Source organism: Musa acuminata, chromosome BXJ2-8 (assembly GCF_036884655.1).
Source record: "Musa acuminata AAA Group cultivar baxijiao chromosome BXJ2-8, Cavendish_Baxijiao_AAA, whole genome shotgun sequence".
In the NCBI taxonomy this organism is placed as follows: Eukaryota; Viridiplantae; Streptophyta; class Magnoliopsida; order Zingiberales; family Musaceae; genus Musa; species Musa acuminata.
In genome coordinates, this window is record NC_088345.1 from 36,308,486 (window position 1) to 36,380,574 (window position 72,089).

The window sequence follows — 72,089 nt, forward strand, 5'->3', positions numbered from 1 at the left end:
TCCATCATTCCTTTCATTCCTCCCTCCCTAATCGCACATCGTACCTACTAACCAAGATTCAATAGTTAAACACGTTCAAGAAGATTAACTCACTCACTCTCTCTCTCTCTCTCTCTCTTTTATGGATTTATGGATATGAATAGCAAATGGAGGCCGGGGATAGGGTGAGAGGACTAGGTATGTTGCTTAACGCATTTGGCCTGTTCGCAGTATGAAAGTGAGTGCATGCACGTGATCCGGTACTCCTCCCGTCTTTAATTCCAAGCCATCCTTCGTTCTCTTCTATAATCAATACGAGAATTATCTCTCAATTCCAATTATTTGAATGATTCAATATATATGGAAAAGACACATCGAAAATGATAGTTTTGATCGGTTCATGTGATCCAATATTGAAGAACATATATGAAGTAGGTGGGAAGTATCTATGAAAGCAAAGTATCTTGTAATACAAGACACAATAACCCTTTTCAGTGTGGATATATATTGTATAATGTATGATACAAGGAATCAAACCCACTAGTTAGCTTAAAGCCTCCATGGCTAAGTCTGCACGTTAGAAACAATCATGTCTATGTTCTGATAGGATTACAAGACCTACAGAAAACGAATGATGTTGGTGTGATAATATTAGTGTCCGCTGTAACCCATGCTATCGTTACTAACTTGTTCATCAACAACAATGACATTTAGTGGTAGCTGAAGTTGATGATGTATGAGGAGGATATATTATGGATTCAAAATAGGCATATATAAATACCTAATCATTTTCATCCATGCTTATCTTTTGAATTAACTAAGACCTCCTTTGATGTCATGTCGGCACTAAATAGGTTCACATAGAGGTACCACCTTCTAAAATGAAAATGTATGATAGTATCTTTAAAATATTAATATATTGAATGAGGCTTAGAACCATCGATCTTTGGTAAGTGTCATGAGCTAATTAACTTAAGGGTTTGAAAAATCCAAGTTCTTAATAGTAAAATGAAGATACACCTATTATCAACTATATTATACACCAAATTAATCACAAGTGTCATAAGCTAATTTAGCTTTGTTATAAAATAATAGTGTTGTCATAAGGGAAAATATTTTTATTTTGGACAAATGATATACAACGAACGTATTTATTTGGGTATAGTTCAGTGTGCATGTGGTTGATTTCAGTAGGTGTGAAGTGGATTGATATTTTGTGGATGATATCTTAATACTATTTCGTGTGGGGGTAAGTAGGGGACAAGTGGTGGAGAAGGAAGAGCATTGGTTTTGGAGTCCAGGATGAATACCGGGAGCTAATGTGAGACTAAATCCACAACCTTTCTTTTCTTTTTTACTTCTTTCCTTCCCTTCTTCTTTGAATGATAGAAACATGACACTGAAGTGAAGTGGATAAGAGCGAGGTTGGCATCACAGGTCTGGTGTGAAGTTTAGAGTAATATTTTTATAAGAGATTTTTAGAATTTTATTTTATAGGATAGAGTTTTAGATAGACTGATTAGCTAAGGTGGTAAAATTTAAATAAAATAAAATAGATTTGAGCAATTGTGATCTTAGGTAGATAAACCACACAAACTCTAGAGTATTTGCGTCTACCGGATCCAAATTCACAATCAGAGTTCAAGTTCAAGATATTATAAATATCTTGAAAGTCTTATAGGAGTTTCTTTTGCTTCCACCTTAGGTTCTACTAACTATTTTTACGATTTTAGATCTTAGTCTGATAGTATTTTTTTACTATTATTATTAGAGAAAAAATTACACTTGTATATGATCTTACTTTTTAAAGTCTCGTTCTTGAGTTTCATGCTTTCTGATGATGAAAATGATAAATGATCATGATAATGATTATGGATAATGATGTGAAGGTTTAGTCACTATCTTTAGTTGAGTTTGCCTTTGAGGCTTATACAGTTAAAAAGATATAGATCTAAGTTCAGATGCTTGGAGCATTATTGACTAAGTTCATCTAAAACCTTCCAAAGTTATCCATCCATCCATGTTGGTTCAAAACTCAAATGAAAATACCATAATCCAATTTTGCCAAAGATGAATCAACACATTCATTGGGAAACTAAAGTCTCAAATCCTATTCAAATTAAAGCTATTTCAAGACAAGGAAGGCAAAGATTAAGAATCATTTTAGCCATAAAAAATTAAAAGAGATTTTGTCACCTTCCGGATTTATAAAAGAATAATAAATCAGTAATTTATTATTCATAATTTACATAATAAATTTTCTCTTTTTTTTTTCCTTCGAATTTAAATCCTTATCTTTATAATAGTAAATATTATATTAATTAGAAAAAAAGCCACATCTTCTTGGTAGGATCATAAGTCTCTTTCACCCAAGCTTTAGATCTATTACAAAATAGTAGTAGATTACTCTGAAAATAAATATAAGATAAAAACATATTAGCAACTACACATACCGGTAGGAACCTCAAAATAATTATTAAAATAATATTTAATATTTATAAAATAAAAATAAAATATCAATAATTCAATAAGAAATGATAAATATCGATTCATCATAAAACTTATGCATTAGAAAAATAATGATAATTTCTTACATAATAAACAAAATCAAATATTAGCCACATGCAACACATACATAATAACAAAGGCGTATATCACCCGATGGTGTACTCTTCCAATAACAAATAGAGAGGCATATTCCATGGGATGAATTCCTCCTAATAACTGATGGAGATAATCCATATTGCACTCCCAATAGCGGATGGAGTGGTATCTCTCACGTACCCAAGTGGGGACATGTTCCTCCCAACAGCGGATGGAGGAATCATCTAACCATCACGTTTGACAGTCCGTTAATCCTTAAAGGGAATTGCCATACCTGCCCTCGACAAGGATACATAAACATTTATAATCATTCATTTACACTCATTAATTCACTCATGCATGCATCAATAAATCAATATAATTAAATATTATGAGAGACAATACTTGATGTAAATCTACTAGAATATGTTCATAGGTTACACTTCTAATGTAAACTACTAGCCTAGTCACCTCTACTACATGATAATAATCATATAAATATTATAAACTTAAGAAAAAAGAAAACTAATAATTATTTAAATGATATCTCCAAATAAATCCTTTAAATCCATTAAATTATAAAGGCATAAAACATCAATCTCTCAATAGTCCTTAGTCAACCAAAACTCTAATTGGAATATCTCAATTGATTTAAACCAAACTCAATTTGATTATGACTTAAATCCTTATAGAATCAATCTAGAATCACCCTAAACTAGTTTAATTTAGATTTGATTGATCTCGATTAAGTCAAGTAGGTTTGAACTAGTCAAGTTAGTTTAAAATCACCCTAAATTTATTTTAACCGATCAAACCTATCTGATTTAGTTAATTAACGAGCTCAAACCAATAAAGGAAAAAGAAATTAGACTATGTCGTATAATGCACGCCTAGACCGAACTAGCCCACTTGAGTCTTAGATGGGTCACATGCACTGCACATGCCTTTTCCAAGTAATAGGTTGAGTTGAGATACAACGGGCTAGATAGAGGAGCAACGATGTGTCTAATACCAATCGTATAGTTGGCCAGGCTTAACTTCATGGACTAGGCTAAATCTCACTTATAAGTTGAGCTAAGCCTTACTATTGAACTAAGCCATGCTTGGCTCGTGAGTTGGTCATGCCTAGACACAATGAGTTGAGGTCGTATCTGACAACATGGATTGGGTTGTACCTAGCCGCATGAGTTGGCTCATGCCTAACCACGTGGTTGGGTTGTACCTTATCACATGGGCTGAGTCATGCCTAGTTACATGGGCTAGGTTGTACTTGGCCACATGAGTTAGGTCGTACATGATCATATGAGCTGAGTCGATCCGATTTGATAGATCAACCTAACTCAAGCCGGACCCCAATTAGACTCCTCTTATCAAATTAAATTTTCATATTTAAAATTATTAAAAAATAACTCAAATCCATTAACTAAAAATTTAAATTCATAATCTTAAATTTAAAACTAATTACATTATAGAATTTTACACATAATTCTTAAAACATAGATATATCTAATTAAATAAATTAGAACTATTATGCTAATTCAAAAAATAAGAATTTTAATAATTAAATCAATATTAAACTTCATTTAAGCTTAAGAGATCAATATAAATCAAATAATCATTCTAACATCACAAATCAATTATTATTATTTACTAATCATGAAATTTCGAAATTAAAATATCATCATGCATTAAAAAATTATAAAAAATCTCAACATCAATATTTCGAAACATAAATCAAAGCTAATTAAAAAGAAAGGATCCTACCTCTCCTTGGCTATCCTTTCATCGATATCATCTCCTCGGGAAGTCCTCTCCTTAATCCTCCCATTGTTAGGCTCTTTGAGGAATGAGGGAGGAGTAGTCCCCTTTATATAAGAGAAGATGAAATCTTCTCCCCAAAAGGTAAGTAATAATTTAATTCTTATTTTTAATTTATTTTTATTTTTCTTTCACACACAAAGAGAGAAATATAATAGTTCACACACAAAAATAGAATGTAAACTATTTACTTCCTAAAAATCAAATCACTTATTAAGAAATAAATTAATAATGTAATTAATTAGTAGAATTCCTAACTTATTCACATGATTAATAAAATTAAATTTAATCATTTTCTTAACTATAGTACACAAATATAGAAGTTAATAATAAAGCAATACATTATCTATAGTAATTAATTTATGTTAAGAGAGAAATTATTGATGATTACATATTTAGCCGACTCCTTACCAAAGTGAGTAAAAACTCTATTTAGTGCAAAGGCTATACTAATTTGAGATAGGGATGAGTACACCATTGCAAGTGGGAGAAGTATAAATTAGTTGACTAGTGGTGATGATGTACTTGAGTCACTAACTTTAACTAAATTTTTTTTAACTCATATTAAAAACTTATTTATTTTAGTGGTGTGATTCTCACTTATGCTGCAAGAATTTAATTCTAGAAATATCCCTATTTCTTTTAATAGATGATAAATATTATTATTAATAATAATAATTTCATCCAAAAGGAGCCATGGTTGGTTAACCCTAATTCTTATAAGAGGCAACCATCTATGTCTAAGGCACAAAGGCTATTTTGATTCAAGATAAGACAAACCTTAATTCTTAGAAGAGACAACCAATCCATGAATTGGATATTAAGCTACTCTAATTCAAGAGAGGAAAGGCAAAAATGATAGTAGCCATTAACTTCTTTATAAGTGTAAGTGAGAGGAGCTCTTATCAATAGTCAACTAACATAATATTATTGTAGATAGAAGGATCAACTATCATTGTAGGGCATAAAACAATAACAAGAAGAAGACCGTAAAGTCCTAATATTTTGTAGAGAATGCAGTTAGCAATTGTCAACATTGACCAACCCTATGTTAGGATCGAGAGCACTAAGAGGGGGGGGGGGGTGAATTAGTGCAGCGGAAATCTTACAGCAATTTAAAAACGAAAGCTGCGTTCGTCCGATAAAAAACGGTTTTGATATAAAAGCAGAATCACAGTGCAGTTTGTGTCTAAGCGCAGTTTTGCGTCTAAGCGCAGTTTTGCGTCTAAGCGTAGTTTGCGTCTAAACACAGTTTGCGTCTAAGCGCAGTTTGCGTCTAAGCGCAGTTTGCGTCTAAACTCAATTTTACGTCCAAACGCAGTTTTACGTCTAAACGCAGTTTTACGTCTAAAAGCAGTTTTGCGTCTAAACGCAGTTTTACGTCTAAACGCAGTTTTACGTCTAAACGCAGTTTTGCGTCTAAACGCAGTTTTACGTCTAAACGTAATTTTAAGTCTAAATGTAGTTTTGCGTCTAAAAGCAGTTTTGAACCTGAAAAAGCGTTTTACGTAGAAAGCAATTTGCAGTTATAAATGGAATCCGAATGTAAGCGTAAACTGCAGTGTGAAGATCGTACGAAAACACGATTTACGTTTGAATGCAGATTCTGAAAGATCAGAGCTTAGAAACTCGTTCGTAAATGTGCAGAGGGCAGTAGCAATGTAGGAGGTTTGCAGTAATGGAAAAGTGCTCAAGGTAAAAGCAAACCAGAGATTTAGAGTGGTTCGGTCAGTCTTGACCTACTCCACTTTTGGCTTCCTCCTCCGACGAGGTCACCGACGTCAACTAGCTGCCTTCCTTCAATGGGCGAAGGCTAACTGCCCTTTTACAATTTCTCTCCTTTTGACAGGCTTAGGAGACAACCTTTACAGATCCTTTCTCTCCTCTCTTTACAACTCAAGACTTAAAGAACAGAAGGAGGAGAACTTTAGGACTTTACACAAATTTGAGCTCTTAGAATCACTGAAAAGATCAAGAATTCGGTGTGGATCTATGTGCTTTCAGTGTTGAATGGGTGGGGTATTTATAGGCCCCAACCCAATTCAAATTTGGAGCTCAAAACGATCAAATCCCGGAATTCCGGGATCAGGCGGTTGCACCTCTTGACTGGAGAGGTGGCACCGCCTGGCAGAGCTCGAAGACTGAGCTCAGGCGATTGCACCTCTCTGCCAGAGCTCGAAGACTGAGCTCGGTGGTTGCACCGCCTAGCAGAGCTCGAAGACTGAGCTCGGTGGTTGCATCACCTGGCAGAGCTCGAAACTGAGCTCAGGCTGATGCACCTCTCTGCTAGAGCTCGAAACTTGAGCTCTGGCGGTGCTACCTCTTGACAGAGGAGGTTGCACCGCCCAGTCTAGCTCGAAGACTGAGCCCTGGGCGGTTGCACCTCTTGGCTGGGGCGGTTGCACCGCCCAGTCTCGCTGGGAGACATAGCCTAGGCGGTTGCACCTCTTGGCTGGGGCGGTTGCATCGCCCAGTCTCGCTGGGAGACATATCCTGGGCGGTTGCACCTCTTGGCTGGGGCGGTTGCACCGCCCAGTCTTCGCTGGAAGACATAGCCTGGGCGGTGCTACCTCCAACCCTGGCGGTGGCACCTCTTTCACTATTCCAGCTCACTTGGTTTGGCTCCAAACTTGGTCCAAACCAGTCCGAACTTGGGCCTAATTGGCCCCTACTTGGGTTATAGGATTAACACCTAATCCTAACCCTAATTAACGTGCTAACTATGAATTTAAAGACATTTTCTAAGCTATTACAAAGTCCGCAAGTCAAGACTTCTTCTGGCGAGCTTCCGGCAAACTTCCGGCGGTCTTCCGATGAATTCTCGGAAACCATTCTGCGGACTCCCGGCAAGCTCCTAGACTTCACGATTTGATCTTAGCGAGTTTCAACGAGCTTCGTCGGCAAGCTCCGATCTTTCTCGGCGAGCTCCGCGAACTTCCAACGAACCTTCCGGCGAGCTTCCGAAAAAGCCTTCGGCAAGCTCCCAACTCATTCTCGGCTAGTTCCGGTAGCATTCCCGACGAACCTTCGGACTTCTGTCGAACTCTCGAACTCGCAACAAATCCTTCGCGCTTGACTCCGACACTTTGTTTCGCTTTATGTCTTCATCGTTATCATAGTTAATCCTGCACACTAAAACAAAACTTCGATCGAGACAATTAATCCTAAGCAATTAAACAAGTTGTCCGACATGTCATTGGTCCCTCGACGCTTCGTCCGATTCTTCGGCGCATCGTCCTCTTCTGCAGCCTATTGCCCAATCGGCCAGTTGAGTCCGCAACTCCGATATCCTTGGCACAATACCCGCTCTTCTTGGCCCGATGCCCGAGTCCACGGCCCGAAGCCTTCTGTCGATACGTCGACCGATCCACCGGCCCGACGTCCAATCTTCTGACATGTTCCTTCGGCACAACATGATTTTCCTGCTTTAATTGTCTCATCCTGATCGAAGCATCCTGCGTCACTCAAAACGCAGATTAAATCATAAACATATATCAAGTAGTTTCATCATCAAAATACGAGATTCAACACCCTAATCCACTTAGAATAAAGAAATAATATAGAGGTTCTTCATGATAAGATGTTGGTTTATATTATCTTTGGATTTAATGTCACAAGTATAAGAAAAAAAGGAACAAATCTATAGTTGGAGGTGGGTAACTTATATCTAGCTAAAATAATAAAGTCAAAGATTAAAACCAATTGTAATAATGACACTAAGATATAACATTGTGAAACCCTCAATTGATTGAGAAAAATATCCTCGAGTAAAAGATAGAAATACAAATTTCTCTCTAATATAAGAATAAACAAGATACATTCTCTCTCTCTTTCTCTCTACACTCCACTGACACTAGATAATCCTTCACTTTATATCTTGATGTCTTATATAGGCACCAGAGAAAGATGAATAAATCTCATCCAAGTCACTTTCCACCTCATCTCATGTGCGGGAGGTTGCAACCTCCCTCATATGCAGTGCAACCACCTAATCATATGGAAGGTGGTTGCAATTGCCTTTCCATTTATCTATTGTTTTTCATTTTATCTCTTCACAATCTTTCACTTAAAATAAAAATAAAATCCTTCATCTTAGTTTCTCAAAGTCTTGTTGCTTATGTCTCAACTACGTCATAAGAGGATATGCACCGCATGAACTTATTTTGAAAAATTAAAAACCGATCTCGAAAAAGTCCAATATAATATCCTACAAATTGAATCCCAATTTGATGCAAATGGCCCTTCTACCTTTGACATTACAACCCTTACTATCTATTATAATTATAAAATAATCTTAATTAAGAAAATTAACCTCAAATGATGGGAAAAAGTAAATATAAATAGCTTAATGATGGAGACTGTAATGTTAATTATTTGCATACGTTGGTGGCTATAATAAGGAAAAGAAACTTTGTAAGAGGAATTTATATGAATAACAATGGCACATTAATACAAGATACTAAAGGAATTATGTGTTGAATCTCAGATTTTGATGATGAAACTAATTGATTGTGTTTAGATGTTTAACTGCATTTTGAGTGATGCAGGTCTACTCGATCAGGATTAGACAGTTAACGCAAGAGGAATTGACGTTGCGCCGGAAGAGATCACGTTAGGATATTGGATGGCAGAAGGCTTCGGACGTCGGGCATCGGGCCAAGAGCGGAATTGCACCAAGGATATCGGGGTTGCGGAGGTCAACCGCCGATTGGGCAACAAGCCGCAAGAGAGGACGATGCGCTGAAGAATCGGACGAAGCGCCAACCAATGACATGCCGGGCAACGTAATGTCGATTCGCGTTGTAATAACTATCTAGATCGGAGTAGAGTTTTGGCTTGCTGTGCAGGATTAACTACGATAACGATGAAGACATAAAGCGAAACAAAGTGCGAAGTCAAGCACGAAGGATTCATTGGGAGTTCAAGAGTTCGACGGAAGTCCGAAGGTTCGTCGGGAATGCTGCCGGAACTAGCCGAGAATGAGTAGGGAGCTTGCCGAAGGGATTTTCGGAAGCTCGCCGGAAGGTTCGTTGGAAGTTCACGGAGCTCGCCGAGAAAGATCAGAGCTCGCCGAAGAAGCTCGTTGGAACTCGCCAAGATCAAATCGTGAAGTCTAGGAGCTTTCCGGGAGTTCGCAGAATGGTTTCCGAGAGTTTATCGGAAGACCGTCGGAAGTTCGTCGGAAGCTCGCCGGAAGAAGTCTTGACTTACGAACTTTGTAATAGCTTATAAAATGTCTTTAAATTCGTAGTTAGCATGTTAATTATGGTTAGGATTAGGTATTAATCCTATAACCTAAGTAGGGGCCAATTGGGCCCGAGTTCGGATTAGTTTGGGTCAAGATTGAAGCCAAACTAAGTAGGCTGAAAACACTGTAGACGGGCTGAAAACACTATAGGCGGTGGCACCGCCTGGGCTGGGCGGTGGCACCGCCCAGTGCCCGAGAGCTAGGTGGTAGCACCGCTTGGGCTGGGCGGTGGCACCGCCCAGCACTGTCAGCTTTTGACAAGTGACAGGCGGTGGCACCGCCACTGACAGGCGGTGGCACCGCCAGCATCGGGAACCCAACGAGAATTCAAATTTTGGAGCCCAAATTTGAATTCTCTTGGGGCCTATAAATACCCCTCTATTCTCAGCTGAGAACACAACTTTTTGAGCAGCAAGTGTTTGAGAGAAAGGCCCTAGAAAAGTCTTAGATAGTCTTGTTTTCAATTTGCTAGTGTTCACCTCCTTCTTTCTTGCTAAAAATTTGTAAGAGAGTGAACCGCTTGTAAAGAGTTGTAAGAGGGGTATTTACCCTTCCATTTCAAGAGACTTGCTAGTGGAAGGTGGGAGCCTCATCGAAGAGGGGCCTCGCAAGTGGAGTAGGTCATTTGACCGAACCACTCTAAAATCGGCATGATCCTTGGTTTGCATTTCATTATTGCTATTTACATTATTGTAAACCTTCTTATATGCTTTAGTTCCTTATTACTTTTGCTGCGCATATTTAAGAATACGCTTTCAAGATTAAGCTTTTCAAGTTCCGTTCTTATCGTACGAAAGATTTTCTAAAACCGAAGTTTTAATCCGCTGCACTAATTCACCCCCCCCCCTCTTAGTGCTGCTCCGATCCTAACAATTGGTATCAGAGCCACATTTTTCTACTTTGGTTTAACACCCAAATAGAAATGGCTCTTTATGGCTTTGAAGAGGGCTTATCGGTTGTTTGTCCACCGTTGTTTAACGGATCGGACTACACTTGTTGGAAAACTCGAATGAGAGTTTTCTTACTTTCTTTGGATTTAAATTTATGGCACATAGTCGAAAATGGATATGAAATGTCTTCTCTCCCAATGAACCATTGGAATGATTTGGAGAAGAAGATGTTTTCTTTAAACGCAAAGGCTATGAATGCCTTATTTTGCGCTTTAGACAAAAATGAGTTCAATCGGATTTCTACGTGCGAAACGGCTTTTGATATTTGGCGAATACTTGAAATCACACACAAGGGAACTAGTAGAGTCAAAGACTCGAAAGTTAACATTTTAATGCATGATTTCGAGCTTTTTCAAATGAAGCCGAGCGAAACCATTGGTGACATGTACACCCGTTTTACGGATGTCGTCAATGGTTTACAAACTCTTGGCAAATGTTTCTCGAATTTTGAACTTGTTAGTAAAGTTTTACGATCACTTTCTAAAGTTTGGGAATCAAAAGTTACGGCAATACAAGAAACAAAAGATTTAAATATTTTTCCACTTGAAGAACTTATCGGCTCATTGATGACATATGAAATGGTGCGCAATGCACATGATGAACACAACGAACACTTGAACCACCTTCCAAAGAATAGGAAGGATTTGGAACTCCGGACAAATGAATACCACTTGACCGATGACTCAAGTGATGAGGACAATGATGAACTTGAACTTCGAACACTAACTCTTAATAAGTTCATTAAACAAAAATCTAAAATGAACAATGAACTTGAACGGAGGAAAAGGCCAAAGAAAAGGAAGGCACCCAAGGATGAATCAAGAACTTCCAAAGGTGAAACGGCGAATTGGGCTTTGACGGGCTTCGACTACAAGGTAAGTAACTCAACTCTCTTGAATTATTTTGAAATTACTTGAAGTTTTTCATGAGTTCTTAATTTAGATAGTAGGAATAGGAAATAAAAAAATTATTTTTCAAAAATTATATCATGTTTATCTTTTTTTAGCATCTTTGAAAAAAAAAAAATTAAAAATTTGATCAATGAAAAGTATATTGCTAAGGTTTCATGCATGTTATGTTTTGAAATGTTGAATGATGTATGCAACATTATGGATTATAGTTATATGATATGTGATAATGCTTAGGATTAATCCATGCATGTGTATTTTGATATCATGATGTTTTATTTTTGATGTGTTTGGTCTTGACGACTTTATGACGAAACTTATGTTTTGATTTTAAATGATGATACAATGTTTTCACAAAAAGACTTGAACACTCTCACATGAAATCAATTGTATGAAATGGAAATAAATTTTCTATTCTATTGAGATTAATGAATTTATTTTACCAATCTTATGAATCTCATGAAAATAAACATGATGAATATTTTATAAATGAGTTGTCTTATAAGATTTTGCCTTTACATCTTGAACTTTAATGCTTATATTGATTTGGCATATAAAGACTAAGGCATGCTCATAAGAAGCAAATCATATGAATAGAAATTTATAAAAATGAAATGTAATCCTCTATCTTATTGATTTCTACCTAAGAGACCAATAAAACTATCTATGCCATTTTGAATCTCTTGAAAGAAATGTTGAGATTTTGATGATTTGGATGATTTGAATTTGAATGAGTTTTATTCAAAATCATGATCTTGATTCCGTGATATTTACAAATTAAGATTTATTATGAATCAAGATTTTTTCATTATTCGATCTCCTAAGATTTTCTTTTGATTATTTATGAGTAGGTTTTTCAAAAAAAAAAAATCCTATCTTTTGGTATTCATATGTTCTAATCTTTCATGATATGATTTCTATACAATTCCTTGTATTCATGAAATGTTTATCGCATCACCCAATTACTTTCTTCTTGATATTCCTTATGTGGTGATTAAAATTATGCATGAAATACTCTTGATATTATTTTGATATATACAAATGAAAAGTTATAATCATGAATGATCGGATGAAATTTGACAAGTTAATATCTTCATGATTTGAAAAGTTTATAATTTGAAATTATGCATGCAATTGCTTTGTATTGTGATGATATATGCATCATGAATATTTTATTATCATACATGAAAATAGTGATAAACATTTTGAAAATAAATGTTTGTATCATGTTAGATGATTTTACATTTTGTGCATGATGAGTTATAGTGATGATTGAAACAATGATTGAAATGCTTGGAAATTTCAATGTTTGAGTATCATGTATGATATGCTTATTAATGATGATTGATTTATTTTTCGGTATCGTGCATGAAAAATAAGGTTATTGAAATTGTGTATGTTTTGAATATATATAATGATGCACAAATAAGAATGATACTTACCTTTGTCATAATATGAAAATTGATATAAGGATCTTCCCTTCTTTTTGACAATGACAAAGGGGGAGCAAGAATTTCTAGCGTGGACATCATGAAAAGAGGCAAACTAACTAGCTTGCACAATTCAAGATGAAAGCAAAAATTGCATTTCTCAAAAGAGAAGATGCAAATGTAACATTTGCCAAATTGTTTGCTTGCCTCATGTAAAACATTATCTCTTGCTAGTTTGGCATTTTTGCTAGCTTGTATGTTGCAAAACTTGATCACTTTTTCAAACATTTTGCTAACTTACACTTTGCAAAGAAAGCAAAAATGACACTTATAGAAGAAAGAGCTTGTTATTTTGAACATCACAAGCTTGCCTATCTTAAGAAACAAAAATTGCAAAAGTACTATCTTGCCCATCTCAAGAAACAAAACTTGCAACTTGCACATTGCAATAGGAAGCAAGAATTATGAGCTTACACAAGAAAGCTATCTTACATTTGCTTTCGAAATTTTTGCTAGCTTGTATATTGTGAAACGTGCATATCATGAAAATTGCTAGCTTGTAGTCTAAAGAGAAGCAATTAGTTGTTATCTCAAGAAAAGCAAACATGCTAAACTTACACATCTTTAATTGCTAGATTGCATGATGATAAAATTTGATACTATGTGTTTCATGCAATGTATGGAACTTTTTAGTTCTAAACACATAAGAGTAGGTACTTCTCCTTTTTGTTGATGACATAGGGGGAGAAGTATATTGATGACTTCATGCATTGAATTGAATATTTTATATATATTTGCATGATGGTTTAAATGTTTTTCATAACATATGATGAATGTTACTTGGATTTGGGATAATCCAAGTGTTCTATCAATGGCATATTGATATGGGGAGTTTGGTTAAACTCCGGGGAGTTAAGGTTAACTCCGTTAGTCATCAATTAGTTGTCATCATCAAAAAGGGGGAGATTGTTGAATCTCGTATTTTGATGATGAAACTAATTGATTGTGTTTAGATGTTTAACTGCATTTTGAGTGATGCAGGTCTACTCGATCAGGATTAGACAGTTAACGCAAGAGGAATTGACGTTGCGCCGGAAGAGATCACGTTAGGATATTGGATGGTAGAAGGCTTCGGACGTCGGGTATCGGGCCAAGAGCGGAATTGCACCAAGGATATCGGGGTTGCGGAGGTCAACCGCCGATTGGGCAACAAGCCGCAAGAGAGGACGATGCGCTGAAGAATCGGACGAAGCGCCAACCAATGACATGCCGGGCAACGTACTGTCGATTCGCGTTGTAATAACTATCTAGATCGGAGTAGAGTTTTGGCTTGCTGTGCAGGATTAACTACGATAACGATGAAGACATAAAGCGAAACAAAGTGCGGAGTCAAGCACGAAGGATTCATTGGGAGTTCAAGAGTTCGACGGAAGTCCGAAGGTTCGTCGGGAATGCTGCCGGAACTAGCCGAGAATGAGTAGGGAGCTTGCTGAAGGGATTTTCGGAAGCTCGCCGGAAGGTTCGTTGGAAGTTCGCGGAGCTCGCCGAGAAAGATCGGAGCTCGCCGAAGAAGCTCGTTGGAACTCGCCAAGATCAAATCGTGAAGTCTAGGAGCTTTCCGGGAGTCCGCAGAATGGTTTCCGAGAGTTTATCGGAAGACCGTCGGAAGTTCGTCGGAAGCTCGCCGGAAGAAGTCTTGACTTACGAACTTTGTAATAGCTTAGAAAATGTCTTTAAATTCATAGTTAGCATGTTAATTAGGGTTAGGATTAGGTATTAATCCTATAACCTAAGTAGGGGCCAATTGGGCCCGAGTTCGGATTAGTTTGGGCCAAGATTGAAGCAAAACTAAGTAGGCTGAAAACACTGTAGACGGGCTGAAAACACTATAGGCGGTGGCACCGCCCAGTGCCCGAGAGCTGGGTGGTAGCACCGCTTGGGCTGGGCGGTGGCACCGCCCAGCACTGTCAGCTTTTGACAAGTGACAGGCGGTGGCACCGCCACTAACAGGCGGTGGCACCGCCAGCATTGGGAACCCAACGAGAATTCAAATTTTGGAGCCCAAATTTGAATTCTCTTGGGGCCTATAAATACCCCTCTATTCTCAGCTGAGAACACAACTTTTTGAGCAGCAAGTGTTTGAGAGAAAGGCCCTAGAAAAGTCTTAGATAGTCTTGTTTTCAATTTGCTAGTGTTCACCTCCTTCTTTCTTGCTAAAAATTTGTAAGAGAGTGAACCGCTTGTAAAGAGTTGTAAGAGGGGTATTTACCCTTCCATTTCAAGAGACTTGCTAGTGGAAGGTGGGAGCCTCATCGAAGAGGGGCCTCGCAAGTGGAGTAGGTCATTTGACCGAACCACTCTAAAATCGACATGATCCTTGGTTTGCATTTCATTATTGCTATTTACATTATTGTAAACCTTCTTATATGCTTTAGTTCCTTATTACTTTTGCTGCACATATTTAAGAATACGCTTTCAAGATTAAGCTTTTCAAGTTCCGTTCTTATCGTACGAAAGATTTTCTAAAACCGAAGTTTTAATCTGCTGTACTAATTCACCCCCCCCTCTTAGTGCTGCTCCGATCCTAACATTATGAACTTGTTCTATGATCACTATACCACTCTTTGGGGTCAACTAGAGTTCTTTTTCTAATCTAAATAATTCAATCTCTCTTTCCAGACTATCACCTTAAACCTCTAATATCTTTATAAAAGACTTTACTGTAAATGAGAATCCTTGGGCATGGGTAAAAGCCTTGGTCTTAGATCAATTTACAGGAGAATTCTATAAGACCTATTGGCCTTCACTCTCTCTTACTTCTTAACTGTCTTTCAGCATTTTCATGAACATGCACACTTACCTCCTAATTGGAACAAGACTTTTTTAACTTTCATACCTAAAGTTAAAAATCATATTAATATTTCTTAATTCTCCTATAGCTTTGTCAAATATCAAATATCAAAATTTTTCTAAAGTATTATTTTTTCTAAAGTATTGACTAATAGACTCCAGCCTTAACTGATTTTATCAATGAAGAACAGCCTGTTTTTATTATTGGTTATAGTATACCTAATAATATTCTAATAGCACTACTCATATCATATATTCTAAAAAAACCTTCTAGTCTTGATTACACTAGACCTTAAAATAGCTTTTGACAAACTATCTTGGGATGCTATCTTCTAGGTTCTCTCCTTTATTAATATTTCTTTTAAATTTATTTATTAGATTGTTAAGATTGTAAAAACACTAAGAGGGAGGGTGAATTAGTACTATCGAAAAGTTGAGTGGATTTTAAAAATTTTATTCGGAAACCTGTATTGAAAATATGTTTAACTTGAAATGCGAGTAAAAGTAGTGAGCAACTAAATCAGTAAGCAATAAGAATGAAAAGTACAAAAGAAATATACATCAGATTTATAGTAGTTCGATCGTCGCAACCTACATCCACTTCCGATTCCTTCTCCATCGAGGTCATCGACTTTCACTAATAATCTTTTTTTAATGGACGAAGATCAACTACCCTTGTTATACCTCTTTTCTCTTTTTCACATGTTTAAGAGAAAACTTTTACAACTCGTTTTATAAGTAATCCTCACAATTCCCTTAGAAAGACTTAGAAGATTAAGAAGGAAGGAACTCACTAACTTTCAATAGAGTTTACATCCTTATAATCATAAGTTTTTCATACTTTTTTCTTAGTATCTTAAGCAAGAATGAGTGGGATATTTATAGATGCTAAATTATTTAAAAAATAGAGCCAAAAAATTTCATCCCTAGGTTTTCGGGATACTAGTGGTACTACCACTAGTGTTGGAAAGTACTACCGCTTGCAGAATTGAGCACTAATGGTACCATCACCTAACACAATCTTAAAGACTATGTTCTAGTGGTATTATCATCAATTTGGGTAGTACCACCATTAGTCTGGGTGGGACCACCGTTGGACACTAGCAATACCATCGTCGGGTCTTCCGAAAACGTACACTTCAAATGTTCTAGCTTATCGATAGTTCCACCGCCTAGTTTAGTGGAGCCACTGTCTGACCCAACTATAGGGCACTAAATGACCTTCTAATATGTTTAATTCAGTCTTGATTCAAGCCCAATGGACTCTTAATTGAGTTGGTATGATTATACCTAAAACTAACTCAATAAAAATCTAAACTACGACGAGCAAGACATTATCGATTAGAAAATAAGAATCCTATATTGTCCGGCATATTATTGGTTCAGCCAAACTCCTGGCATATCATGCTTTCCTTTGACGTATTGTCCGATCCATCGGTATGTTAACTTTCGTAACATCCGATCTTGGCGCAATACCCGATCCTTCTAGCCTGATGCCCGATCTCTGATTTCAATTTAACGTTTGATTCTCCTATTTCAATTGATTTACCTTTTTAATGATCGAAGTTAGTCCGCATCATTTTTCTCAAACATTGACTAGATCATAAACTCATCAATTGATTTCATCATCAAATATGAGATTAACAATTGATTTCATCATCAAATATGAGATTAACATATATAAAAGCTTGTGTTTGTTCTTCTAATTTTTTTACTTAATAAATGATGAAATATTACCCTCCTTTTCCGATGAAGGGTCAAACAGGGTGACCTCCTTTTACTTTGCCTATACATCTTGGTTTCACAAGTCTTAACCCAGCTTCTTAATCATGCGGCCACATCGGGTAAACATACTCCTTTAGGTTTTGGACCTCACTATAAAGTTAGTCATCTAATGTTTGCAGATGAGATACTGCTTTATTTTAGGGCTAATACAAAATCCTACCATATCATTAAGAAATTTTTTGAAATATATGAACATTTAACTAATCAAAGTGTAAGTGCTTATAAATTTGAAATATTTTCTTTGTCGAAACATACTCGTAGATCCATCAAATATAATATTTGCTCCATGTTAGGCTTTAAAGAAAGCTGTTTCCGTTCCAATATCTTGGAGCCAAAATAGCACCTTGGCAAGTCTCTCCTTCTGCCCATGAAGACATTCTAAAAAAAAAATAAAACAAAACTTACCACTTGGAAGTGTAATCACTTATCCGAAGCAGGTAGAATAGTTATCATTAACTTAGGTCTAAATTCTATCCCTTTAGACACTTTAAATCACTTGGTTCCAAATTAGAATATTACATAATATTAAAATTAAAAATATAACAAAAATCAAAACTCTAAAACCAATAAGGGTCTTCATTAATTAAATGGGACATTATCATTTCCTCTAAAGAAAATGGCTGTCTTGATCTGATAATTTTAAAATTTATCTTACAAGCACCTCGTATTAGTAAATACTTAACTAACATAATCTATCTTTGAAATTCTGTTATTTATGCTAAGTATAATTAGGTACACCCTTGAAACATCTATAAATAAAACAATGTAAGCTGGAGTTAGTATCTATTTACCCAAGCCTTATCTGACCTTAAAGAAGGTTTTTTATTTTTATTTTTATTTTTATTTTAACAAATTGGTAATGGTCAGCATACTAATTTCATTACTGATCATTAGAGTTTTAACTTGTCACCGAATAGAATACCTACATATATAAATATTGATTTATTGCTTATAGGGCTGAAGGTTGATGTGCTAATCTAATCTGGTAGCTGGAATACCCGGTTGCTATTGAGGCAATGATAAATGGAGCTTATCATCTTCTTATTCATTCTAGAGTAGAACTTAGTTGGTACGGTTGACACAATCGTTGGCAGATTCTTGCTATCCCATAGATCCAAGCTTTCCTTTGGAAATTGCTACATAAAACACTTATCTACCGCTGATAGACTTCTTCAATTTTATTTTAATGTTAACCATTTATGTCCTCTATGCTTGGAACATGTTGAAACAATTGACCATCTTTTCTTTACTTTTTCTTTCTCATCGCAACTATAGAATCTTTGGGGAACAAAGCTTATCATTGCTTTTGAACACCGAGTATTATGGATTCTAAGGGATTGGTTAAAGGAAGGTAATAACTGTGGAATGGGAAACATGGTAGGGGTTGCTACAGCAAACTAGCTTGGTTCATCTGGAAAATGAGAAATGAAGCTATTTTCAATAAGAGGATGCCTTCCATTCATTAGGCTTGGCAATAGGTTTTAGCCTATACTGGCTACTATGTTATATCACTATTATCTAAAGGAAATAAGTTGATCAATAAAATTAGACTCAATTGGAAGAAAACCCACCTGCCTAGCAGGTTTAAGTTGAATTCTGATTGTTCCTCTCTTCTGCAAGAAGGTGGTATCGACTTCATCATTGAGGATCAAAAAGGAACCTGTAAGGCTATTGGACTACAATATAAAGGAGGAATGCCCTTCAATACGAAGCCCTGGCCGTCAAAATAGGATTACAATATGCTATTGACCAGCACTACACAAGTTCTTCTAGAGATGGATTCTGCAACAATTGTTAAGCTACTCACATCATAAGGAGCCCCATGGTGTATCTCACATACAATTTAAGACATTATGGAGTTGCTATCAAAGCTATTATTCTACAAAATTGTCCATTGCTATAGGGAGTGCAACCAACAGCCAACTGGGCCGCCAACATAGCAAGAATCAATAGAATTTTGGAAACCTCTTTCCCCAATTCATTTTGTACTCTCTTGTATAATAACTTATATTATTATTCTGTGAAACTCTAACAATCTAATATAATTTTATTTTTTGAAAAAAAAACTTATCAATGTTAATTTACTTTGTCATAACATCTGCTAGATAGTCCATTTTCGATCTTTTGCATATCCATAGTATTTATCACACCCCCAAATTAACACATTCAAGACATATGGCCCTATTTAAAATCAAGGATATTTTAATCCAATCCTTGATCCAAACTAATATTTAGGATACAGAAAAGCATTCAAATATTATTCACATCTATAAAACTTGTGTAGTTTAAAATCATACATCAGATCACTCGATAATTTAGGAAACGTGAATTAGTGCTTTCAAAAATTTACGACGATTTGGAAAACTTCCGTTTGATAAAACCCGTATCGGAAATGAGTTTAACTTGAATCGTTCATAAGAGAAGTGAAGTAAAGCATAAAGTAAATACAAATTGATTTATAGTGGTTCGATCATCCCAACCTATGTCTACTCTTGATTCCTTTTTCGTCGAGGCGACCGGCTTTCACTAACGATCTTCTTTCAATGGATGAAGATCAACTATCATTTTTACAATTCTTCTCCTTTTCATACGCTCAGGAGAGAATCTTCACACATCTCTTTTACAATAGACCTCACTCATTCCTCAGAAAACTTCTAACTCTAGGAGAAAGAGACTCACTAACTTAAGAGAGATTATAACTCTTTTTTTCTAAAGTATTCTTTCCCCTTTCTACTCATTTTCTTGCTTACACAAGTAGGAATAACTGGGGTATTTATAGACCCCAAATGACTTCAAAAATGAAGCAAAAAAAGATCTAATCCTGGGTTTTCAAGGTATTGGCAGTACCATCACCTGTATTGAGTGGTACTATTACTTGCAGCACTACCACCGGTGGTACCACTACCTGATAGTTTGGGAGATTATGTTTAGGTGGTACCATTGCCAGTCTAGGTGGTACCACCGCTTGACACTAGTGGTGCCACCATTGGGTCTTTCGGAATCGTACACTTTGTATGCTCTAGCTCATAGGCGGTTCCACTACCTAGTTTGGCGGTGCCACCACTTGATCCAATTTTGAGTCACTGAATGAGCCTCCCAATGAGCCCAAATCAACCCAACTTAGGCCCAATGGGCCCCTAATCGAGTTAACATGGTTATACCCGAAATCAATTCAATTATAATCTAAACTACTTCGATTAAGATATGACAAATTATAAGATAAGAATACTATATTGTCTAGCATGTTATTGGTTCATCCGATGCTTCATCTGAACCTTCAACGTATCATCCTTTTTTTGGCATATTACCCAATAGGCATGTTGACCTCTCGCAACATCTGATCTCCTTGGTGGAATATCCGATCATTCTGGCCTAATGCCCGAACTCATGGTACGAAGTCCTTTTATCGGTACGTCGATCGATCCTATGGTCTAACATCCAATCTTCTGATATGATCCATTCCGACCCAACGTCTGATTCTCCTACTTTAATTGATTTATATTTTCATAATCAAAGTTAGTCCTGTATTACTCAAATGTTAATTAGATCATAAATTCATCAATTAATTTCATTATTAAAATATAAGATTCAACAATATTCCCCTTTTTGATAATGACAAGCAATTGATGATGGAGTTAAACTAACCTCCCTTATCTCTATGCCATATTGAAAGAAACTTTGAATTTAGAAAATCATGAGTATTTCATCATTGGATGCATCATTATCATAAGTTGAAGTATTACATACATAATACTAAATCATCATGCATATTTTTAAAATAAAAAAATTATTATTACTTTGGGCATAACTATTAGGATCGTGAATGATACTAGGGAGGGGGGGGGGTCGAAATTTTCGGCTTGATAAAAGCGTATAAGAAAAGATATTGAAAGTGTGCTTGACTTAGAATAAGAGTAATAAGAAATTAAAGTAGAAAACAATAGTAATGAAGAGCAACAAGAAAGTGTACACCAATTTTATAGTGATTCGGTCGTTGTGACCTATATCCACTCCCGATTCTTCCTCCTTTGAGGCCATAACATCTACTATCGGTCTTTTTTCAATAGGCGAAGACCAACCACCCTCTTACAATACTTTCTCTCTTTTACGAGACAACCGTTTATAAGCCTCACATTTCTCTTAGATTGACCATAAAGCTAAAGAAGGTGGACACTTAGTACTTTTTCAATACTTTTACAACCAAAATCTCAAGACATTTGTTCACACTTTTCATTGCTCTTTCATGCTGGAAAGAGTGGGGTATTTATAGGCTCTAATGGCTTAAAAAATGAAGCCAAAAATTATATCATCCCGGGTTTTCGGGGTACTGGCAATACCCCTATTAGTACTGGGCAGTGCCACCACCTGCAGACTAACACTAGGTGGTACCACCATCTAGTCTAGGTGGTATGACTACTTGATAGAGCCTCGAAGACAGGGCTCTAGCGGTACTATCACTTGACAAGGTGATATTGTTGAATCTCGGATTTTGATAATGAAACTAATTGATTGTGTTTATATGTTTAACTGCATTTTGAGTGATGCAGGTCTACTCGATCAGGATTAGACAGTTAACATAGGAGGAATTGACGTTGCGCCGGAGGAGATCACGTTAGGATATTGGATGGCAGAAGGCTTTGGACGTCGGGCATCGAGCCAAGAGCGGAATTGCGCCAAGGATATCGGGGTTGCGGAGGTCAACCGCCGATTAGGCAACAAGCCACAAGAGAGGACGATGCGCTGAAGAATTGGACGAAGCGCCAACCAATGATGTGCCGGGCAACAGAATGTCAATTCGCATTGTAATAATTGTCTAGATCGGAGTAGAGTTTTGGCTTGTGTGTGCAGGATTAACTACGATAACGACGAAGACATAAAGCGAAACAAAGTGTCAGAGTCAAGCGCGAAGGATTTGTTGTGAGTTCGAGAGTTCGACGAAAGTCCGAAGGTTCGTCGGGAATGCTGCCGGAACTAGCCGAGAATGAGTAGGGAGCTTGCCGAAAGGTTTTTCGGAAGCTCGCCGGAAGGTTCGTTGGAAGTTCACGCAGCTCGCCGAGAAAGATCGGAGCTTGCCGAAGAAGCTCATTGGAACTCGCCAAGATCAAATCGTGAAGTCTAGGAGCTTGCCGGGAGTCCGTAGAATGGTTTCCGAGAGTTCGTCGGAAGACCGTCGGAAGTTCGCCGGAAGCTCGCCGGAAAAAGTCTTGACTTACGGACTTTGTAATAGCTTAGAAAATGCCTTTAAATTCGTAGTTAGTACGTTAATTAGGATTAGGATTAGGTGTTAATCCTATAACTCAAGTAGGGGCCAATTGGGCCCGAGTTCGGACTGATTTGGGCCAAGTTTGGAGCCCAACCAGTGAGCTGAAATAGTGTAGGCGGTGGCACCGCCTAGAACCTGAGAACCAAGCAGTGGCATCGCCCAGCACCAGAGAGCCAGGTGGTGGCACCGCTTGGCTGGGCGGTGGCACCGCCAGTACACTATCAGTGTCAGACACTGACAAGCGGTGGCACCGCCAGCATCGGGAACCAAAGAGAATTCAAATTTTGGAGCCCAAATTTGAATCCTCTTGAGGCCTATAAATACCCCTCAATTCTTAGCTGAGAAAACAACTTTTTGAGAAGCAATAGATTGAGAAAAAGGTCTTAGAAAAGTCTTAACAAGTCTTGTTTTCAATTTGTTAGAGTGTTCACCTCCTTTCTTGCTGAAAATTTGTAAGAGTGTGAACCGCTTGTAAAAGGTTGTAAGAGGGGTATTTGTCCTTCCCCTTCAAGAGATTTGCTAGTGGAAGGTGGGAGCCTCATCGAAGAGGGCATCGCAAGTGGATGTAGGTCATTTGACCGAACCACTTTAAAATTGGCGTGATCTCTGGTTTGCATTTTCTTATTGCTATTTACATTACTGCAAACCTTCTTACGTGCTTTATTTTCTCATTACCTTTGCTGCACACCCTTACGAACACACGTTCAAGTTAAGCTTTTCATGTTCAATTTTTATCGTATGAAAGATTTGTCGAAACCAATGTTTTAATCCACTGCACTAATTCACCCCCCCTCTTAGTGCCGCTCCGATACTAACAATTGGTATCAGAGCACGGTATTTCTCATTTCGGATTTACACCCGAGAGAAATGGCTCTTCATGGCTTTCAAGAGGGCTTATCGATTGTTCGTCTACCGTTGTTTAACGGATTGGACTACACTTATTGGAAAACTCGAATGAGAGTTTTCTTGATTTCTATGAATTTGGATTTATAGAATATCATTGAAAACGGTTTTCAACTTCCCTTTAAACCGAAGAACGAATGGTCGGATTTGGAGAAGAAGTATTTTTCTTTAAACGCAAAGGCTATGAATGCCTTATTTTGCGCTTTGGACAAAAATGAGTTTAATCGGATTTCTACGTGCAAAACGGCTTTTGATATTTGGCGAACATTTGAAATCACACGCGAGGGAACTAGTAGAGTCAAAGACTCGAAAGTTAACATTTTATTGTATGATTTTGAGCTTTTTCGAATGCAACCAAGAGAGACTATAGGCGTCATGTACACCCGTTTCACGGATGTCATCAATAATCTAAGAGTTCTTGGTAAATCTTTTTCAAATTTTGATCTCGTAAGCAAGATCTTAAGATCCCTTCCAAAAAGGTGGGATCCTAAAATAACCGCAATACAAGAAACAAAAGATTTAAATATTTTTCCACTTGAAGAACTAATTGGTTCATTGATGACATATGAAATGGTGCACAATACACATGATGAATATGATGAACAAAATCACCTTCCAAAGAATAGGAAGGATTTGGAACTCCGGACAAATGAATACCACTTGAGCGATGACTCAAGTGATGAGGACAATGATGAACTTGAACTTCGAACACTAGATCTTAATAAGTTTATTAAATAAAAATCTAAAATAAATAATGAACTTGAACGGAGGAAGAAGCCAAAGAAGTGGAAGGCAACCGAGGATGAATCAAAAACTTCCAAAGGTGAAACGGCGAATTGGGCTTTGACGAGCTTCGACTACAAGGTAAGTAACTCAACTCTCTTGAATTATTTTGAAATTACATAATACTTTTCATGAGTTATTTTTAATTTAGTTTAGAATTAATTTTCTTAAAAATTACATGAAAATATAAAAAAATTAGAAATCATGCTTATCATTCTAGTAATTTTGAAGATAATTATGAAAATTGTGTGTTTATGATAAACAAAATGATTTTGATTAAAAATTCCTTATGAAATATGATATCATGCCTAATAAATTTATTTTTTGAAGCTATGCATGATGATGATGAGTTTTGGGTAATTTATAGTTTATTGATTATTGATGATTTCCATGATGAATCTTACGATTTATGGATTATTGATTTTTACCATAATGAAAGTACCTTATTGATCTTTGTTGAAATAAATCTTACTCTTTCGGTTTTAAACATGATACATGTTTTTATTTGGCAAAAATGAAATAAAATCATATGTTTTGAAACAATCGAAAAGAGGAAAACATTCTTGAAAATTATTTTACTCAATCTTATTGATTTTGATGAATTCATTTGTATCATCTTTGTGAATCTCTTGGATTTTGATGATTTAAATTTGAATAAATTTTTATCGAAATCACGATCTTGATAATTATGTTTTGAAACTTTATGTAAACCAAGAATGTTCATCATGATTCTCTCTTTGAATATTTAAAGAGGAGAATTTTCTAGATGAATAATAATTTTGATGATTGAATATTTGATGTGCATGAATTATTGAGATCTTGCTCTCCTACTATTCTTTTTGCTATTCACCAAATGGAAGACTAATTCTAATAAACCACGATATGCTATATGAATTTTATTATATTCATGAAGTAATATCTCATCACTAATTTTTGTTTATATTCCTTTATGTGATGATATAAATGTATAAAACACTTATGATATGATTTTTTATATAATTCCATGTATTCGTGAAATATTTATCTCATCACCCAATTAATTCCTCTTGATATTTCTAATGTGATGAAGTGAAATTATGCATGAAATACAAATGGGGAGAAGTTTTGATCATGCATGGTAGGATATAATTTGACAAATTGATACCATCATGATATGAAACATTTATGATTTGCAATGATGTATGCAATACTTGTGCCTTCTAATTATGATGTGATGTATTACATATGATGTAAATCATGATTTAAAATACTATGAGTTGTTGCTAAAATAATGTATTATAAATATTGATTTAATGTTTTGTATCATGAATACTCTAAATGATGAATGTTTGGTATCATGATCAAAATGTTGACAAATAGTTAAAAGTTTTAGTATCATGTATGATATCCTCATAATGTTGATCGATTTATTCAATATCGTGCATGAATAAATATAAGGTTTTTGAAAATATGCATATTCTAATTTGAAAATATGTTGATGCACAAATAAGATTGATACTTTACCTTTGTCATAATTGATGTAAAGGGTCTTCCTTTCTTTTTGACACTGACAAAGGGGGAGATAGCTAGCTTGCACAAGTCAAGAAGATGCAAAAACTTGATTGCTAGCTTGCCTATCTTAAGTAAAAAAGATTGCTAACTTGCTTATTTTAAGAAGCAAAAGTTGTCTTCTTGAACATCACTATCTTGCCTATCTCAAGAAGCAAGACTTGCAACCTGCACATTACAATAGGAAGCAAGAATCGATAGCTTACACACTTCAATAAGAAAGCTATCTTATATTTGCTATCGTAAAAGTTGCTAGCTTGTAGAGAAGCAAAGAATTGCTATCTCGAAAGAAGCAAAAAATGCAAAACTTAGAAAACTTGCAATATAATTGCTCTTGCCATGCTTTGTATCAAAAATATGTTGATATCCTTAAAAGCATCGCATTAAATTTTTTAGTATCTGCAATGTATCACATGTATCGAAAATTGAAAATTTTGAGACTATTATCATATCATGTTTAACAATTGATGTCTTTCATGACATGATTTCTTTGCATTTTTATCTTGTATATATCATGTGATGATTGAAATATTGATTGATGCAAATTCATAATTTATGTAAAAGTCTAAATCATTGGTTCCTCTCCTTCTTTTCGGCAATGACATAGAGGGAGAAAGATTGCTAGCTCAGTGCAAATGTTGGCTAGCTTGTACTCTTCCCTTCTTTTCGACAAAAAACAAAGGGGAGAAAGCTTTTGCTAGTTAGAACATGCAAAGAAAAGCAAAGTGCAATCTTGCACAAAAATTCAAGTGTTGAATTGCCATGAACTTAAGAATCTTGCTATGCTTTTGTGCTTATATGTTGTGATCTAGCTTCATGTTGCAAAAATTTGCATATCTTTTAAAATAGCTAGAGCTACTTCTCCTTTTTGTTGATGACATAGGGGGAGAAGTATATTGATGACTTCATGCATTGAATTGAATATTTTATATATATTTGCACGATGGTTTAAATGTTTTTTCATAACATATGATGAATGTTACTTGGATTTGGGATAATCCAAGTGTTCTATCAATGGCATATTGATAGGGGGAGTTTGTTTAAACTTCGGGGAGTTAAGGTTAACTCCGTTAGTCATCAATTAGTTATCATCACCAAAAAGGGGGAGATTGTTGAATCTCGGATTTTGATAATAAAACTAATTGATTGTGTTTATATGTTTAACTGCATTTTGAGTGATGCAAGTCTACTCGATCATGATTAGACAGTTAACGTAGGAGGAATTGACGTTGCGCCGGAGGAGATCACGTTAGGATATTGGATGACAGAAGGCTTCGGACGTCGGACATCGGGCTAAGAGCGGAATTGCGCCAAGGATATCGGGGTTGCGGAGGTCAACCACCGATTAGGCAACAAGCCACAAGAGAGGACGATGCATCGAAGAATCGAACGAAGCGCCAACCAATGACGTGCCGGGCAACAGAATGTCAATTCGTGTTGTAACAATTGTCTAGATCGGAGTAGAGTTTTGGATTGTGTGTGCAGGATTAACTACGATAACGATGAAGACATAAAGTGAAACAAAGTACTGGAGTCAAGCGCGAAGGATTCGTTGGGAGTTCGAGAGTTCAACAGAAGTCCGAAGGTTCGTCGGGAATGCTGCCGGAACTAGCCGAGAATGAGTAGGGAGCTTGCCGAAGGGTTTTTCGGAAGCTCGCCAGAAGGTTCGTTAGAAGTTCGCAGAGCTAACCGAGAAAGATCGGAGCTTACCGAAAATTGGATGGTAGAAGGCTTTGGACGTCGGGCATCGGGCCAAGAGTGGAATTACGCTAAGGATATCGGGGTTGCGGAGGTCAAACGCCGATTGGGCAACAAGCCGCAAGAGAGGACGATGCGCTGAAGAATCGGACGAAGCGCCAACCAATGATGTGCCGGGCAACAGAATGTCAATTCGCGTTGTAACAATTGTCTAGATCGGAGTAGAGTTTTGGCTTGTGTGTGCAAGATTAACTACAATAACGATGAAAACATAAAGCGAAACAAAGTGTCGGAGTCAAGCGCGAAGGATTTGTTGTGAGTTCGAGAGTTCGACGAAAGTCCGAAGGTTCGTCGGGAATGCTGTCGGAACTAGCCGATAATGAGTAGGGAGCTTGCCGAAGGGTTTTTCGGAAGCTCGCTGGAAGGTTCGTTGGAAGTTCACGGAGCTCGCTAAGAAAGATCATAGCTTGTCGAAGAAGCTCATTGGAACTCGCCAAGATCAGATCGTGAAGTCTAGGAGCTTGCCGGGAGTCCGTAGAATGGTTTTTGAGAGTTCGTCGGAAGACCGTCGGAAGTTCGCCGGAAGCTCGTCGGAAAAAGTCTTGACTTACGGACTTTGTAATAGCTTAGAAAATGTCTTTAAATTCATAGTTAGCATGTTAATTAGGGTTAGGATTAGGTGTTAATCCTATAACTTAAGTAGGAGCCAATTGGGCCCGAGTTCGGACTGGTTTGGGCCAAGTTTAGAGCCCAACCAGTGAGCTGAAATAGTGTAGGTGGTGGCACCGCCTAGAACCTGAGAACCAAGCGGTGGCACCGCTTGGCTGGGCGGTGGCACCACTAGTACACTGTCAGTGTTAGACACTAATAGGCGGTGGCACCGCCAGCATCGGGAACCAAAGAGAATTCAAATTTTGGAGCCCAAATTTGAATCCTCTTGAGGCCTATAAATACCCCTCAATTGTCAGTTAAGAAAATAACTTTTTGAGAAGCAATAGATTGAGAAAAAAGTCTTAGAAAAGTCTTAGCAAGTCTTGTTTTCAATTTGTTAGAGTGTTCACCTCCTTCTTTCTTGCTGAAAATTTGTAAGAGTGTGAACCGCTTATAAAAGGTTGTAAGAGGGGTATTTGCCCTTCCCCTTTAAGAGATTTTCTAGTGGAAGGTGGGAGCCTCATCGAAGAGGGCCTCGCAAGTGGATGTAGGTCATTTGACCGAACCACTTTAAAATTGTCGTGATCTCTGGTTTGCATTTTCTTATTGCTATTTACATTACTGCAAACCTTCTTACGTGCTTTATTTCCTCATTACCTTTGCTGCACACCCTTATGAATACGCGTTCAAGTTAAGCTTTTCAAGTTCAATTTTTATTGTATGAAAGATTTGTCGAAACCAAAGTTTTAATCCGCTGCACTAATTCACCCCCCCCTCTTAGTGCCGCTCCGATCCTAACAGATATTACCACATGACAACATTAACTACCGACAGTACCACCACCCAATTTGAGCGATATCCGATCTTCTTGGCCCGATGCCCGAATTCATGGACGGAAGCCTTCTATTGACACGTCGACCGATCCTTCGTCCTGACATCCAATCTTTTGACATGTTTGCTCTGGCCTAACATCCGATTCCTCCTACTTTAATCGATTTGCCTTTTCTGATCGAAGCTAGTCCTACGTCACTTAAACACACATTAAATCATAAACACTATCAATTGGTTTTATCATCAAAATCTGAGATTCAACATGTTAAACCAAAGGAGAAATAATGTGGCTCTGATATCAACTATTAGGATCAAGTCAGCACTAAGAGGGGGGGGAGGGTGTGTGAATTAGTGCAAGGGATAAAATTATGTCGGTTCAAAAATGTTTCGTTTGATTAAAATTAATTTAAGAAAGATGTTAACTTGAAACACGTTCGTAAGAGTGTACAACTAAAGTAATGAGGAAGTATGGCAGTTTGCAATAAATGTAAATAGCAAAACAGGAATACAAATTGTTTTATAGTGGTTCGATCATCGTGACCTACAACCACTCCACCAATTCCTTTTCCGTCGAGGCCATCGGTATCTACTAATGATCTTCTTTCAATGGGTGAAGATCAACTACCCTTACAACTCAATTCTCCTTTTGATAGGTTTAGGAGAGAACCTTTACACCCCCCTTCACTCCTCTCTTAAATAAGACTAATACTTAGAGTTTGAAAGGAGTTCTCACAAGATTACAATAATATTTTTATTTTTTTTTGCTCTCAATTCTTATGTATGTTAACCAGGGATAAGAGGGGTATTTATAGGCCTCAAGTAGATTTCAACTTGGATTCTAAAAAGGTCTCATCCCGGGTCCTAGCGGTAGTACCACCTCCTATGCTAGGCAGTACCATTACTTGCAGCACTAACACTAGGCGGTACCACAACTCAATCTGCCGGTACCATTACTTAGAAGACTATGTCTGGGTGGTACCACAGCTTGATAGTCTCGGAGACTAAGTCTGGGCGATACCATCACTTGACATATTGCGTAATTGTTTGAGCTTTTTCACTTAGCCCAACATAACCCAAACTTGGGCCCAGTTGGCCCCTAATTGAGTTGGCATAATTATATTCTAAACTGACTCAATTAGACTCTAAACTAACTTGATCTAGACATAATCGATTACAAGCGAATCCTATATTGTCTGGCATATCATTGGTTCTTCCAACGCTTCGTCCGATCCTTCGACGCATCGTCTTCTCCTTTAATGTATTGCCCAATCAGGATGTTGTCTTCTCGTAATATCTGATTTTCTTAGTGCAATGTCTAATCTTCTTGGCCCGATGCCTGAATTCATGGGCCGAAGCCTTATGCTAACACGTTGATTGATCCTTCGGCCCGACGTCCAATCTTCTGATATGTTTGCTCCAACGTCCGATTCCTCCTGCTTTAATCGATTTACCTTTACTGATCGAAGCTAGTCTTGCATCACTTAAATGCACATTAGATGACAAACATATCAATTGGTTTTATCATCAAAATATGAGATTAAACATCTACGTTGTTACTTCGAATGGAACTTTTTCCTCTACTATATCTTCTCGGGCCACAATCTCTCTAACAAGCTAGAACCTCCTTAGAATACTTTTGATGAGACCTGGGTTCTCTCATTTGAGTAATTGCCCCATTGTTGTTGTAATATATGAGAATCGACTCCTTATTGCCTTCCACGACTCCTTGATCTATGATGAACTATTTCATCCAGACTCCCTCCTTTGCTACCTTTGTTGTAGCAATATACTCTGCCTTTATGGTCGAGCCAATAGTAGTGTCTTGTATAAAAGTCTTCCAGCACACTGCTCCTCCATTTAGGGTGAACACATACCCTGAATTAGACTTGCTATCATCGACATCAGACTAGAACCTCAAGTTTGTATAGCCCTCAACCCTGAGGCTACTACCTCTATATACTAATAAAAAATCCTTAGTCATTCTCAAGTACTTAAGGATACACTTTGCTGCTTTCCAGTGCTTCTAGCCTGGATCCGCCTGATACTTGCTCATGACACTCAAAGTATGCACTATATCAAGCCTAGTACATAGCATGGCATACATGATAGACCTTATTGTTGAGGCATAGAGTATCCTATCCATGTTCGCCCTTTCTTAAGGAGTCTTTAGGGATATACTCCTAGAGAGCGATATCCCATGTCTCATTAGTATAAGACATCTCTTGGAATTTTCTATGCTAAACCTTTTGACAATGGTGTCTATGTACCTAGATTGGGATAAGCCATGCATTCTCTTAGATCTATCTCTATAGATTTGAATCCCCAATATGTATGATGCTTCCTCTAAGTCTTCATGGAGAAGTATCTAGATAGCCAAGCCTTTACTGTGGAGAGCATTCCTATATCATTCCTAATGATCAGGATGTCATTCACATATAGCACCAAAAAAGTGATAGCGCTCTCACTTACCTTCCTATATACACAAAGCTCATCTTGTTCTTAACGAAGTCATAAGATCTGATCTTCTCATCAAATCTTATGTTCCAATTTCAAGAAGCTTACTTTAGTCCATAGATGAACCTAAGAAACCTGCACACTTTATCTAGACTATCCTTGGACACGAATCTCTTAACCTGTATCATATACACCTCCTCCTTGAGGTTACCATTGAGGAACGTGGTTTTCATGTCCATCTGCCAAATCTTATAATCATAGTGTGCTACAATAGCCAATATAATTCAAATGGATTTTAGTATGGCTACGAGTGTGAAGGATTTGTCATAGTCAACACCTTACCTTTGACGATACCCCTTAGCCACTAGCCTTATTTTATAGGTCTCTACCTTTCCATCTACACTGATCTTTTTCTTGAAGATTCATTTGTAACCAATGGGTACAATACCCTTGTGTCACAGACTTAGTTGGTTTTGCCTAAGTCGTGCAGCACCCATGCGTGTCCGTTCGTAAAGGTCAGCCTGCCCGAAGCCTCCCTTGTCCCTTAGGACACACAAAAGAGAGAACGGGTTAGAGAAAACGCCTCATTCGGGATCCACAAGCAAACATTTTCGAAAAGACTTCATAGACAAAGCAAATTACAAACAGACTTTACAAGCTCTGAACAGTTGCACACCAAAGGGTAAAATGATCCATTACAGACCGAACTAAAATGGGACTATTAAGCCTTCGGTTGTCCCTCTACATGCTAGTCAAAGTATGAACATACCAAAAGACACGGACATACCTAAGTATTACATCAAACATCTTGTTTAGAAGTTTGTCTGTGACATTCTCCCCCACTTCTTCCTTCGACGTCCTCGTTGAAGCCTTTGCCGACACTGTAACTCCTCACCTTTACTGAATCTTCAATCTTTTGCTCCAGCTACAATGCGCATCTAGGCTCCCAACTGCACTCCACTGCTGTTTTGAGTAGTCGAACCTTTGATCCGCCATGCTGCTTCAACTAACCAATGACTCTGACTCTGGTGTGGGGTTGGCTGAGTTGTGTTGATCCTTGTTGATTCCTGCAGATCCTCCAAATGAAGGAAAAGACCATCCTTACTACGCTAGTCTCTCAAATGACTTATGCTGCTTGAATTGGGTGGATGCTTGTTGGAGCTTTAACGAGCATCGTCTCGCAAACTTATGAAGTTTTAGGTCCTTCCTCAATAAAATTTGCTCATTGACTCTTCTTTCACTTAGTTGTCACATCCAAGTAGGTTCGCATCACTTCCGCTATCGATTGGCATTTCATTGGGAAATGAAGCGGATAATCTACTCTCAGTAGCATTGATCACCGTTGGTGAGGATTTGACAACTATTGTCTTCCATTATCTTCGAAGGGTCTTTGAACTTGTGCAGAGCTCCTCTGCTGGATATATAAGAGAATTGGGATACTCGGTTTCGCCCATTCTCTTAAGGGTTGAAAAGGCAAAGGTTACTTGACTTCGCCCGCCTCCTCAAGGTTGTACTCTATGCATCGAGTTGGTTACTAGCCTTCGCCTGCTCTTTGCTCACACTTCTGAAGCACTTGAAGTGTTTGCACTCCTTGCGTTGAGTTAGTTACTGTGATTCACCTTCTCAATGCCATCGAACTTCTGGAATGCGGGAAGTTTTCACCCCAGCTTAGAGTAATTCTCTAATAGATTTGGTCGCCTATGGGATTGTACCATCTTCTCCATCAACCCTGCCGCCTACTCCCCTAAGTAGCGAAGGTACAACACCGTGTACTACCTACTTTGATCCTTGGTCGTGCACTCTTGCATGACCCAAAGTCCTTCACTTTCGACTATCTTGATGAGAAACTCATTGACACCGGTCTTACGAAGTTCCTTGGCCTCTGCCCTTCAGCCTTGTCTCGGTACTTGGAGTTTGCCTCTACATGCTCCACTTCCTCGGCCCCTTTCACGACCATGCGCTCTCCCTCCATGAGAGCAAGGGATAAATGTCTTTCCCGAAAGTCCCGCCTCTGTGGTACCATGGCGCTACCATGCCCATGGCCCTACTATCCGTCGCCTTGCATCTGCATCCCTTTTCTTCACGATCAGTAGATATGTCTCCGTGGCACTCCTCTAAGTTCACCTCCATTCTAACTGATGCTTGATTTTGGGTAGCTAAGTCCCTCTGGACTCGTCGTCGCTTCCTCGCCCCTTTCAATCCCCTGCTTCAACACCTCTATGTTCTCCAAGCTACTTCCTTTGGTCGATGGAAAGACAGACTATAACTCCCATGCATGGCCACTGCCATCACGTTGTAGGATTTGCACCGATTCTGTTCTCCTTAGCTTCCTTGGTAGCAACGTTCGCTTACTCGACCTTATCCTTTGACAAGTCGGGCATCCTTAAGTGAATAATAGCTCTGGAGCAATCCAACTCTCCAGTTGCTTCGATCATACCTCTGTATGATCAAGTCCCTCCCATAGGACTGTTGAATCTTGGATTTTGATGATGAAGTCAATTGTCATTTGTTATCTAATCTATATGTTGAGATAAGTGTGCAGGATTAACTACGATGAAAATAAGATATGCAACAGGACTTGCGTTGGAGTCAAGACAATGATCACGTTGGGAGTTCGAGAGTTCGACGAAAGTTCGGACAGTCGCCGGAGGTTCTGCGGGAACAAATCCGAGAAGTCCATGAGCTTGCCAAAGAAGCTCGTCGGAACTCGCCAAGTGGATCGTCGCAAGTCCAGGAGTTTTCTGGAAGTTTGCAGGAGCATCACCGAGGGTTCATCGGATGATCGACGAAAGTTCGCCGGAAGAAGCGATTGACGCACCGGAGCAAGTTGCAGTAAATATCTTAGGAAAAATCGTAGTTAGCACAATGATTAAGTTGGAAATGGGAGGTGATCCCATTAACTTAATCTTGGGGCAATTGGGCCCCTGAAAAACCCAAATTGGGCCAAATGGATCAACCCATTCAGACCCTGATTTCTGCCAGGCGGTGCAACCGCCCCAGCCAAGAAGTGGCACCGCTTGGGCTCAGTCTCCAAGTGAGACTGGGCGGTGCAACCTCCCCTGACAGAGGTGGCACCACTTGGGCTCGGTCTCCGAGCTTTGGCTGAGCGGTGCAACTGCCTCAGTTAGGAGGTGGCACCACCTGAGCTCGATCTTCGAGCTCTGGCAGGAGGTGCAACCGCCCTTGACAGGAGGTGGCACCGCCCAGAGGCTTAGTCTTCGAGCTCTGCCAGGTGGTGCAACCACTCCAGTCAGGAGGTGCAACCGCCAGATCCCGGAATTCCGAGAATTGATAATTTTGAGCTCCAAATTCAAACTGGGTTGGGGCCTATAAATACCCCACCCATTCAGCACTGAAAGGGCACTGAATATACACCGAAATCCTGATCTTGTTCTGTGATTTTTAGAGCTCAAAATTGTTGTAAAGGCCCAAAGTTCTTCTCCCTCTTTTCTTTCAAGTTCTGAGCTTTAAAGAGAGGAGAGAAAATTCTGTAAGGGTTCTCTCCTAAGCCCATCAAAAGGAGTGAAATTGTAAAAGGGTGGTTGGCCTTCTCCTATTAAAGGAAGGCCTCTAGTTGACGTCGGTGACCTCGTCGGTGGAGGAAGCCAAAAGTGGAATAGGTCAAGATTGACTGAACCACTCTAAATCTCGGTTTGCATTTACTTTGAGCATATTATCTTTACTGCAAACCTCCTCTAAAGCTTACTGCTTTCAGCACATATACGATCGGGTTTCAAGCTTTGCACTTTTCGAATCGACGTTTAGATGTAAAACAGTTTCATCGTACGATCATCATATTTCTGTTTGCGTTTACGTTTTGATTTCTATCATAACTGCAAATTACCTTTATATCCTTGCTTAAACTACATCTCTCTTAATCAAGTGATTTACAAATCAGCATTTAGACGTAAATCAGTTTTTTCGTACGAATATCATATTTCAGTTTGCGCCTACTATCTGATTAAAATCATAACTGCAAACTGCATTTATATCTTTGCTGCATCTCGCTTAAACAAAAGTTAAAGTGATTTACGAATCGGCTTTCTTACCAAAATCACATTTAACGAACGAACGTAATTTTTATTTTTCGTAGAAGGTTTTCCGCTGCACTAATTCACCCCCCCCCCCCCTCTTAGTGCTCTTGATCCTAACAATTGGTATCATTGCGGGGTTAACTCTCAAATGGATTAAAACCCAAGAGAGATGGCATACGCCGGAAACCAAGAGGGCCATTCTATTACACGTCCACCCATGTTCAATGGGACGGACTACACCTATTGGAAGACTCGAATGAGGATCTTTCTTATTTCTATGGATTTTAAACTTTGGAATCTTGTCGAAAATGGATTTTCGAAGTCTTCTCTTCCAATGATCGATTGGAATGAATTGGAGAAGAAGGCTTTTGCTCTTAATGCAAAGGCTATGAATGCCTTATTTTGTGCGCTTGATAAAAATGAGTTCAACTGTGTTTCGATTTGTGAAATCGCATTTGATATTTGGCACACACTCGAAGTGACTCACGAAGGCACAAGTAGAGTGAAAGAGTCAAAAATCAATCTTTTGTTACATTCTTTCGAACTTTTCTGGATGAAACCGAGTGAGATTATTGGCGACATGTTTACCCGTTTCACGGATGTCGTCAACGGTCTAAAAGGACTCGAAAAAAGTTTTTTGAATTTTGAGCTCGTAAATAAGATTCTAAGATCCCTTCCTAAGAGTTGGGATCCTAAAGTCACTGCTATTCAAGAGGCGAAAGATCTAAACAATTTCCCTCTTGAAGAACTAATCGGGTCATTAATGACCGACGAGATGACTTGCAAAGCTCATGAAGAGCAAGAAGACATCCTTCCAAAGAACAGGAAGGATATGACACTTAGAACTTCAGAAGACCACTTGTGAGAAAACTCAAGTGATAAGGACTGTGACGATGACTTGACACTTCTAACAAGAAAATTTAAAATATTCATTAAAAGAAACAAGTTTAAGAATGACAAAAAAAATAAACTTGAACCCAAGAAGGACCAAGTTATTTGCTATGAGTACAAAAAGCCGAGACACTACAAGAGTGATTGTCCCCAAGTCAAAAAGAGAACATCAAAGAAGTAGCAAGTCCTTGAACATGATCCTTGTAAACAAGGGTCACGTTCCCAAAAGAAGTGGAATCGGATTTGTGAGAAGTCCTCACCAAAATCCAACCATCTTCATAAAAGGCCCCATCTTACATGTTCGACACCAAGACAAATGCAACTTTTGTTGCAAACTTGGACACAAAACGTATTATTGTCCATTCAAGAAAATTAGTCCGAACGAATTAATTTGGGTTCCTAAAGGAACCATGATAAATTCTATGCAACATGATAAACAATGTAGATCTATTTTTGAGGCACCCAAATGCAAATAGGTACCTAAAGATCATCCTTTCTTGTAAAGACATAAATCATCTTAAGCTGGGAGCAAGAAATAATATCCTGCTCTTTGGATTCTTGATATTCATGACCCGAGATCCAAAAAGAACTCGCGTTGCTCTCTAGCCTAAATAACAGAAGAGGATTAGAAGATTAAAATTACAAATGTGATATAGATACAATCCTATTTGATCTCTTAGAATTGGAAACCCATGATTCTCACTTCACGTATCCTCTAGATTTTCAAACTCATTGATTTCATCCGTTTGTTACTTTCAAATCCAACTATATCATGAACTTACTAAGTTTGTCATAAACTTGCAAGGCTTACCAACCTGAACAATCTGTCACAAACATGTACACGACATTTAGAGTATGCACGTTACAAGATCTATCTTGATCATGCAAAATTTCTTATCTTACAATGAAAATTCTTACGTAATTACGAAAGTAAAGTTAATTGCTCTGAATGAAAATTCTTCTCAAGTCAAAAACATTCAAATCAGATCACACTGCGGTCAGAACAAGTGCTCACCGCCCCAACTGGAGGTAGCACCTCCGGCTGTCACGTGTTGCAAGCGGTTGCACCGCCCCAGCCAGCGGTGCAACCGCCCATAATTCTGCCTCTTTTTAACCCGAGCTAGGGCCGGCGGTGGAATCGACCCCAACTCACTCCCTTCCCCTCTTTACTCCTCCAAAGCTTCGTCACCTCCATTTCACCCCTTATATCATCCCAAATACTCCTCATTTTGAAGCAAAAGATCAACAATCTCTCCTTCTATTGAAGATCTCACTAAGGTATTCTCTAAGAACCCCTTAAATTTTGTTTTTGATTCATTTACTCTTGCTCATTACTATCCTCTTAAATAGCAGTAGTTATGGGGTCTAGAAGATTCTCAAGGGACAAAGGGAAGAGGAGATTAGTGGAAGATTTTGATCTTACCCTTTTCGTTTCAAAATATCATGCTGAAAAGTTTTCCTCTTTCGAACTTAGGAGTGTCAATAAGGGAAAACATGTAGATTTAAATGAACTAAGAGACTTAGAGACAATCTAATGGTTTGCAAACATAGATCTACTCCCTATTTTACAAATTAGTGAACCCATCTATCCAAGACTTGTTAGATTGTTTTACAACAACATACAAGTAGATGAAGAAGAAAGAATGTCTACCTATCTCCTAGGACAACACATCTCCATTACGGATAAATTCATTTGCAACATGATAGGTATTCCCATAAAAAATAGAGGACTTTACTTTAGAGGATCATGGGATGATGAAACTGTTGGGACAATGTATTGTCACGGACTTAGCTGGTTTTGCCTAAGTCGTGCGGCAGCCTTGCGTGTCCGTCCGCAAATGTCAGCCTCTCTGAAGCACCCCCATTATCCCTTAGGACCACCAAAAGAGAGAACGGGCTAGAGAGAATGCCTCAATCGGGATCCACAAGCAAACATCTCCGAAGAACACTTGATAGACAATGCAAATTACAAACATACCTTACAAGCTCTGAACAGTGGCACAATAAAGGGTAAAATGGTCAATTATAGACCGAAAATCTCTCGCACGTGTCAACATGACACAACCTTTATTTACAAGCCTAAAGAGGCCACCAACCCAACTAAAATGGGACTATTAAGCCTTCGGCTGCCCCTCTATATGCTGTACAAGGCATGAACATGCCAAAAGACACGGACATACATAAGCATTACATTAAACATCCTGTTTCGAAGTTTGTCCGTGACATTCTCCCCCACTTATTCCTTCGACGTCCTCGTTGAAGCCTTTGTCGACACTGCAACTCCTCGCCTTTGCTGAGTCTTCAATCTTCTACTTCAGCTACAATGCGCCTCTTGGCTCCTTGCTGCTCTCCGCTGCTGTTTTTGAGTAGTCGAACCTTTGATCCGCCATGCTGCTTCAACTCACCAATGACTCTGACTCTGGTGTGGGGTTGGTTGAGTTGTGTTGATCCTTGTTGATTCCTGCGGATCCCCCAAATGAAGAAAAAAACCATCCTTATTGCGCTAGTCTCTCAAATTCCTCATGCTGCTTGAACTAGGTGGATGCTTGTTGGAGCTATAACGAGCATCATCTCGCAAAATTATGAAGTTTTGGGTCATTTCTCCACAAAATTTGCTCATTGACTCTTCTTATACTTAGTTGTCACATCCAAGTAGGTTCGCATCACTTCCGCTTTCGATTGGCATTTCGTTGGGAAATGAAGCGGACAATCTACTCTCAGTAGCACTGATCACCATTGGTGAGGATTTGACAACTATTGTCTTCCATTATTTTCGAAGGGTCTTTGAACTTGTGCAGAGCTCCTCTGCTAGATAGATAAGAGAATTGGGGTACTCGGATTCACCCATTCTCTTAAGAGTTGAGAAGGCAAAGGTTACTTGACTTCGCCCGCCTCCTCGAGGTTGTACTTCATGCATCGAGCTGGTTACTAGCCTTCGCTTGCTCTTTGCTCACACTTCTGAAGCACTTAAAGTGTTTGCACTCCTTGCATTGAGTTAGTTACTGTGATTCACCTTCTCAATGCCATTGAACTTCTGGAATACAGGAAGTTTTCACCCCAACTTGGAGTAATTCTCTCATAGGTTTTGTCGCCTCTAGGATTGTACCGTCTTCTCCATCAACCCTGCCGCCTACTCCACTGAGTAGCAAAGGTACAGTACCACATACTGCCTGCTTCGTTCCTTGGTTATGCACTCTTGCATGACCCGAAGTCCGTCACTTTTGGCTATCTTGATGAGAAGCACATTGATACCGGTCTTACGAAGTTCTTTGGCCTCTACCCTTCAGCCTTGTCTCGGTACTTGGAGATTGCCTCTGCATTCTCTACCTCCTCGGCCCCTTTCACGACCAAGCGCTCTCCCTCCATGAGAGCAAGGGATCAATGACTTTCACGGAAGTCCCGCCTCTGCGGTACCATGGCGCTGCCATGCCCATGGCCCTACTATCCGTCGCCTCGCATCTGCATCCATTTTCTTCACGATCAGTAGATATGTCTCCGTGGCACTCCTCTGAGTCCACCTCCATTCTAACTGATGCTTGATTTTGGGTAGCTAAGTCCCTCTAGACTCATCGTCGCTTCCTCGCCCCTTTCGACCCCTTGCTTCAACACCTCTGTGTTCTCCAAGCAGTCCGTTTGGTCGATGGAAAGACAGACTGCAACTCCCATGCGTGGCCTCTGCCATTATGTTATAGGGTTTGCACCGATTCTATTCTCCTTAGCTTCCTTGGTAGCAACGTTCGCTTACTCAGCCTTGTCCTCTGACTTGTCGGGCTCCCTTAAGCGAATATGAGCTCTAGAGCAGTTCAACTGTCCAACTGCTTCGATCATACTTCTGCATGATCAAGTTCCTCCCATGGAACTCACTGGTACTTGCATTCGAACTTTTCCCTTGGTGGAACCCAGCCCCCATATGCTGATGACCAAGGTTTTCATCCGATGCAAAATTCGATGCACGCACGGAAGACCCGCCTCTACGGTACCATGGCCTTCACTCCTTGAATCCATATCCCTTATTGCCGTCGTGTTGTTCACCGAAGTGGAGTTCCCAGTAGCTCCCGATAATATCTCCATATGATCTAGTCCCTCCCGGGACTTAGTCGTGTGTATCGCATTGCCACGATCTGTTCCACCACGATCCGCTACACCATGTCGCCTCCTGGTGACATCTCCATTGTATTCTGATCCATCTGGAATAAACTCGAATTATGAACCCTCCATGTGTGGCCTCTGCCAATACATCGCAGGGTCTCTTCCACCTTCGATTTTGTTCGCTCCTTTGGCAATCAACCTTCACGCACCCACTCTTGGGTCACATCTAGATAAAGCACCGCTCTAGGACAGTCCGTTGCCTAGTAGCTCCCGAAGTCCACCGACTTCACTGTAATTTGTGCATCACCGTCTGGATCCTGGGCCTCTGCCCCTACCAGAACAATCTCCACTTCCTTCATAGCAACTCGAATGGCAACACTATGGCATATTCTTCAAGAGTACCCACCTCTACATCCTCTTGCCCCGTGCTAAGGCCTTCTGTACCCAACTTCGCCTTCGCAAATTGAGTCGCCTTAGTTCCTCCATCAAATGCTTCTCCGAGATAAGGTGCATGTGCCCCGAAGCTCCCTTCGTCTTTGGCACCATGCAAGATGAGTCCGCTCCGTCAGAATGAAGGACCCATGGAACAACATGATCCTACTCTTGCCTCTGTAAGAGTTCATGTCCTTGACCTTTGTCTAAGGAAAGCACTGTGCCTCTGCTCCACGTTCCAACTTCTATGCTGGCTCCCTTCATGCGGCTTGAGTACTTCGCCAAGTTACACCCAAGTTGCTCCGCTCCTCGTTTTTGCATTGAGTCGATGGTGGCCCTCGCGCCCACCATTCCATGGGTCAGCCCTCCCTTGAGTCCGATCTCCACATCGACTCCAAGTGTGCCCTCATTTAAGTTGCTTTGGGTCGCTCCCCCACTTGATCTCGCAATGCATCCACCAATGCATTCTCTCAAGCTAGATCATGCGACGACTCCTCGCCGCTTGCTCAGTCCATCGAGCTTCGTGGAGTTGTTGTTTGTTGAGGTACTCCTCCTCAACATGTGAGGTCCATCTCACATGATTCTCCCTCTGGAGAGCCATGACTTATCCCTCTTGGATAACTATCCCATTGGAGCAACATCTCTCTTCATTTCGGAGACCACCATCCCCTTGGACTACTCCGATCTGCTGAAGAAACTGTGCATTGTTCTGCCTCCTGCAAATGCACTTGCTAGATTGCGACTCCCCATCAATACAGTCCCCACTGCACCCCTTAAGGCCTAGCAACATGCTGAACTCGTTGCATACTTCAGCCTCCTACAGACGTATCCTTCACATGCCGAAGAGAAAGTTTCAATGCTCCATGGCATCGAGTTTCTATCGCCTTGGGATGGCCACGAACATTCCATCGTCCGCATACAAGCCCCTGCATGAGTACCAAATTCTTCGAGTTAGCAATTCCCCTCACCTCTGTGAGCTTTGCATAACTCTTTTTGGTCGTTGAGCAACTCATTCCACCTTGGATGGTCTCATCCTTTACCAAGCGCCTCGCTTGCCTTGAGCACCATCAAGTATGGTTGTCAATGTTGAGTCGTAGCTCAAACTCAGCCATCCCAACCTTTGTGTGCTCCACATTCTTCCAAGCTTGCCTGTTCTCGTGGTGCCTCTTGAGCGAAGGGTTGGCCATTCCTCTGAATGCCAATGTCAGATGCCCGCTCCTCTAAGTGACTCCTTTTCCCTACATCTCCATGTCCGTTTTCCCCTAAACGGTCGCACGTGTGCTGACTGCCCTCAACGCAGCCCTGCTAGGTTCCCCATGTTTGCATGCTAAGTGTTTCTATGAGTGCTTGTCCCGCTCTGATACCATCTGTCACGGACTTAGCTGGTTTTGCCTAAGTCGTGCGGCACCCTTGCGTGTCCGTCCGTAAAGGTCAGCCTCCCCGAAGCCCCCCCATTGTCCCTTAGGACCACCAAAAGAGAGAATGGGTTAAAGAGAACGCCTCAATCGGGATCCACAAGCAAACATCTCCGAAGAATACTTGATAGACAATGCAAATTACAAACAGACCTTACAAACTCTGAACAGTGGCACAACAAAGGGTAAAATGGTCCATTACAGACCGAAAATCTCTCGCAAGTGTCCACATGACACAACCTTTATTTACAAGCCTAAAGAGGCTACCAACCCAACTAAAATGGGACTATTAAGCCTTCGGCTGCCCCTCTATATGCTGTACAAGGCATGAATATGCCAAAAGACACGGACATACATAAGCATTACATCAAACATCTTGTTTTGAAGTTTGTCCGTGATAGTATGTTGAAGCCTTAGTAACAATTTTCGCCAATCCCAACTTAGCATTTGTTCCTAAAAGTTGTGAACATCTACTGCCACTAAACACTAAGGTACTTCATCATATCCTAACTAGCATCATTCTCCCTAAACAATACCATCATGATGAAGTAAGCCAATTAGAATTAGGAACTATGTATTGGATCATGAAAGGACATGACATTTGTCTTGGTTATCTTATCCAGCAAAACATGTTAGAACTATCTAAGAAAGACATGATTCTTCCATATGGTGGTATAATTACTAGAATACTAAAAGCCTACGATATTCCAATACCACCGGAAGAAGAAGTAATAAAAGAAGATAGGTTTAGCATAATAAACAAAAATCTACTTCACCGATTAAGATGCGTTTATAGAAACGGTAACTAGGTTAGAATGCTTAGAAAAACCGATCCCCCTCAACCTGAACCAAAACCAGAAACACCAATCTTTAGGGGTACTCAATCTCCTCCGATCTGTCCCTTTGAGGAAACACATTCATTTGAGCAAGCTACTGCATCATCTGTCGAAGATATTGGGATTCGGATGGACCGATTTGAACAAAGACAAGAACGGCTTGAACATCGACAAGATCAAATCCTATCTGAGCTGCAGCAAATTCATCGACAATTTGACTCTTTATTTAGGCACTTTAATTTTCCACCCCCTGAATAAGCTTGTATGTTAACACAATCACCTTTTGTTATTGTAAACTCTTTATGTTACTCATCACAATGCCTTATGCCTTGATCCTTGATATGGTTACCTGATGTATTTGTTAGTGAGCAGAGTTACGAACATCACTTATTGTTTAATCTCGTTACTCACTATCAGATTTTACATTGAAATTAAATGTTTTGGTTTCCATGATAAATATGATTTAAGGAAATGATATACCAATGCAGTTGATGCGTCATATTGCTATAATATTAAACATCAACTAGCTGATATTTCTACAAAACCTCTAAGTGAAGAACAATTTGATTTCATAAGAAGAGAATTAGGAATGTTGATGTGTCCGAATACATAAACTAGTTAAAATTATCTTTCGGACTTTATTGAATGATCAAATCACTTGATTGCCATTACATGCCTAAATAATATGTTGGAAATTATGTGCATGTTTTGTCTTCATAATTGTATTTGAAAATCAATAGCATAGTCTTGTCCGAATGCATGAAAGTGTTAATTTCATTTTCGGATTCGCTTAACAATTGGTATCCTAACAATCGGATTTTCTCATACACTTATGAAATATATTTTTCTGAAATGGATTTGATGAAATGATTCCTGCTTATAAATTCCATCTTGAAATATGGATGATAGTGTTTTTACTTGCAAAGACTTGTTTCACATACATATCTTGATCCTTGTAAAAATGAAGCATGATTTAATCTCTCATCGATTTTAACTTCACTCAAAGTAAAATCATAAATAGTCTTCCTCCTTCATGCAAAAAGATTATAACAAATAAAAAGGAAGAAGTATTCAAAGCAATCTATGTATCATGCTTTCCTTTATATGCTTGGAAAATAACATGTAAAGGCATGAACAATTATAACACTTATGCTCAAAATTCGCTTATTGTTCTCCTGCTATCACAATTACCATGCTTTTTGTTGATGACAAAGGGGGAGAAATATAAGAGTATTAATGCCATGCTTGCATCACCAAGAGATATATGAATTGATGCTATGATTGCTATAATTTGCATTATGCCTTGTTTGTATCATGTAATGATATCAAAATCTTACTTCGCAGTTTTACATGTTGATATCTTACAATATGATGAATTGCTACTATTACCATCATTCAAACCTATTATGCAAAATTTGAAAATGAATGTCAAGCCTTGACATCATCTTCAGAGAGAAACATCATGATGGGAATCATGATGGGAGTATTGATAAGTTTAAATGATTTTAACTTATCAATATGTCTCTTGAATTCAAAGGTTTTGAATTCAAGAATGACTTATCTCAAGTATGACATATAGACAGGGGGAGTTAAGGTTAACTCCATTATCAATTGATTGTCATCATAAAAAAGGGGGAGATTATTGAATCTCGGATTTTGATGATGAAGTCAATTGTCATTTGTTATCTAATCTTTATGTTGAGATAAGTGTGTAGGATTAACTACGATGAAAATAAGATATGCAACAGGAGTTGCGTCGGAGTCAAGACAATGATCACATTGGGAGTTCGAGAGTTCGAAGGAAGTTCGGACAATCATCGGAGGTTCTGCGGGAACAAATCTGAGAAGTCCATGAGCTTGCCAAAGAAGCTCGTCGGAACTCGCCAAGTGGATCGTCACAAGTCCAGGATTTTTCCGAAAGTCCACAGGAGCATCACCGAGGGTTCATCGGATGATCGACGAAAGTTCACCGGAAGCTCGCCGGAAGAAGCGATTGACGCACCGGAGCAAGTTGTAGTAAATATCTTAGGAAAAATCGTAGTTAGCACAATGATTAAGTTGGAAATGGGAGGTGATCCCATTAACTTAATCTTGGGGCAATTGGGCCCTTGAAAAACCCAAATTGGGCCGAATGGATCAACCCATTCGGACCCTGATTTCTGCCAGGTAGTGCAACCGCCCCAGCCAAGAGGTGGCACCGCCTAGGCTTAGTCTCCGAGCGAGACTGGGCGGTGCAACCTCTCTTTACAAAGGTGGCACCGCTTGGGGTCGGTCTCCGAGCTTTAGCTGAGCGGTGCAACTGCCTCAGTCAGGAGGTGGCACCGCTTGAGCTCGGTCTTCAAGCTCTGGCAGGAGGTGAAACCGCCCCTGACAAGAGGTGGCACGGCCTAGAGGCTCAGTCTTCGAGCTCTGCCAGGCGATGTAACCGCTCCAGTTAGGAGGTGCAACCGCCAGATCCCAAAATTCCGGGAATTGATTGTTTTAAGCTCCAAATTTAAACTGGGTTGGGGCCTATAAATACCCCACCCATTCAGCACTGAAAGGGCACTGAATATACACCAAAATCCGGATCTTGTTCTGTGATTTTTAGAGCTCAAAATTATTGTAAAGGCCAAAAGTTCTTCTCCCTCTTTTCTTCCAAGTTCTGAGCTTCAAAGAGAGGAGAGAAAATTCTGTAAGGGTTGTCTCCTAAGCCCGTCAAAAGGAGTGAAACTATAAAAGGGTGGTTGGTCTTTGCCTATTGAAGGAAGGCCTCTAGTTGACGTCGGTGACCTCGTCAGTGGAGGAAGCCAAAAGTGGAATAGGTCAAGATTGATCGAACCACTCTAAATCTCCGTTTGCATTTACTTTGAGCATATTATCTTTACTGCAAACCTCCTCTAAAGCTTATTGCTTTCTGCACATATACGATCGGGTTTCAAGCTTTGCACTTTCCGAATCGGCGTTTAGACGTAAAACAGTTTCATCGTACGATCATCATATTTCTGTTTGCGTTTACGTTTTGATTTCTATCATAACTAGAAACTACCTTTATATCCTTGCTTAAACTGCATCTCGCTTAATCAAGTGATTTACGAATCATCATTTAGACGTAAATCAGTTTTTTCGTACGAATATCATATTTCAGTTTGCACCTACTATCTGATTAAAATCATAACTGCAAACTGCATTTATATCTTTGCTGCATCTCGCTTAAACAAAAGTTAAAGTGATTTACGAATCGACTTTCTTACCAAAATCACTTTTAACGAACGAAAGCAGTTTTTATTTTTCGTAGAAGGTTTTCCGCTGCACTAATTCACCCCCCCCCCCCCCCCCCCCCTCTTAGTGCTCTTGATCCTAACAGGGACTCACTGGTACTTGCATACGAACTTTTCTCTTGGTGGAACACAACCCCCATATGCTGATGACCAAGGCTTTCATCCGATGCAAACTTCGATGCATGCACAGAAGACTCACCTCTATAGTCCCATGGCCTTCACTCCTTGAATCCATAGCCCTTCTTACCGTCGTGTTGTTCACCGAAGTGGAGCTTCCAGTAGCTCCCGATCATACCTCCGTATGTTCTAGTCCCTCACGAGACTAGATTCATGTGTATTGCATTGCCACGAACTTTTCTAGCACGATCCGCTACACCATGTCGCCTCCTGGTGACATCTTCATTGCATTCTGATCCTTATGGGATGAACTCAAATTGTGGTCCCTCCATGTGTGGCCTCTGCCAATACATCACAGGGTCTCTTCAACCTTCGATTTTGTTCGCTCCTTTGGCAATCGACCTTCATCCACTCACTCTTTGGTCACACCTAAATGAAGCCCCACTCTAGGACAGTCTATCGCCTAGTAGCTCTCGAAGTCCCCCGACTTCGCTGCAATTAGTGCACCATTGTCTGGATCCTAGGCCTCTGACCCTACCAGCACAATCTCCATTGCGCACCGCTTCCTGCCCAGCAACTTGATTTGCAACACTGTGGCATATTCTTCAAGAGTATCCGCCTCTGCGTCCTATTGCCCCATGATAAGGCCTTCTGAACCCAACTTCACCTCCGCAAATTGAGTCATCTTAGTTCTTCGGTCAAATGCTTTTCCGAGATAAGTTGCATGTGCCCAAAAGCTCCCTTCGTCTTTGGCACCATGCAAGATGAGTCCACTCCGTTAGAATGAAGTGTTGAATCTCGAATTTTGATGATGAAGTCAATTATCATTTGTTATCTAATCTATATGATGAGATAAGTGTGCAGGATTAACTACGATGAAAGTAAGACATGCAGTAGGAGTTGCGCCGGAGTCAAGACAATGATCACGTTGGGAGTTTGAGAGTTCGACGGAAGTTCGGACAGTTGTCGGAAGTTCTGCGGGAACAAATCCGAGAAGTCAAAGAGCTTGCCAAAGAAGCTTGTTGGAACTCGCCAAGTGGATCGTCGCAAGTCCAGGAGTTTGCCGGAAGTCCGTAGGAGCATCACCGAGGGTTCATCGGATGATCGACGGAAGTTCGCCGAAAGCTCGCCGGAAGAAGCGATTGACGCACCGGAGCAAGTTGTAGTAAATGTCTTAAGGAAAAAATATCATAGTTAGCACAATGATTAAGTTGGAAATGGGAGGTGATCCCATTAACTTAATCTTGGGGCAATTGGGCCCCTGAAAAACCCAAATTGGGCCAAATGGATCAACCCATTCGGACCCTAATTTCTACCAAGCGGTTGAACCGCCCAAGGCAGGAGGTTGCACCACCAGGGCTCAGTCTCCGAGCGAGACTGGGAGGTGCAACTGCTCCAGCCAGGCAGTGGCACCGCTCCAGCCAGGCGGTGGCACCGCCTGGGCTCAGTCTTTGAGCGAGACTGGGCGGTGAAACCTCCCCTGACAAGAGGTGGCACCGCTTGGGCTCGGTCTCCGAGCACTGGCTGAGCGGTGCAACCGCCTCAGTCAGGAGGTTGCACCGCTTGAGCTCGGTCTTCGAGCTCTGGCAGGAGGTGCAACCGCCCCTGACAGGAGGTAGCACCGCCCAGAGGCTCAGTCTTCGAGCTCTGCCAGGCGGTGCAACCGCTCTAGTCAGGAGGTGCAACCGCCTGATCCCGGAATTCTGGGAATTGATAGTTTTGAGCTCCAAATTTGAATTGGGTTGAGGCCTATAAATACCCCACCCATTCAGCACTGAAAGAGCACTGAACATACACCGAAATCTTGATCTTGTTCTGTGATTTTTAGAGCTCAAAATTGTTGTAAAGGCCAAAAGTTCTTCCCCTCTTTTCTTCCAAGTTCTGAGCTATAAAGAGAGGAGAGAAAATTCTGTAAGGGTTGTCTCCTAAGCCCGTCAAAAGGAGTAAAACTGTATAAGGGTGGTTGGCCTTCGCCTATTGAAGGAAGGCCTCTAGTTGATGTCAGTGACCTCGTCGGTGGAGGAAGCCAAAAGTGGAGTAGGTCAAGATTGACCGAACCACTCTAAATCTTGGTTTGCATTTACTTTGAGCATCTTATCTTTACTGCAAACCTCCTCAATAGCTTACTGCCATCTGTGTTTTTACGAACGTGTTTCAAAGTTCAGTACTTTCCGAATCGGCGTTTAGACGCAAATCAGTTTTATCGTACAAACATCATATTTTAGTTTGCGCTTACGTTCTGATTTCCATCATAACTGCAAACTACCTTTATATCTTTGCTTTAACTGCATCTCGCTTCATCTCAAGTTAAAGTGGTTTACGAATCGACTTTCATACCAGAATCACTTTTATCATACGAACGTCGTATTTCAGTTTGCGCTTATATTCTGATTTTCATCATAACTGCAAACTGCCTTCATAGATTTACTTTAACGTCATCTCGCTTGATCTTAAGTTAAAGTAATCTTAGAATCAGCTTTCACACCGAAATCGCTCTTATCGCATGAACGCGATTTTAATCGTCGAAAGTTTTCTGCTGCACTAATTCACCCCCCCCCCCTCTTAGTGCTCTTGATCCTAACAATTGGTATCAGAGTGGGGTTAACTCTCAAACGGATTAAAACCCAAGAGAGATGGCATACGCCGGAAACCAAGAGGGACATTCTATTACACGTCCACCCATGTTCAATGGGACGAACTACACCTATTGGAAGACCCGAATGAGGATCTTTCTTATTTCTATGAATTTGGATTTATGGAATATCGTTGAAAACGGTTTTCAACTTCCCTCTAAACCGATGAACGAATGGTCGGATTTGGAGAAGAAGTGTTTATCTTTAAACGCAAAGGCTATGAATGCCTTATTTTGTGCTTTAAACAAAAATGAGTTCAATCGGATTTCTACGTACGAAACGGCTTTTGACATTTGGCAAACACTTGAAATCACGCACGAGGGAACTAGTAGAGTCAAAGACTCAAAAGTTAACATTTTATTGCATGATTTTGAGCTTTTTCGAATGCAACCAAGCGAGACTATAGGCGACATGTACACCCGTTTCACGGATGTCATCAATAGTTTAAGAGCTCTTGGAAAATATTTTTCGGATTTTGAACTCGTAAACAAGATTTTGCGTTCTCTTTCTAAGAAGTGGGATTCAAAAGTAACTGCAATACAAGAAGCTAAAAACCTAAACAACTTACCGCTTGAAGAACTAATTGGTTCGTTGATGACATATGAAATGGTGCACAATGCACATGATGAACATGATGAACAAAATCAACTTCCAAAGAACATGAAGGATTTGGAACTCCAGACAAATGAATACCACTTGAGCGAAAACTCAAGTGATGAGGATTGTGACGATGACTTGACACTTCTAACAAGAAAATTTAAAAAATTCATTAAACGAAACAAGTTTAAGAATGACATAAAAAATAAACTTGAACCCAAGAAGGACTAAGTTATTTGCTATGAGTGCAAAAAACCGGGACACTACAAGAGTAATTGTCCTCAAGTCAAAAAGAGAACATCAAAGAAGAAGGCGCTCAAAGCAACATGGGATGACTCGAGCGCGTCCAAAGAAGAGGAGTCCAACACCGAGCAAGTTGCTCATTACGCCTTAATGGCCATCGGAGAGGAGGTAACAAATTTAATAGATGTAGATTTATCATTTGATGAATTATTAAATGCCTTCCATGACTTATTTGATGAATGCAAGATTATTAGTAGAAAATATAAATTGCTAAAAAAGGAGCATGATAGTCTTACTTGTAATTTTGATAAGTTAAAAACTGAATATCATGATAGTTTAAGTTCATGCATAAAATGCCATGATCTAGAGGACACCTTAAAGAAATTCGAGGTTGGTAGCAAGTCATTGAACATAATCCTTGCAAACAAGGGTCACATTCCTAAAAGAAGTGGAATCGGATTTATGAGAAGTCCTCACCAAAATCCAACCACCTTCATAAAAGGCCCCATCTTACATGTTCGACACCAAAGCAAATGCAACTTTTGTTGCAAACTTGGACACAAAACGCACTATTGTCCATTCAAGAAAATTAGTTCGAACAAATTAATATGGGTTCCTAAAGGAACCATGATAAACTCTATGCAACATGATAAATAATGTAGATCTATTTTTGAGGCACCCAAATGCAAATAGGTACCTAAAGATCATCATTTCTTGTAAAGACATAAAACATCTTCAGCTAGGAGCAAGAAATAATATCCTGCTCTTTGGATTCTCGATATTCATGACACGAGATCCAAAAAGAACTCGCGATGCTCTCTAGCCTAAATAACAGAAGAGGATTAGAAAGTTAAAATTACAAATGTGATATAGATATAATCCAATTTGATCTCTCAGAATTGGAAACCCATGATCCTCACTTCACATATCCTGTAGATTTTCAAACTCATTGATTTCATCCGTTCGTTACTTTCAATTCCAACTATACCATGAACTTACTAAGTTTGTCATGAACTTGCAAGGCTTACCAATCTGAACAATCCGTCACAAACATGTATGCACGTCACAAGATCTATCTTGATCATGTAAAATTTCTTATCTTACAATGAAAATTCTTACGTAATTACGTAAGTAAAGTTGATTGCTCTGAATGAAAATTCTTCTCAAGTCAAAAACTTTCAAATCAGATCACACTGCGGTCAGAACAAGTGCTCACCGCCTGCAGGCGATGGCACCACCCCAGCTGGAGGTAGCACCTCCGGCTGTCACGTGTTGCAAGCGGTTGCACCGCCCCAGCTAGAGGTGCAACCGCCCGCAACTCTGCCCCTTTTTAAACCGAGCTAGGGCCAGCGGTGGAACCGACCCCAACTTGTTAGGATCGAGAGCACTAAGAGGGGGGGGGGGGTGGATTAGTGCAGCGGAAATCTTTCAGCGAATACAAACGAAAGCTGCGTTTGTTCAATAAAAGCGATTTCGATGTAAAAGCCGATTCTAAGATAACTTAAGATTAAGCGCAGTTTACGTCTAAACATAGTTTGCGTCTAAACTCAGTTTACGTCTAAACACAGTTTACGTCTAAACGCAGTTTGCGTCTAAACGCAGTTTGCATCTAAACGCAGTTTTACGTCTAAACTCAGTTTACGTCTAAACGCAGTTTGCGTCTAAATGCAGTTTTACGTCTAAACTCAGTTTTACGTCTAGACGTAGTTTGAGCAGTTTACGTCTCAACACAGTTTTACATCTAAACACAGTTTTACGTCTAAACGCAGTTTTGCGTCTAAACGCAGTTTTACGTCTAAATGTAGTTTACGTCTAAAAGCATATTCTGAACTTTGAAAAGCGTTTTATGTATGCGCAGAAAGCAGTTTGCAGTTCTAAATGGAATCAAAACGTAAATGTAAATTGCAATGTAATGATCGTCGATTTACATCTAAATGCAGATTCGAAAAGATCTGAACTTAGAAACTTATTTGTAAAAGCACAGAAGATAGTTTGCAGTTATAAATCGAATCAGAACGTAAGCATAAACTGCAATGTAAAGATCGTACGAAAACATCGATTTACGTCTGAATGCAGATTCGGAAAGATCAGAACTTAGAGATTTGTTCGTAAAAGCGTAGAGGGCAGTAGCTATGTAGGAGGTTTGCAGTAATGATAGAGTGCTCAAAGTAAAAGCAAACCAGAGATTTAGAGTGGTTCGGTCAGTCTTGACCTACTCCACTTTTGGCTTCCTCCACCGACGAGGACACCGACGTCAACTAGAGGCCTTCCTTCAATAGGCGAAGGCCAACTGCCCTTTTACAGTTTCACTCCTTTTGACGGGATCAGGAGACAACCCTTCCAGAACCTTTCTCTCCTCTCTTTACAACTCAAGACTTTGAAGAAAAGAAGGAGGAGAACTTAAAGGCTTTTCAACAATTTTGAGCTCTAGAATCACAGAGAAGATCAAGATTTCGGTGTTGGTCTCTTGCTCTTTCTGTGCTGAATGGGTGGGGTATTTATAGGCTCCAACCCAGTTCAAATTTGGAGCTCAAAATGATCAAATCCCGGAATTCCGGGATTAGGCGGTTGCACCTCCTGACTGGAGAGGTTGCACTGCCTGGCAGAGCTCGGAGACTGAGCCCAGGCGGTTGCACCTCTCTATCAGGGGCAGTTGCACCGCCTGAGTCTGGCTCGGTGTCTGAGCCCCAGGCGGTGACACCTCCTGACTGAGGTGGTTGCACCTCTCCTGCCAGAGCTCGAAGACCGAGCTCAGGCGGTGCTACCTCTGTCAGGGGAGGTTGCACCGCCTAGTCTCGCTCGGAGACTGAGCCCAAGCGGTGCCACCTCCTGCCTGGGGCGGTTGCACTGCCCAGCTTCGCTGGGAGATCCTCTCCTGGCGGTGCTACCTCCAACCCTGGCGGTGCCACCTCTTTCACTATTTCAACTCACTTGGTTTGGCTCCAAACTTGGTCCAAACCAGTCCGAACTTGGGCCTAATTGGCCCCTAGTTGGGTTATAGGATTAACACGTAATCCTAACCCTAATTAACGTGCTAACTATGAATTTAAAGATATTTTCTAAGCTATTACAAAGTTTGCAAGTCAAGACTTCTTCTAGCGAGCTTCCGGCAAACTTCCGACGGTCTTCCGATGAACTCTCGGAAACCATTCTGCGGACTCCCGGCAAGCTCCTAGACTTCACGATTTGATCTTAGCGAGTTCCAACGAGCTTCTTTGGCAAGCTCCGATCTTTCTCGGTGAGCTCCGCGAACTTCCAACGAACCTTCTGGCGAGCTTCCGAAAAACCCTTCGGCAAGCTCCCGACTCATTCTCGACTAGTTCCGATAGCATTCCCGACGAACCTTCGGACTTCCGTCGAACTCTCGAACTCACAACAAATCCTTCGCGCTTGACTCCGACACTTTGTTTCGCTTTATGTCTTCATCGTTATCATAGTTAATCCTGCACAACAAAAACAAAACTTCGATCGAGACAATTAATCCTAAGCAATTAACCAAGTTGTCCGACATGTCATTGGTCCCTCGATGCTTCATCCGATTCTTCGGTGCATCGTCCTCTCCTGCAGCCTATTGCCCAATCGGCCAGTTGACTCCGCAACTCCGATATCCTTGGCACAATACCCGCTCTTTTTGGCCCGATGCCCGATTCCACGGCCCGAAACCTTCTGTCGATACGTCGACCGATCCACCGGCCCGACGTCCAATCTTTTGACATGTTCCTTCGGCACAACATGATTTTCCTGCTTTAATTGTCTCATCCTGATCGAAGCATCCTACGTCACTCAAACCGCAGATTAAATCATAAACATATATCAAGTGGTTTCATCATCAAAATACGAGATTCAACACAACTCACTCCTTTCCCCTCTTTACTCTTCCAAAGCTTCTCCACCTCCATTTCTCCCTTCATAGCATACTCGTCATTTCGAAGCAAAAGATCAACAATCTTTCCCCCTCTTGAAGATCTCACTAAGGTATTCTCTAAGAAGCCCTTAAATTCTATTTTTGATTCATTTACTCTTGCTCATTACTATCCTCCTAAACAGCAGTAGTTATGGGGTCTAGAAGATCCTCAAGGGACAAAGGGAAGAGGAGATTAGTGGAAGATTTTGATCTTACCCTTTTCGATTCAAAATATCATGCTGAAAAGTTTTCCTCTTTCGAACTTAGGAGTGTCAATAAGGGAAAACATGTTGATTTAAATGAACTAAGAGACTTAGAGACAATCCAATGGTTTGCAAACTTAGATCTACTCCCTATTTTACAAATTAATGAACCCATCTATCCAAGACTTGTTAGATTGTTTTACAACAACATACAAGTAGATGAAGAAGAAAGAATATCTACCTATCTCTTAGGACAACACATCTCCATTACGGATAAATTCATTTGCGACATGATAGGCATTCCCATAAAAAGTAGAGGACTTTACTTTAAAGGATCATGGGATGATGAAACTGTTGGGACAACATATGTTGAAGCCTTAGGAACTATTTTTGCCAATCCCAACTTAACATTTGTTCCTAAAAGTTGTGAACATCTACTACCACTAAACACTAAGGTACTTCATCATATCTTAACTAGCATCATTCTCCCTAAACAATACCATTATGATGAAGTAAGCCAATTAGAATTAGGAACTATGTATTTGATCATGAAAGGACATGATATCTGTCTTGGTTATCTTATCCAGCAAAACATGTTAGAACTATCTAAAAAAGACATGATGCTTCCATATGGTGGTATAATCACTAAAATACTGAAAGCCTACGATATTCTAATACCACCGAAAGAAGAAGTAATAAAAGTAGATAGGTTTAGCATAATAAATAAAAAATCTACTTCACCGATTAAGATGTGTTTATAGAAACAGTAACTAGGTTAGAATGCCTAGAAAAACCGATCCCCCTCAACCTGAACTATAACCGGAAACACCAGTCTTTAGGGGTACTCAATCTCCTCCGATTTGTCCCTTTGAGAAAACATATTTATTTGAGCCAGCTCATACATCATCTGTCGAAGATATTGGGATTCGGATGGACTGATTTGAACAAAGACAAGAACGGCTTGAACATCGACAAGATCAAATCCTATCTGAGCTGCAGCAAATTCATCGACAATTTGACTCTTTATTTAGGCATTTTAATTTTCCATCTCCTGAATGAGCTTGTATGTGTATTGTAAACTATTTATGTTACTCAATATGATCACAATGCCTTGTGCCTTGATCCTTGATCTGGTTACTCGATGTATTTATTTATGAGCAGAGTTACAAACATCACTCATTGTTTAATCTCGTTACTCACTATCGGATTTTACATCGAAACTAAATGTTTTTGAAAACCTTATGTCTTGATTCCCATGATAAATATGATTTGTGAAAATGATATACCAATGCAGTTGATGCATCATGTTATATTCAACATCAACTAGCTGATATTTTTACAAAACCTCTAAGTGAAGAACAATTTGATTTCATAAGAAGAGAATTAGGAATGTTGATGTATCCAAACACATAAACTGTTTTTCAGACTTTATTGAATCACTTGATTGCCATTACATGCCAAAATAACTTGTTGGAAATTATGTGCTGAATACAAAAATTTCCATAATAATAAGCATGTTTTGTCTTCATTTTGAAAATCTGTAGCATAGTTTTGTCCGAATGCATGAAAGTGTTCATTTCATGTTTGGATCCGCTTAACAATTGGTATCCTAAAAATCAGATTTTCTCATACACTTATATGTGAAAAGTATTTTTCTAAAATGGATTTGATGAAATGATTCCTGCTTATGAATTCCATCTTGAAATATGGATGATAGTGTCTTTACTTGCAAAGATTTGCTTCACATACATATCTTGATACCTGAAGCATGATTTAATCTCTCATCGGTTTTAACTTCACTCAAAGTAAACTCACAAATGACCTTCCTCCTTCATGCAAAAAGATTATAACAAATAGAAAAGGAAGAAGTATTCAAAAGTGATCTACATATCATGCTTGTACAATTGATTTCCTATCACTTCCTATTGGAAAATAACTTGAACCTAGTAAAAGCATGAACGACTATCACACTTATGTTAAAAAATTGCTTATATTGTTCTCCTGGTGTCACAATTACCATGCTTTTTGTTGATGACAAAGGGGGAGAAATATATCAGTATTAATGCCTTGCTTTGCATTACCAAGAGATGCTATGATTGCTAGAATTTGCATTATGCCTTGTTTGTATCAGGTCAAGATATCAAACAAAAACTTGCATCGTAATTTTACGTATTGATATCTTACAATGTGATGAAATGCAATAATTGCTAAAACATTTGAAATGTGTGCATCATGTAATGATATCAAAATCTTACTTCACAGATGTACATGTTGATATCTTACAATATGATAAATTGCTACTATTACCATCATTCAAACTTGTAATGTAAAATTTGAAAATGACTGTCAAGCCTTGACATCATCTTCAGTAAGATACATCATGATGGGAATCATGATGGGAGTATTGATAAGTTTAAATGATTTTAACTTATCAATATGTCTCTTGAATTCAAAGGTTTTGAATTCTAAAAAGACTTATCTCAAGTATGACATATAGATAGGGGGAGTTAAGGGTAACTCCATTATCAATTGATTGTCATCATAAAAAAGGGGGAGATTGTTGAATCTCAGATTTTGATGATGAAGTCAATTGTCATTTGTTATCTAATCTATATGTTGAGACAAGTGTGCAAGATTAACTACGATGAAAGTAAGACATGCAGCAGGAGTTGCGCCGAAGTCAAGACAATGATCACGTTGGGAGTTCGAGAGATCGACGGAAGTTCGGACAGTCGTCGGAGGTTCTGCGAGAACAAATCCGAGAAGTCCATGAGCTTGCCAAAGAAGCTCATCGGAACTCACCAAGTGGATCGTCGCAAGTCCAGGAGTTTGCCGGAAGTCCGTAGGAGCATCACCGAGGGTTCATCGGATGATCGACGAAAGTTCGCCGAAGCTCGCCGGAAGAAGCGATTGACGCACCGGAGCAAGTTGCAGTAAATGTCTTAAGGAAATATCATAGTTAGCACAATGATTAAGTTGGAAATGGGAGGTGATCCAATTAACTTAATCTTGGGGCAATTGGGCCCTTGAAAAACCCAAATTGGGCCGAATGAATAAACCCATTCGGACCCTGATTTCTGCCAGGCGGTTGAACTACCCAAGGTAGGAGATTGCACCGCCTGGGCTCAGTCTCCGAGCGAGACTGGGCGGTGCAACCTCCCCTGACAAGAGGTGGCACCGCTTGGGTTCGGTCTCCGAGCACTGGCTGAGCGGTGCAACCGCCTCAGTCAGGAGGTTGCACCGCCTGAGCTTGATCTTCGAGCTCTGGCAGGAGGTGCAATCGCCCCTAACAGGAGGTAGCACTGCTCAGAGGCTTAGTCTTCGAGCTCTGCTAGGCGGTGCAACCGCTCCAGTCAGGAGGTGCAACCGCCTGATCCCAGAATTCTAGGAATTGTCAGTTTTGAGCTCTAAATTTGAACTGGATTGGGGCCTATAAATACCCCACCCATTCAGCACTGAAAGAGCACTGAACATACACCGAAATCTTGATCTTGTTCTGTGATTTTTAGAGCTAAAAATTATTGTAAAGGCCAAAAGTTCTTCTCCCTCTTTTCTTCCAAGTTCTGAGCTATAAAGAGAGGAGAGAAAATTCTGTAAGGGTTGTCTCCTAAGCCCGCCAAAAGGAGTGAAACTGTAAAAGGGTGGTTGGCCTTCGCCTATTGAAGGAAGGCCTCTAGTTGACGTCGGTGACCTCGTTGGTGGAGGAAGCCAAAAGTGGAGTAGGTCAAGATTGATCGAACCACTCTAAATCTCAGTTTGCATTTACTTTGAGCATCTTATTTTTACTGCAAACCTCCTCAATAGCTTACTGTCTTCTGTGTTTTTACGAACGTGTTTCAAAGTTTAGTACTTTCCGAATCGTCGTTTAGACGCAAATCAGTTTTATCGTACAAACATCATATTTCAGTTTGCGCTTACGTTCTGATTTCCATCATAACTGCAAACTGCCTTTATATCTTTGCTTTAACTGCATCTCGCTTCATCTCAAGTTAAAGTGGTTTACGAATCGACTTTCATACCAAAATCGCTTTTATCATACGAACGTTGTATTTCAGTTTGCGCTTATATTCTGATTTTCATCATAACTTCAAATTGCCTTCATAGATTTACTTTAACATCATCTCACTTGATCTTAAGTTAAAGTAATCTTAGAATCGGCTGTCACACCGAAATCACTCTTATCGCATGAACGCGATTTTAATCGTCGAAAGTTTTCTACTACACTAATTCACCCCCCCCCCCCCTCTTAGTGCTCTTGATCCTAACATGAAGGACCCATGGAACAATATGATCCTACTCTTGCCTCTGCAAGAGTTCATTTCCTGGACCTCTGTCTAAGGAAAGCACTGTGCCTCTGCTCCATGTTCCAACTTCTATGCTGGCTCCCTTCATGTAGCTTGGGTACTTTGCCAAGTTACACCCAAGTTGCTCCGCTCCTCGTTTTTCCATTGAGTCGATGGTGGCCCTCCCTTGAGTCCGATCTCCATATCGACTCCAAGTGTGCCTTCATTTAAGTTGCTTTGGGTCGCTCCCCCACTTGATCTCGTAATGCATCCACCAATGGATTCTCTCAAGCGAGATCATGCGATGACTCCTTGCCACTTGCTCAATCCATTGAGCTTCATGGAGTCGTTGTTTGTTGAGGTACTCCTCCTCAACTTATGAGGTCCGTCCCACATGATTCTCCCTCTGGAGAGCCGAGACTTATCCCTCCTGGATAACTATCCCATTGGAGCAACATCTCTCTTCGTTTCGGAGACCACCATCCCCTTGGACTACTCCGATTTGTTGAACAAACTGTGCATTGTTCTGCCTCCTGCAAATGCACTTGCTAGATTGTGACTCCACGTCAATACAGCCCCCGCTACACCACTCAAGGCCTAGCAACATGCTGAACTCATTGCACACTTCAACCTCCTACGGTCGCATCTTTTACATGCCGAAGAGAAAGTTTCAATGCTCCATGGCGCCGAGTTTCGGTCGCCTTGGGATGGCCGCAAACATTCCATCGTCTACATACAAGCCCATGTATGAGTACCGAATTCTTTGAGTTAGCAATTCCCCTCACCTCTGTGAGCTTTGCACAACTCTTACGGTCACTGAGCAACTCATTCCACCTTGCATAGTCTCATCCTTTACCAAGCGCCTCGCTTGCCTTGAGCACCATCAAGTATTGTTGTCAACGTTGAGTCGTAGCTCAAACTCAACCATCCCAACCTTTGTGTGCTCCGTATTCTTCCAGGCTTGTCTGTTCTCATGGTGCCTCTTGCGCGAAGGGTTGGCCATTCCTCTGAATGTCAATCTCAGATGGCCGCTCCTCCGAGCGACTCCTTTTACCTACATCTCCATACCTGTTTTCCCCCAAACGGTCGCGCGTGTGCTGACTGCCCTCAACGCAGCCCCGCTAGATCCCCCACGTTTGCATGCTAAGTGTTTCTATGAGTGCTTGTTGTTGAATCTCGGATTTTGAAGATGAAACTAATTGATTGTGTTTAGATGTTTAACTGCATTTTGAGTGATGCAGGTCTACTCGATCAGGATTAGGCAGTTGACGGAGGAGGAATTGACGTTGCGCCGGAGGAGATCACGTCAGGATATTGGACGGCAGAAGGCTTCGGACGTCGGGCATCGGGCCAAGGAGAGCGGAATTGCGCCAAGGATATCGGGGTTGTGGAGGTCAACCACCGATTGGGCAACAAGCCGCAAGAGAGGACGATGCGCTGAAGAATCGGATGAAGCGCCAACCAATGGCGTGCCGGGCAACGGAATGTCGATTCGCGTTGTAATAACTGTCTAGATCGGAGTAGAGTTTTGGATTGTGTGTGCAGGATTAACTTCGATAACGATGAAGACATAAAGCGAAACAAAGTGTTGGAGTCAAGCGCGAAGGATTCGTTGGGAGTTCGAGAGTTCGACGGAAGTCCGAAGGTTCGTCGGGAATGCTACCGGAACTAGCCGAGAATGAGTAGGGAGCTTGCCGAAGGGTTTCTCGGAAGCTCGCCGGAAGGTTTGTTGGAAGTTCGCGGAGCTCACCGAGAAAGATCGAAGCTTACCGAAGAAGCTCGTTGGAACTCGCCAAGATCAAATCGTGAAGTCTAGGAGCTTGCCGGGAGTCCGCAGAATGGTTTCCGAGAGTTTATCGGAAGACCGTCGGAAGTTCGCCGGAAGCTCGCCGGAAGAAGTCTTGACTTACGGACTTTGTAATAGCTTAGAAAATGTCTTTAAATTCGTAGTTAGCATGTTAATTAGGGTTAGGATTAGGTGTTAATCCTATAACCCAAGTAGGGGCCAATCCAAGTTCGAACTAGTTTGGGGCAAGATTGAAGCCCAACTAGTGGGCTGAAAACATTGTAGTTGGGCTGAAAACACTGTAGGCGGTAGCACCGCCTGGGCAGGGCGGTGGCACCGCTTGGGCAGGGCGGTGGCACCGCCCAGTGCCCGAGAGCTGGGCGGTAGCACCGCTTGGGCTGGGCGGTGGCACAGCCCAGCACTGTCAACGTTTGACAGTTACAGGCGGTGGCACTGCCATTGACAAGCGGTGGCACCGCCAGCATCGGGAACTCCACGAGAATTCAAATTTGGAGCCTAAATTTGAATCCTCTTGAGGCCTATAAATACCCCTCAAATCTCAGCTGAGATAACAACTTTTGAGAAGCATTTTGATTGAGAGAAAATTCTTAGAAAGTCTTAGCAAGTCTTATTTTCAATTTGCTAGAGAGTTCTCCTCCTTCTTTCTTATTGAAAATTTGTAAGAGGTTGAACTGCTTATAAAAGGTTGTAAGAGGGGTATTTACCCTTCCATTTCAAGAGATTTGCTAGTGAAAGGTGGGAGCCTCATCGAAGAGGGGCCTCGCAAGTGGAGTAGGTCATTTGACCGAACCACTCTAAAATCAGCGTGATCCTTGGTTTGCATTTCATTATTGCTATTTACATTATTGCAAACCTTCTTATATGCTTTAGTTCCTTATAACTTTTGCTGCGCATATTTAAGAATACGCTTTCAAGATTAAGCCTTTCAAGTTCCGTTCTTATCGTACGAAAGATTTTATAAAACCGAAGTTTTAATCCGCTGCACTAATTCAAACCCCCCCTCTTAGTGCCGCTCCGATCCTATCAATTGGTATCAGAGCCCAGTATTTATCATTTCGGATTTACACCTGAGAGAAATGGCTCTTTATGTCTTTCAAGAGGGCTTATCGGTTTTTCGTCCACCGTTGTTTAACGGATTGGACTACACTTATTGGAAAACTCGAATGAGAGTTTTCTTGATTTCTATGAATTTGGATTTATGGAATATCGTTGAAAATGGTTTTCAACTTCCCTCTAAACCGATGAACGAATGGTCGGATTTGGAGAAGAAGTATTTTTCTTTAAACGCAAAGGCTATGAATGCCTTATTTTGCGCTTTAGACAAAAATGAGTTCAATCGGATTTCTACGTGCGAAACGGCTTTTGATATTTGGCAAACACTTGAAATCACGCACGAGGGAACTAGTAGAGTCAAAGACTCGAAAGTTAACATTTTATTACATGATTTTGAGCTTTTTCAAATGCAACCAAGTGAGACTATAGGCGACATGTACACCCGTTTCACGGATGTCGTCAATAATCTAAGAGTTCTTGGTAAATCTTTTTCGAATTTTGATCTCGTAAGCAAGATCTTAAGATCCCTTCCAAAAAGGTGGGATTCTAAAATAACCACAATACAAGAAACAAAAGATTTAAATATTTTTCCACTTGAAGAACTTATCGGCTCATTGATGACATATGAAATGGTGCGTAATGCACATGATGAACACAATGAACACTTGAACCACCTTCCAAAGAACAGGAAGGATTTGGAACTCCGGACAAATGAATACCACTTGAGCGATAACTCAAGTGATGAGGACAATGATGAACTTGAACTTCGAACACTAAATCTTAATAAGTTTATTAAACAAAAATATAAAATAAACAATGAACTTGAACGGAGGAAGAGGCCAAAGAAGAGGAAGGCAACCAAGGATGAATCAAGAACTTCCAAAGGTGAAACGGCGAATTGGGCTTTGACGAGCTTCGACTACAAGGTAAGTAACTCAACTCTCTTGAATTATTTTGAAATTACATGAGTGCTTAACTTAGTTAGTAGGATTTTTTTTATGCTTTTCTTTCTAGTATTTTTGAAAAATTAAAAATTATGAATGATGATTGCTTAATTTGTGATAATACAAAGTTCCATGAATGTTTATGATTTTCGTATTGAATTTTGATGTATGGTTTTGACATAAAATTAATTTGCATGATTATGTTTAATAGGATTAATCTATGAGTGTGTATTTTGATATTATGCATGAGAATTTAAAATGATGATACCCTATGTTTTTGAATGATGCCTTGATGGTGATGATGCTTTCGGTTCTAAACATGATGCTCAACACTTTCATAAACATTTTCTTTTACTCAATCCAAAATGAAACACAAACAAAAATAAATATATATGTATGATCGTGATAAATTCATGTTGATTTTAGTTTCAAAACAAGATGCATTGTTTGCTACAAATTAAACATCATGATAATGGCATGTTTTATGATAATGCTTACACACCAAATGTGATTAATAGATAGAAGCAAACATAACGATGATTTTGCTCTCAACATGATGCATAGTTTTGACATGAAAATTTTAAATATGCTCATATGAAATCAATTGCATGACATGAAATTGGATTCTCTATCCTATTGAAATTAATGAACTCATTTCATGAATTATGTGAATATCTTGAATCAAATCTTTTGGAAAATGCCACATGCTTAATGCGATTCGACTTAATAAATCTTTATTTGCCTTTCTATCTTGAATGTTGACATTTCTTTTTAAAGCAAAGGCATGCTTATAAGAAGCAAAACACATGAATAGAAATTTATAAAAATGAAATACAATCCTCTATGTTATTGATTTTTCAATAAATCTATGCTTGTCATATATAAATTTATTGAATGTAATTTTGAGGATGATTTCAAATTTGACAAATGCTTGATTCGTATTTACGACATTAGATACATTTTAAATATGAATCATGCTTCAATCTTGTTAAATGCTTCAATCATTTTCTATCTCTAAAGTTCTCGATTTTTTATGAAATACAATTGATAAATTCATTTATGATATCTTGTAAATCACTTGAATTATGAATGAGATTTTGATGATGTGTTAAAGAATCACTTAAAAAGAAAATGTTTTTCCCATCTTAGCGAGATTAATGATTTCATGATATTGTGTGAATCTCGAAATTGATTTTGATGAAATGGTAATAACGTTATTCATGTTATGAATCTCAAAAATGATAATTTGATTATGATTTTTTTTTGAGTTAATGAATTAACTTGAATGAAACTTTGTTTCAACCGAATCATGAACTTGTTAAGAATAATTTTAATGAATCGTGAATCATATCTTTGGTATTCATGAATTGATCCTCATTGATATCTTTCATGAATTCTTTGTATATTTGGCTTGTCGAACGGTTGAAATATTTAACTATTGAGTCCTCCCTTTCTTTTTTACTTTGATAAAGGGGGAGAAGGTTTTGCTAGCTTGTGCATTGAAAATGAAAGTAAACTTCCTAGCATGCTAAGTTAAACTTGCAAGCTTACACTTCTCAAAAAGAGAAGAAAGATCTTGCCTAACAATATAATTGCTCTAGCCATGCTTTGTATCGAAAATAGGTTGATATCCTTAGAAGCATCGCATTAAATTTTTTAGTGTATCGCAATGTATCACATGTATCGCAAATTGAAAATTTTGAGACTATTATCATTTCATGTTTCACGATTGATATCTTTCATTGATATGATAAATTATCATTTCATCATATATCACACAATGATATCATGCTTTACGATTGTATCATGTGATTCTTGCTGAATTTTCATATTGAATTCTTTTAAGATATGATTTCTTTGTATTTATGGCTTGCTTGGCTTGAAATGTTTTTGGCATGATGCATGCAATGATGAAATATTCATAAAGTTAAAATGATGTATGTAATACTTATGATAATGATGTACATGATGTATTTATTGCACATGATGTGTATCATAAATACTTTAAATGATGAATGATTGGTATCATGATCAACGTGTTGATAAATGCTTAAAAATTTTAATGTTTGAGTATCATGTATGATATGCCTATTAATGATGATTGATTTATTTTTCGGTATCGTGCATAAAAAATAAGGTTTTTGAAATTGTGTATGTTTTAATTTGAATATATAATGATGCACAAATAAGAATGATACTTACCTTTGTCATAATATGAAAATAAATATAAGGGTCTTCCCATCTTTTTGACAATGACAAAAGCAGAGCAAGAATTTCTACGTGGACATCATGAAAAGAGGCAAACTAACTAGCTTGCACAATTCAAGATGAAAGCAAAAATTGCACTTCTCAAAAGAGAGATGCAAATGTAACATTTGCCAAATTGTTTGCTTGCCTCATGTAAAATATTATCTCTTGCAAATTTGACATTTTTGCTAGCTTGTATATTGTGAAACTTACATATCGTAAAAGTTGGCTAGCTTGTACTCTTCCCTTCTTTTCGACAAAAATAAAGGGGAGAAAGCTTTGCTAGTTAGAACATGTAAAGAAAAGTAAAGTGCAATCTTGCACAAGAAGCAAGTGTTGAATTGCCATGATTAAACTTAAGAATCTTGTTATGCTTTTGTGCTTATATGTTGCGATGAAAATCTAGCTTCATGTTACAAAAACTTGCATATCTTTTAAAATAGCTAGAGCAACTTCTCCTTTTTGTTGATGACATAGGGGGAGAAGTATATTGATGACTTCATGCATTGAATTGAATATTTTATATATTTGCATGATGGTTTAAATATTTTTTCATAACATGTGATGAATGTTACTTGGATTTGGGATAATCCAAGTGCTCTATCAATGGCATATTGATAGGGGGAGTTTGGTTAAACTCCGGGGAGTTTAGGTTAACTCCGTTAGTCATCAATTAGTTGTCATCATCAAAAAGAGGGAGATTGTTGAATCTCGAATTTTGATGATGAAACTAATTGATTGTGTTTAGATGTTTAACTGCATTTTGAGTGATGCAGGTCTACTCGATCAGGATTAGACAGTTGACACAGGAGGAATTGACGTTGCGCCGGAGGAGATCACGTCAGGATATTGGACGGCAGAAGGCTTCGGACGTCGGGCATCGGGCCAAGGAGAGCGGAATTGCGCTAAGGATATCGGGGTTGCGGAGGTCAACCACCGATTGGGCAACAAGCCACAAGAGAGGACGATGCACTGAAGAATCGGATGAAGCGCCAACCAATGACATGCCGGGCAACGGAATGACGATTCGCGTTGTAATAACTGTCTAGATCGGAGTAGAGTTTTGGATTGTGTGTGCAGGATTAACTACGATAACGATGAAGACATAAAGCGAAACAAAGTGCTGGAGTCAAGCGTGAAGGATTCGTTGGGAGTTCGAGAGTTCGACGGAAGTCCGAAGGTTCGTCGGGAATGCTGCCGGAACTAGCCGAGAATGAGTAGGGAGCTTGCCGAAGGGTTTTTCGGAAGCTCGCCGGAAGGTTCGTTGGAAGTTCGCGGAGCTCACCGAGAAAGATCGGAGCTTACCGAAGAAGCTCGTTGGAACTCGCCAAGATCAAATCGTGAAGTCTAGGAGCTTGCCGGGAGTCCGCAGAATGGTTTCCGAGAGTTTATCGGAAGACCGTCGGAAGTTCGCCGGAAGCTCACCGGAAGAAGTCTTGACTTACGAACTTTGTAATAGTTAAGAAAATGTCTTTAAATTCATAGTTAGCATGTTAATTAGGGTTAGGATTAGGTGTTAATCCTATAACCCAAGTAGGGGCCAATTGGGCCCAAGTTCGGACTAGTTTGGGGAAAGATTGAAGCCCAACTAGTGGGCTGAAAACACTGTAGTTGGGCTGAAAACACTGTAGGCGGTAGCACCGCTAGAGCTGGGCGGTGGCACCGCCCAGTGCCCGAGAGCTGGGCGGTAGCACCGCTTGGGCTGGGCGGTGGCACCGCCAAGCACTATCAGCGCCTAACACGGACATGCTGTGGCACCGCTAGTGCAACGGTCGACAGGCGGTGGCACCGCCAGCCTCGGGAACTCAAGGGAATTCAAATTTTGGAGATCAAATTTGAATCCTCTTGGGGTCTATAAATACCCCCCAATTCTCAGCAGAGACAACAACCTTTGAGAAGCAAGAGAGAGAGCCAAAAGTCTTAGCAAAGTCTTTAGCAAGTTTTTGTCTTAAATTGCTTTGAGTGTTCACATCCTTCTTTCTATTCAAAAATTTGTAAGAGTGTGAACCACTTGTAAAAGGTTGTAAGAGGGGTATTAGTCCTTCCCCTACAAGAGATTTGCTAGTGGAAGTTGGGAGCCTCCTCGAAGAAGGCTTCGCAAGTGGATGTAGGTCATTTTGACCAAACCACTTTAAAACTGCTGTGTTTTCTGGTTGGCATCCTACTCTTGCCATTTATATACTGCAAACTTCTTTACTTAGTTACTACACTTCCATACGTTTCTAAGTTATCAAGCTTCTAAAATCGTTTTCCATTGATATTGCTTTGTTATCGTGCGAAAGATTTATCAAAACCGAAGTTTTAATCCGCTACACTAATTCACCCCCCCCTCTTAGTGCCGCTCCGATCCTAACACTTGTCCCGCTCTGATACCATCTATCATGGACTTAACTGGTTTTGCCTAAGTCGTGTGGCACCTATGCGTGTCCGTCCGCAAAGGTCAGCTTTCCCGAAGCGTCCCTTGTCCCTTAGGACACACAAAAGAGAGAGCGGGTTAGAGAAAATGCCTCATTCGGGATCCACAAGCAAACATTTCCGAAAACACTTCATAGACAAAGCAAATTATAAACAGACTTTACAAGCTCTGAATAGTTGCACACCAAAGGGTAAAATTATCCATTATAGACCGAACTAAAATAGGACTATTAAGCCTTCGGTTGTCCCTCTACATGCTAGTCAAAGTATGAACATACCAAAAGACACGGACATACATAAGTATTACATTAAACATCTTATTTAGAAGTTTGTCCGTGACACTTGGGTGCATCAATTAGGTTCCAAACCTTATTAGAGTATATGAATTCTATCTCAAAATTCATGGCCTCTTACCACTTCCTAGAGTCTATACTCGTAATAGCCTCCTCATAAGTTTGAGGATCAATATCCTCAACACCCTCTCCCCTATATGTTTCACATATCTCTTAATAGGAAGAGATACTCTGCTAGACCTACGTAAAGTCAGAACTTATGTGCTAGGTACTTGAACAGACTCAGGGTGTGGAATAGTGCTTGAGCTAGGTTCTTCAACCTCGCTCAACTCTACCATGCTCCTACTATCTCTATCAAGAATGTGTTCTTTCTCAAGGATCATTGCTCTTTTGGCTACAAAGATTTTTTGAACCATAAGGTGATAGAAATAATATCCATTAATTTCCTTAGGGTATCTCATGAATATGCACCATTTTGCCCTGGTTTCTAATTTGTTGGGGTTGTGTCTTTTGATATGGGCTGGGTTGCCCCAAATTTTATCACCCTTAAGATTGAGCTTATTCCATTTCCATATCTCATATAGAGTAGGCACCACCAACTTAGTTAGAATTATGTTTAAAAGGTAAGCTGTGGTCTCTATGGCGTATCCCCAGAATGAGATGAGAAGGTCGATGAAACTCATCATAGACCACACCATGTCTAACAATATGCGATTCCTCCATTCGAATACACTATTAAGCTGGGGTGTATAAGGAGGTGTCCACTAGGACAAAATCCTATGGTCCTTATGTTAGGATCAAGAGTGGCACTAAGAGAGGGTGGGGGAGGTGTGAATTAGTGCAGCGAAAAAAGCGTTGATTTCAAAAAATATTCATTTTGATTCAATCCGTTTCGGAAAGAAATTAAACTTGAAAGCTTTTGTAAGAGTGTAAAGAGAAGGTTAAGGAAGTTTGCAGTAATGTAATTGCACAAATAGAAAAGCAAATAAGAATTTAGAGTGGTTTGATCGTTGTGACCTATATCCACTTTTGATTCCTCCTCCGTCGAGGTCACCGACATCCATTACTAGTCTTCCTTCAATAGACGAAGACCAATCACCTCTTTACAGTGCTTTCTCCATTTCGCAGGTTTAGAAGATAATCCTTACAAGTCTCACACTTCTCTTGAATGATCTCAACACTTAGAAAGGGAGGAGGAGGACCCTAGCACTTTTACAACATTTTAACACTTCAAATATTCAAGATTATGCCCACACTTTCGTGTCCTTTCATGTAGAAAAGGGTGGGGTATTTATAGGCCCTAATGACTTCAAAATTGGAGCCAAAAAGTATCTCATCCTGATTTTTTGGGGTACTGGCGGTACCACCGCCTGACACCTAACACTAGGCGGTATCACTGCCTAGTTTGGGCGGTACGACCGCCTGACAGAGCTCGAGACCGAGCTCTGGCGGTACCACCACCTGAAAGGGGTGGTACCACCACTGGCAGCATTAACTTTCGGTGGTACCACCGCCCAGTCTGGGTAGTACCACCACCCAAAACACCTAGGAGACCGGGTCTGCCAGGCAGTGCCACCGCCGGTCGTGGTTTTAGGTGTTGAATGGGTTGTTCATTCTGGCCCAATTTAGCCATGTTAAAGGCCTAGTTGGCCCCTGATTGAGTTACTAAGATTACCTCCCAATCCTAACTCAACTTATAGTTCTAACTATGAGTAAAACAAGCAATTAGTCTGGTATGTCAATTTTTCTTTCAGCAAACTTCTCGGTGAAACTTCCGACGAGCTTCCGGCGAACTCCCAATGAACTCTCAGCGATCTTTTGACGAACTCTCGATGATCTTTTGACGAGCTCTCAGCGATCTTTCAATGAGCCTCCGATGAACTTCTAACGAACTCTCGGTGAGCTCCCAACACACTTCTGGTACATCGTCCGAATCTTCGACTCCGGCCTATCATTTGCTTTATGCTTGACTGCTATCATAGTTAATCCTATACACTTATCTCAACACATAGATTAGGTCAAATAAGTCACCAATTGATTTCATCATTAAAATTTGAGATTCAACAATCTTCTCCTTTTTGAGGATGACAACCAATTGGTGTAGGAGTTAATCTTAACTCCCCCTATCTATATGCCATATTTTTAGAAGACATTTTTTAATTTAAAGCTTTTAAATTCAAGCATCAAACTGATAAGTTATTATTCAATCATGCATGACATGATACGTATCATGATTCACCGATTCAAAATATGATATCACGTATCCATTTTTAAATTTTGAAAGATGATATGAATGACAATTCTATTAGGATCGGAACAGCACTAAGAGGGGGGGGGGGGGGGGGGAATTAGTTTAGCGGATTAAAACTCATAAGTTTAAAATTGATTTTGTGTGGAGATTTCTATTCGATGAAGGATGACTTAGCTAAAATAGCTCGAGTAAAGGAAGTCAAGAGTAGGGAGAAGAAAACTGAAAAGTTCGCTACTAAGAAGATAAGTGGTTCAAAAAATTAAACACTCATACATTCAAGGAACACCTGATAGAACCCTTGCAGATTCTAAACTTGGGGTTGATCTCTTTAGGGGATCGACCTCCTTGGAACTCTATAGGGGTTCCTCCCTCCAAGTTGCTGCTCAAAGACTGCAGAAAAGATTCATCTATTGCTTATGAAAAGAGGAGGAATACATGACTATTTATAGGGCTTCTAAACCCTAACTCCTAATAGGACTCCTACTCAAGACTCCTACTTCTAACCAACTCCTAATAGGACTCATACTCAAGACTCTTATTCCTTTACAACTCCTTATTCTTCTCTAAGAAACAACCTCCTAACCCTAGCCGGCCTCTTCACCTCTTTAATAGGGGTCGGCTTAGGTAGGTTTTACATGAATGTCCCTCTCAATTAGGACTCTCCAAGCTAGAGTCCTAATAGACCCCTCTTCAAATCAGCCTTATCCTCGAGGCTAATGATTCATGAATTTTGGGAATTTGATCTTCAAGTCGTCATAATTCTCCCAAGTGGCATCTTCTATTGGTAGGTTCGCCCACTGTATTTGCACTTCATTAGTGGGTCATCGTCGTGGAGTCACGATCCATCGATCAATAATGGCACTTGGCTGGGTTTGGAGTTCTCCTTGGGTAGTCTTATTTGGTGGGTGGCTTTGGGTTGTCTCCAAGCACCTATTTACAACTTTCGTTTGGCCATCAGTTTGTGGGTGATATACCATACTCCTTTTCAATTTAATACCCTACATATGGAATAACTTTATCCAAAATCTGCTTGTGAAGATGCAAGTAGAATTTGTCACAAGCATAATGCATCCCTTATAGTGTAATTCTTTTGAGTCCCAATTGTAATGAGCCACGGAGCTTGGTGCTTCCTCCAATTTTTTTATAATCTTACTAGTCTCTGAATCTTCCTACCATTCTATCTAAATATCCTCAAGGAAGTCGCTGGTCGGGAGTAAAATGACCGAAACTTTAACTTGCTCGGGTAGCTGCGAAAGCACATCTACAAGAACATTCTCTTTCCTCTTTTTATAAGTTATTTCATAATCAAATCTAAGAAGTTTTGTTACCCATTTTTTCTGCTCAGGGGATGATATCTTTCGCTCCAAAAAGTACTTGAGGCTTTTATGGTTGGTTTTAATTTGAAATCGTTGACTAATCAAGTAGGGTCTCCACCTCGTTGATGTGCGCACAATTGCGAGCATCTCCTTATCATATGTTGACTTATTTTGATGGGAGAGAGATAATGCCTTGCTAGTGTATAAGTGTGGTCGACTATCTTGCATGAGAATGACTCCAATTCTGACTCCAGATGCGTCGACCTCAATAATGAAGGGTCGGTTGAAATCTGGTAGTGTTAGCACCGGCGTCGTCATCATGGCTGCCTTAAGTTTGTCGAAGGCAGCGGAGGCTCTGTCCGACCATTGGAAGACATATTTTTTCAGTAAGGAAGTAAGTGGTCCACTGATCTCTCCATAGTTTTTCACGAACTTGCAGTAGTAGCCTATTAAACCCAGAAAGCCATGTAGCAATTTTATGTTCCTCGGGGTCAGCCAGTTTTGAATTGTTCCAATTTTGAAGGGGTTTACTACCACACCTTCCTCTGATATGATATGCCCAAGATATTCTACCTTCTTTTGAAGAAAGAAAAAATTCATAGTGGTTGTTGTGTGTTCAAAATGTGGTTTTCGGTATGTCTTCTTCTCATACTTGTATTTGATGATACCCGGATCGAAGGTCCAGCTTTGTGAAGATTTGTGCTCCCTTAGCAACTCATCTACTACTGGAATAGGGTATTTATCCTTGATGGTTATGCCATTGAGAGCTCGGTAATCAACACATAATCACCATATTCCATCCTTCTTTCGTATGAGGAGCACCGGTGAAGAGTAGGGGCTACAACATGGCCGAATAACTCCTGTTTTGAGCATCTCTTTTACAATACTTTCTATTTCATCCTTCTGGAGATGTGGATACTGATATGGCTGAGCATTTGCTAGAGATTTTCCTGGAAGAATCATTATACAATGATTATGCCGACGGGTAAGAGGTAGGTTGCGCGGTTCGACAAATATATCTGAAAATTCAGCAAGCAAAGGAAGTAGATTTGGATCTTCAAATTTTGTTGGCTCTCCCTTAGTTTGCTGCTCAAGTTGTACCAAAAATCTGCTGCATGCTTTATGCAAAACCTTCTCTATTTGT